We start from the raw sequence: 72,089 nt of genomic DNA on the forward strand, positions 1-72,089 counted from the left end.
TCTATCTCAAAAACATCCAGGCCAGGAAAAAACGAAGGTCGGAAATTAAGAAACTTGACTGGAAACATCTGGTTCTGTCAGAAACCAAGACACAGACGCAGCTGTGGACTTTCCTGTGCGTAGTTTTGAAGACAGAAGGAATTTATCCACTAACGTCACTGTAAACTCATGTAGGTGAAATGAAATGAGGAAATGATATAAATCCTCAAGCAGACAGGTTTCTTAGTTGGTAAATGCTGGACCTTTTTGTGGAACTGGTGTGGAGAATCTTTCCAGTGATCTTCAGGATGCTGAGGTTTTAATTTTCCATGTGTGTCAATGTCCAGACAGGAAAGACAGTGAGAACACAGCTGGACAACAGAATACTCTTACAAAATACTTAATGTCATTACGCCAAGCTGAACTGGAAATAATCAGGCTTGAGACGACACAGGCTTTATGGTCAAATAAATACATTTATGGTCAATAACAGCAACAAAAAACCGCCAGCTGTGGTTGCCAGAATATTACTGAAAGAAGAAGAAATATAGTGACAATATTATAGGTTGGTCACTGTATATTTTGTAGTTAATAACTGTGTATGTCATTTAATTATACCAAAAATAGCTCTCCTTAAATATACCAAACTATTTAATTTCTGTTTGTTACTGTAAAATATACTGATAAAAATAGAGGTGGTACAATAGAAAGTCACATGACAGTCATTAAAATTTGCTTTTCCAACAAACATGGTAGTGTTACACACAAATTCAATGTTATGAACAATGTCTAAATAACAAAATATTTAGACATACAGAGGTGGCCAAAATTATTAGAACACCCGACAGATCTTAAAATATTGACCTTTTTGCCTAAAATTTCATTTCATAATGTTCATGAAACATGCTGGTTGCTCTGAGCACAGCAAATATCAGTTGTACCGTTTTTATCCACTTTTAACTTTAATATTTGGTATATCCACCTTTTGCAGCAATTACAGCAGCACAACTCCTTCCTGAGAACTTCAACACTAATGTTATCTCATGCCTTCTGCAACTCAAGCCAAAGGCTTTCCTTTGAATGTTCAATAGATCTATCCAGTTTATTTTCCAACTCGACTTTGAGGGGGCCAGTCCATCATTTTCAATGTTCCAGCAGATTCCTTCTGTCACAGGTAGTACCGGAAATAGTTCAATGGCCAGTTCAACAAAAACAACTGAAACCTCTTAAATATGCCAAGTGTTCTAATAATTTTGGCCACCACTGTACATAACAAAATTAAGAAAAAAGTAACCTGCAGTGCTTTATAAAAACACATTTATTTATTTGTTTTACAGTAAAACTACATCTGTTGTTTCTTTGTTTTTGTTTTTAATTAAGTCTTTCTTTTTTTATGTTTTATCTTTATTATCTTTATTATTTTTTTATCTTTTTTTATAAACTTATCATTTTTTACATTATACAGTAGAGTTACTATTAACTAAATCTAAACCCATAAACATTTCTTTACTCTAAATTAAATAAACTAACTGAAATAAAATGCATTAAAATATATTTTTATATAAATTTTATAGTTGGTAACACTTTACTTAAAGCCTTTATGTATAATGCATTTTAATGGGTTATTAAAGGGTATAATGCATTATAATTATTCATGATGTGCCTTGTAATATATTATATCTTGCCGTAAATAAGTATAACCGAATTCAAATGCATAGTGTAACAATGAATTGATAAGTGTTATAATGTATTAACTGTGGTTACAATTATTCATAAGCTTGTACAATGCATTATAAGGTGCATTATAAGGCATAATTAATGCATAAAAACTACTTTCATAATGCATTATACATAAAGGCTTTAAGTAAGTGTTACCTTATATTTTTAAAAGCAGCTTTTCTCATATTCAATTAGTTTCATTTTTAATTTGATGTACTAAATAACTCAATCTAAAACTGAAATAAAAATGAATAAAAACTATAAAGACATTTACTGAATGAATAAATAAATGCATGATGAAAAAGACTAAATTAAACGAACAAATAAAAAAGTAGTATTAACAAAATTAAACTTTACCCGAAAAATTAAAATGAAAACAGAAAATATAAAAAAACTAATTCAAAATATTAATAAAAACTATATTGTATCTATTGTATCCCAGTGATACTAAAATAACAGTGTTGTCCTTCAACCAAAGCTAATTGCCGTCTGTTAAGGCTAGTGAAATGAGCATGTAATGTGTAATAAATGACCTGGCACATAACTAGAGTGTGTTTGTCGTATGCGGTAAACAATGCATTTGTATCATCTAAAAAAGTGCTTTGGCAGCCGATTCTTATCATTCAGCTTGCAGATGTACCATCTTTACATGATTCGGGGGCAACTGCAAACCTCACATACCTGCATCAGGTAGAGCTGCACAGGTTTGCCCTGACCTGCCCCTGCCCCTGCTGCATAACTTCATCCATAATGAGCTCAGCACCATGTGCTTGCCCTACAGGCCTGACAGATGAGTGGAATGAGTGAGGGGTGAGCTGTAGGGGACGTGACAGATGAGGAATGGGTGATAAGGTCATATTGCTGTTGGAATGGGACAGGTATGAGCACTGCAGAAGTCAGATTGATCCAGAGCAGTTTAAGATCACCCAGCGGCATCAGATGTGTGGCTTAGCAAGCGCACATGCCATAACAAGCCGAGGTGCTCGAGTATGTAACTAGTGTTTGAATCTGACTCTGTCTCTCATATCTGTTCACCCATTTAAAAAAAAAAAAAAAACCATTGTGATATGTTTAAATGATTGATTTGTTGACATTTATTTTTTTTCTTAATGATTATATTTCTTAATAATTTTATTAAATTTTTTTGTTTATCTATTTTTAATCAACGCCCTCAGTGAACCTGACATTTAAATGATCATTGACCGTACATGATTTATTTTATTTAATTTTATTTAAACTTTGTTTAGAATCAACACACCCAGTAAGCCTAATATCTAAGTATAATTTTATACTAAGTATAATAATAAAATATAATAATAACTAAATTAAATCTTAAAATAAAAAATTATGTCAAATAATGATCCTAGATGTCAGTTTACAAACTTGTTGTTATAGTCATTTATTTTATTTCATTATTTAATATTTAGTTTTAATTATTTTGTATTAATTATTTTTTTATTTTTTACATTTGGTGTGCAGATTTTATCTTCATATTCTTTACTGATTTTGCAATAGTGATCAAAGACAGTGCATAATCTCAGCTCCTCTGATACACACGAGGCTTACAGAACTGACCTCTCATCTGGTTTTCTGGCTTTACTGCATTCCTATGAGCCGATGTATGCTATTAAAACTAAACTGACCTGCAGTCAGCACCATCCTTCCTTGGTCTCTCATGACATACAGCCCACCACCGTGTGTAAGCTTCCCATCACACAAGTCCATGACCACAGCCAGACAGAAGCCGTCTGGATTTTATGAGGCTTAACATAAAAGATGGCACACCGTTTGATGATATACAATCTACCAGCTGTTAAGAATTGGATACACTCTACATTCAGATAGTCAACACGGTTATGTAAGTCTGGTTTGGCCCACTACCGTCTTATTTGGTCAATTTTTCCAAGTCTTATTTACAGCCCAGTGTCTAATAGCAGGCAGCTGCCATCTCAAGTAGCCAATTTTTTTTTATTTTTTTTTTGCAGACGGTTTTCCAAACAGTTTCATTAACCTTTGTTTTGTTAAGAATATTTATTTTTATGAGGAATGCTTAGCATTGGTTATAACGGAACCAGCGATGGAGGTGTTTGTAGGCTTGTTTGTGTCTCACACACAATAGATTAATTGTTTGTGGGATTGTTTGGAAAGGATGGGATGGAAAAAGTGTGTGCGTGTGTGTGGCGACTATACATGTATATATATTTTGCAAACCCTCCCCAGTGAGTCCTTATTCATTTCTGTGTCCCATGAAGAACTACATGTCCCAAACTGCTTTGCTATACCTGAACCTTGTTAGAATCCATATGATTCTCAGGGAACAACTGCTGACATCACACTAGAACCGCCTGAGACTGCTGTTTTCTATCAATCTTGAGCGACTAAGGTCTGGCTTGAGTGTCTCTCTCTTTTTCTCCCTCTCTCTCTCTCTCACTCTCTGCTTTCTCCCTCCCTTACTCTTTCTCTCCAGAGTCCTCGGGCCGCACACAACTCTACCTGAAGTCGTGCACAGAGAGAGAAGCAGGAAGGTAAGGATATCTAGCATCTGTGGTTATAATGCTCGCTTTTGTTCTGTCTGGATGAGATTATTAGAAATATGCTTGGCAGATTTTTGGGGCAGACTGAAAAAAAAAGTATTATCATATTGCAGATATTCGGCTTGGTGGTGTTTGAGAAACTCCCGTGCATGCATTTTATTCAAAACATTGTGTTAAGTTATCATTTTCTTTTCATATATTTTAAAAAATATTTTAAAAAATATATTTTTTTCCATAAATGATTAATTAAAAATGCATGAGCTGACAGAATTATGATGCATGCATGAATTTTTAGAGAGAGATTATGCAGTATTTTCCTTGAATTGTTATTCACAAATACTGTTGCAAAATTGCATGCATGACACCTGATCTAATTTATTATTTTCGTTTAACTTTCATGAAATATTAGTTGATTAGTCAATATTATACAAGTACACTTGCATTATTCATAATTTGCAATGCAATAATTCTTCGGCATAGTATGCAAAGACAAAGTATGAGGTAAGGTTAAAGTAACTTTAGATAAAATTGGATCTGCACATAAGCAATGTGGGTCTAATTTGCAAAGGGAGGAACGGCTGTCTGGGCCTATTTGCATTCTTGCGGATGAAGTCATCAATTTCCATTAGAAGAATGTCTCTGGGTTTTGTTTATGTCTGAGGTTGACCAGAGAAAGTTCTGTTATTCTTAAACATTTTTTTCACATTTTAATATTGCCACTTATGTAACCATATAAACCCCTCTTCTCTTCTCTTCTCTTCTCTTCTCTTCTCTTCTCTTCTCTTCTCTTCTCTTCTCTTCTCTTCTCTTCTCTTCTCTTCTCTTCTCTTCTCTTCTCTTCTCTTCTCTTCTCTTCTCTAGGTTTGATTCGACTGAGTTGTGCAGACATGTTTGCTCTTGGCTTCTTCCTGTTGGCTGGACTGCTATGTCAGAGTTTGGGTCAATACGATTACTATGAAGAATACTACGTTCCCTCCGCACCACTGGAGGGAGTATCGTCTCCTATCTGTGCCCAGGAGTGTGAATGTCCTTTCAACTTCCCCACAGCTATGTACTGCAACGAGCGCAACTTGAAGTTCATCCCTATTGTGCCAACCGGCATCAAATACCTCTACCTACAGAACAACTTAATTGAGGAGATCAAGACTGGTGTATTTGATAATGCCACTGACCTTCGCTGGCTCGTCCTGGACAACAACAACATTACCAGTGACAAGATCCAGGCCGGTACCATTGATAAACTGAGCAAACTGGAGAAGCTCCTCTTCAGTAATAACAAGCTGACCAAACCCCCTGGTCCTCTTTCAAAGTCTCTGGATGAGTTGAAGTTGATCGGCAACCAGCTGAGTTCGTTCCCTTCTAACATCTTGTCTGGGATGGAAAACCTGACCACCATCCACCTGTCCAAGAACAAACTGACCACCGAGAGCATCACAGGTGCCTTCAAAGGCCTGAAATCCCTCGTTCTGCTGGACGTGAGCGAGAACAAGCTCAAGAAACTTCCCTCGGGAGTTCCACCTTCGCTTTTGATGCTCTACGCCGATAATAATGACATCGAAAGCATCCCTAACGGCTACCTGGCCAAGCTCCCGGTCCTGCAGTACCTGCGTGTCTCTCACAACAAGCTGGTGGACTCTGGAATCCCTGCAGGTGTGTTCAACGTGTCTTCTCTCCTTGAACTCGACCTGTCTTTTAACAAGCTGAAGTCCATCCCGGAGATCAACGAATCGCTCGAGCACCTGTACCTGCAAGTCAACGAGATAAACAGTAAGTCTTACTCCGTTTCCATCTGTTCAAGCCACAGATTTTTTCCATGGTTTTTCCATAATTTCCACTTTTGCTTCTTTAGAGTTTGACCTGACGAATATCTGCAAGTTCAGCTCTCCAGTCAACTATTCTCGACTGAAGACCCTGCGCTTGGATGGAAACAACATCACACACAGCAGTATGCCAGATGACACGGCTAACTGCCTACGCCAGGCCTCAGAGATCATCTTTGATTAGAGTCGCATCTCGCCAGTAGTGTATCAAACAAATTAAGGCTATTGCTCTTATTAGACACTCTGATTGACATATGCACATCTTTATTCATGATCCTTGCAACACATCTGGTTACATGCAATATTTTCTCTCTAAAATGTTGATGAACACATCTGTATGAAAAAATGGGCAGCAGTAGTCTGGATCTTGAAAATCTGGCACATAAAATATCAGTCTTGCATGGTACTGTATAAAGAGTAGTAGTTGAATTAGACAAGATATTCCCATCTAAAGAGAGACATATTTGTGCAAATTGTGAATAGCCCAGTGTGCACTCTATAAGAAGCTGCACTATATGTCATCTAACCGCATGTTAAATACCTTATCATTCAAAATTGTAATCATGTTATTAATAAGCCTGCCGGTAAGGAAATTAGATTGTTTAGAGAACAAGTTATGTAACATAACTATCTAATTGTATATACAATGTTTAAATGTGCAGCAATGTTGAAGGATATCAAGAGTTCAACTGAAATCGAAATGCACGTAAAACTGGAAGAAAAAAAAATGCTGGACACTGAGTCAATTTGCTGAGGTTTTGCTAACTGCTAAATAAATCTAAAGGTTTTTTGTTTATTATTTAACGGAATTTCAGTGCCAAAATGATGTATTAATTGCAAATTAGTATCAGCTTGAATTTCTGAACTCTGCCAACATTTATACCATATTTTATCTGCATGCAGTTCATCTTATTTTGTAAAAGTGATTGTTTTCAATTCTATGGTAAACAACATTGAAATTTTTATGTATTCAATACACCATTTCACATCATCACAATGTTAGTCAAATTATTGAACCGTATGATTACAGTAACTTTGGCAGACTGTTGTAAAAGTTGTAAGTTCCTTGATTTATTGTTTTATTTTGTTAAAAAACAAATACCAAAGCAGTTTGTTCATCTTTATTTGAATAAACCAGATTTCTTACATGTGTGGAGGGATACTGATGGTATCAATCCTTATAATGAGGTCACATGTAGAAATTAATAGATTAATATCCTTAATTGTCCTCATTTGTAAGTCGCTTTGAATAAAAGCGTCTACTAAATGACTAAATGTAAATGTAATATTATACGCATTATTCAAATAATATAATACATTTAGCCAAAACTGTTAAATATGAATAATTTCCTTTCCATTTTATCATCAAAATTCTTTGAAGCACCATCACAGGAAATCTTCAGTACATATTAGAAGTCTTGAAGTCTTATGATTCATAAACATAAGGACATCAATCTTTACTACACTGAAAGTAAACCCCAAATAGTTCCCTTTACACGTAGGCGAGCTACTCTACGTTTTATTATTTTCGTCTTGGTTGTTGATCTTCCAGCTTGACTCATCTGGATTGACTCATCTCAGTCCTGCTGTCTGGGATGGAAAGAAACTTGTGGTATGAATGTGTTCTCCATCTTCCTTCTTTCTGGCCTCTCAGCTAAACTTATGGATGGACAAAGGTCTATGAGTTTTGCTCTGTTTGAAGCAGAGCCATGGTGGCAGAACTGCTTCCTGTAGGAAACGTGTTCTCTTGATGTCTCTAGCTGAAGTACAGGCTATGGATATAAATATAGTGATTGTAAGAGGAAAAGGCTTTTGAATGGAAGAGCTTGTATAAGGTGTTATTTTTGTGCATCCGATGGCGGTGCAATGTCAGAAACTTTGTACTGCTGCCAAAGGTAAGAACATATCAAAACATCTTATAATAATTATGATTTAGTAAGGATTATTAAAGTAGTTCTAACAATAAATCCCAGTCTGCGATTACATTTCCAAACTTCCAAACTATGTACTGAATTTGCCAACAAATTAGATGAAGTATGCAGTTGTGTGGAATAAATAGTCCATGGCCAACTACATCTTCAATGTTGACTTTGTCCTTTGACTATATGTTCTTGTCATGTGATGTAGCCCTACTAGCAAAAAACACAAAAAGATTTACTTGTGTTAAACAAGTACAATTCTGCCCTGCAGAACAAACTTCCTGGTACTTACAACACTTAAACTTGAAAATAGCCACTCTAGCTCTAGTTCGACACTATTTTTAATTCAACTATTGGCATCATGGGATAGCTAACCATTCACTGGCTGTGCATTTCAGAAGCTCAGTGGCTTCGGGTTCACCTACTGTATCATGAATTCTAAGCAGTCTGACATCCTTCCCATTTGGCATACTGTTTTTGCATACTGTGTAGCTGGGTTGTTCGCATATTCAGATGCAGAGCCTGTATTTGAGTTAACTGTAAACATTCCCTTCCTCAGCTCAGAACATACTTTGTGTGAATCATAAAATAGCCCAACAGTTGGTCTGTTCTTTCCCTTTACCTCTTTCCCTTTACCTCTACAAGCACGTCAAAAGTTGCATTTAACGTAACTACAGATCTTTCTGCACAAGTCTGAGCTAGCACTAAAAATTAGTGTTTTATTTAAAACAGTAGAGTCGCAGGCAGACAACCCAACATTCCAGAGGAATGGAGGGTCTGGGGTGACCATGTGATAGTTAGGCAGAAAGACACTGTGGGAGTTCTTTTGTCCATGTGTTAGAAACCGATGATGGATAGGCAATTCTGGCTTTTTGTTTGAAATATCTTTACCACTTTATAGCAGCCTGGGCATTTAAGTTCACCACAAGCTGATTTTGCAGGACCAAATACACACACAAAAATATTTTTTGATGTTGATGACCAGATGTTGATGATGAAATGCAGTTTTCTGTCTCCTCACCCACAGTCTTTCGAAACCCCTTTGACTTTATTCTGTGGAGCACAAAAGGAGTTCATTTATAGTACAGCATGAGAAATCAAAGCTTATCACAGTAAACCCAAATGTTGTCTTTACTTAAATAAGTAATCTTGACTAAACGTTGCTTAAAATGTTATATTTTGGGCCCATAAATCAAAAACCTAAGTTTGTGTAACTTCATCTACAAAATATGTACACTCAAAATCCTAATTTCATAAAACAGCTCACTCTGGTCTTTATTTAATGTGATTGGCTGTGCAAGCAGTACTACTTTCCTACAAGAGAACTAATACACTGATTGGTAGATAATTACAAAAGGCATGTCTCTCTTCATTTTGTCTGTAAAAAAACACAAACAAAGTCTCTCAAGATCTCAGCATCTTCACTTACCAGTTTGACTTAATTTCATATATATTCTTGTTGAGACTTAACAGAGGTTTATATGTTACTATTTTAGTGAAAAGTAAAAGTTTAGTAAAGTTTAGCAACAAATGCAAGAGAAAATCTGATCAGATGGTAGTCAACATGGTCTTATTCACAAATCTCATTAAGAGGCTAACACATACAGTGTATGTAATTATGCATGAAATGTAGCCTACAAGTTAAGTCAACTTAATTATTTTTGTACAATATATGAAAAAAAACTCAAGTGAACTTTACGTAGAAAATTTAAGTAGAGTGTAAAAGAATACTAAGTTGAGTGAAATTAAACATGCAAGTTTTAGGACACCCATTACTCAATTCAGTTGAGGCAACGAGTTTACTCAATCAGTTGAGTTGAGTCAACTTATTAGGGTTTTCATTGTTTCTGGAGCTTGGCAGAACCTCTTCACGTCATTGCATGGATGATAGTAGGGTCTTGGTTAAATACATTGATTGTTGGTTGGATAGAGGCAGATCTGAATGTGAGCTTGCAGGCGATTGTAAGGAAGGGGCAGGGTTGGAGAAGTCTGACAGAGAGAAGTCTCTTTTTTTTGTTGGAAGACTAAGTTATGACATGTTTTATTTAATATCACAAGCTAAACATATGGTGAATTTCCATTGCTTTGTTTTGTGTTTCATGTAAGAAAGTTATCTGAAACAACATGATTAAATTTTTATTTTAAAATGAATTATTCCATAACCAAACCTAGTGCATTGCTAGGACACTGTAATGTTGCTGTGACAAAAGTGAATGTTGCCATGTCAAATTTTTTTTGCGAGTGTGCTTGTCAGCTGTGCAATTGAGGTCTTGCTAGAAAACCACAGTCTGTTATTCAGCGTCTAGACACTGAAGAGACTTAGTGGGGGAAAGAAACCATTGTGATGTTTCTTAGCTCGTCCTCCTACAGCTGATCTTTTGAGAGAGAGGACACGAGAGTTTCCTGTTGATGTTTAGAATAGGACCTTTGTGCTGCACTGTCATGCTATATGTGAGAGCACAAAAAAGGCTTGCAAAGGTTCCCTGGGGGGATAAAATCTGTTTATTTGATTCATGTGATTTTGTCAGAACATTATAAACTTGATTTTTGTGGCTCTGCACAGAGAAATGTTGGAAATTTTTCTTTGAAGTTGACATGAAATGGACATTTACCCTATCTATCTAAATGCATCTTAATGTTCTTAATGGTTTTAACTAAAAATGTCATAATTTGTCATGTTTCAGTGAAATGAGAGACTCTTCTTAGACTTCTCCAATCTTTTAGTCCACCGACCCCCCCCCCCCACTTATTTTTTTTACAATTGACTGCAAACTCTCATTCAGATTTGGCACCCATCAGATCTGCCACTCCAATCAACATTTATGGGTTCCGCCATCATTTTTTTTTTCTTTTATGATAACCGCAGCCCTAAATAAGAATGTTGGAAGTTGCTTAATATTTGTAAAGTAGTGTAAAGTAGTGAGCAATGTTTTGGTGGATCTTTTACGTCATAAGATCCAGACCCTGATCAATCCAGTTTGTGATTGATCATTGAATTCTGTCATTATTTACATGCATGCATCGTGGTACTTTTGTATCAGTTGTGTTGCTGTCTATGCAGGGTCAGAAAGGTCTCAGATTTAGGGAAAGGTCCCTAAATTGTGTTCCAAAGATGAATGAAGGTCTTCCGTTTGAGTAATTAACGAGAGAATTTTCATTTTTGGGTGAACTATCACTTTAATAACAGAAATCAAGAATCCTCTTTTATACCAGACAATAGCATCCTTTCAACAGGATAAAGATTTGCTACTTTTCAATTGTGCAATGGGACTTTAATCAGTGCCCCACCCAAATCAAAGACCTTCTATATCCCACTTTCCTCTTCTCCATCTTGAAATGTCTACAACAGGATCCAGATGTTGAAACAGATGTGGCCTGGTTACTACCCACTGCCTTTTCATTCATTGTGAAGCTATGTGCAACTTAAGGAGAGAAGAGGGACCTGCTGGGATATGGTAAGAGTGCAGGATTAACTCTCTAACATCATTGTACCTTTCACCAGGTTTTGCATTCCAACTTAATTCTACCTTTCACGGGTTGGGATGAGTCTCCATCAGTGCAAAATGACAACCAGATGATATGCATTACCTGAGGGGGCGGCCTAGTTTAACAGGGTGTAAAAGATCCCTCAAAGTCGTGAGGGATGGAGATGAAATATGTCCATTGAAAAGAAAGAGTTAAATGTCTCGAAGCCACCTGCAACTGTTTGGAGGGTGTCATATTTGCCAGTGGCCAGTTTTGTGCTAGCAATAAGTAACCAATTCATGCTTGCGGAAAAACAACTCCACATGTATCTTTGAAACTTCTACACACCCTTTTTTAAGCTCACCAGCTGATGTCAAAGGTTTGGCCTTGGGGAAGTTACATTACCAACAACAGTAATCTAATAAGGCTGTGTCTTCTGATGCATGTCCGGGCCAGAAAAAAAGTGGGAGAAACTGCAGACTGGACTCAAACTGGAGAGGAGAGCAGGTGGACCAAGAGATTGACTGCAACCCCAAAACCAGAACCAGGCATTTCGCCTCCACCTGCACAAACCAGCTCTATGACTGAGATGAGCAGGTAATATTTTTAATTTCTTGAACTTTATGTGGTGGTGATGTAATAAGGAAGTAGGTGGTGGGTGTTCATGTTTTTTCTGTAGTAGGTTTGTAAGTATTAAGTATTAAGATATTAAACGCCATTTCTTTGTATTTTCCTTGTACTGTCTAATTTTCTGCTGCATGCCTTTGTATAAGATAATGAGTTTTATTGTATTTTAATTGTAATTGGAAATGTATATGTACTATGTATGTACTGGCATCTAATTAATAGTTTGTGTGATACAACACAAAAGTGCCAAAAAGTAACAGTGTTAGACATTCATCATGATAGCACCATGATATTTTTTAAAATACAATGGTATAGATCAAAATCCTATGGTATGACCATATCACCTCTGCAACATGGTACCAGGTCAGTTTTTTATAAGGGAAAGTTTGAGATTTTGCTTGTGTAAGCAGCGGAGGAGATGTGTTATAATGTGCAAATAATTATTTCAACTTGAATTTAGTATATCTTTTGTAAAGCTAGCATTAATGGATTCTCTAAATGTACATTGTACTGAAGATGGAACTAATGCAGCTTTTTGATGTTGGCTAAAACAATTAGACAATACAGAATATTTCATTACAAGCTTCTGTTAAATCAAGTTTCTTAGAAGCATAAAGATATGAAATTGGACAGTGGACATTTGGATGGCACACTAGCCACAAAGCTATAGCCAAATGTGGAACTGTGTGTAATTAACATAACTGCCTGAGACACAATGCTCCAAACAGGAAATTAAACCTCTTTGAGAGCATGTGTTTTCTTTTAGGTGAAGCATAAAATTTATGTTGAATATGTTGTCATTTCTCAGTCATAGTTTTTCCCCCCATCTATGGCGGATTTTATCCTTGTTGCATTTAATTTTGATGATCAACTTCTGTTCTTTTCCATTCAAAGATGCTGGTATATTAAGTATTTTGCTCTTAAAGATATTAATTAACCCCAAAGACCAGTCAGTTTACCAATCTCAGAATTCAAAGAGTTTAGGTGCCTAGTGAGGTTTCATGAAGATACCCTCAAATACATAACACTTAGCATTAGCACTTAGCACTGAGTAGTTTGGACTGTTCTGAAACTTCTGATCATAACCAAAAATGTGACTATTTAATCCCTGACTTGCTGCTCTCACGCAAGTTGATACAGTCCACCTACCTTAAGGCTGGGTGACTAGAAAATCCAGTCTGAAATCTGTAAGCCATGTCTAGTCTCACAGGTGCAGACATTAGAAAAGCTGGCACCTGGCTATGATCTGGGGCTTGTGTCGCAGACTAGTCAATAGGGTGGCAAGGTTTAGTCTTGTGTGATCTTGGTCTCAGAGACTTGTAGAGTAGAAAGTCTTTAATATTTTTCCCTTTTGACACTATTAGATATATATAAATATTGCATAGTTTGTCTGCATGTATTGAAGCCATCATTGGAATAAACAGACATCCAACATACAGAGTATTTTAATAGGCTTAAACCTCCTACAGCTAGATGCTAATTGCTGCCCTGAAATTGACCTCTTGTCATGTCCTGTATTTCGGAGCCTAATGCACTTAATTGCTGATTTAGTGTTGGAGACATTGACACAGACGTATTCCGTGTTTAGAGCTCTTTTAGGTTCCTGTGAATAATAGGTTTTGAATTCTGTAATTGGATTAGGTTGGTCTTTGTACACTCCCTTTAGACCACTGGTTCTAACGTAGAGCAGCACCATCCTTGACACGAGATGCTGGATAATAGACTGGATTACTAATGGTCGTAGGAGGAGCCCATTGCAGGGGATTACAATGACAAAGTAAGTAGTTGTTGTCGTCAGCGGAATTGAGAGCAAGTAATGACACAACAAGATCAATGCTTGGCAGTCAAACTAAGACACCATATGTGGCTACCTGTGCCGACTTCAAATCAGCCTCTAAATCCAGACTAGTGCTCCCGTGGGGACAGAAATTTCAGCAATTGTACACATTAAATAACAAACATGTACAGACTTTTCTCATTACTCATTTTGCAACTGTAAGCATCTCAAAAAATAAAGCAGATCAATTGTCGTTTACCAGTCAAGCTGAGAGGAAATGCATAGATAGATAGATAGATAGATAGATAGATAGATAGATAGATAGATAGATAGATAGATAGATAGATAGATAGATAGATAGATAGATAGATAGATAGATAGGTCAACTCTGATTCATCAACTTAGTGGTCTGATTGAGACATTTGTTTACTCAGAGACAGGTGTTGTTTTGAGGGTTGATGAAGAAAAGGATGAAGCATGGTATATAGGCCTGTATTAGCCTAATTATAACTAGGCCAAGGCCCATGTCTTCTTTTGACCAATACGCTGTTTAAGCATTGTCCATCCCCACAGGATTATGCCTCTTGATCTCAAGAGGCTATGATTGGCTAAGGTTGTGTCCAATGTGTCTGTCTGTGAAGGGATCATGAGATGCCATTGACACTACAAATAGGGGCAGGAAAGGGCAAAGTAGTTCAGAGCTGAGGCATCTGTACCCACAGCAAGAGATACAGCAGCAGAGCTCCAAGAAGTCAAAGGTAAGACTAGCATTTGTGCAATGGTAATGTGCAGTTTAATTTTTTTTTGACAAAGACAGTGTCCACTTCTTCCATACCAATAGAAAGCTTCCAGAACTGCATACTGTGAGCTAGGAGTCATTTTTCTGCTTTGATCTTCATGGCTTTGTATTTATTTTATCTTGCAGGAGTGCACAGTCATGAGAGTGCACTTATGGCACTAAAGTTTTCAGCTGTTTTTTTATGCATTTTTTCCACAGAACTGGTTCTGCAAAGCCAGTATGGAGGTCATGATTTAAAAGGCTTTTCTTACTTTGAGAGATCTTAACAGGTGAAGCTGGCTCCACCTGATCTGATGATCTGATCACTAGGTATCCCGGGCTTCCCTTTGATCCCTTCTGGTTCAGTGTGAGACTGGTGCCCATAGAAAATGATCTCCAGACAGTTACTTGGAGCTCAGGACCAAAACTTTAAACCAGATGAGACATATTATTTCTTGCATACACACTTGAAAAAGCTCAAACTTGCATTTGACAGACAGGAATGCGGAAAGACATGTTTTAAAAGGTGTGGAATCGTCGATTTGAAATGGGAAAATAACAAACTGAACCAGCCTCTCTGTAATCAGTCATCAGATGCCTAGTATGTAGGTATCCCTATTGTAACATGACGGCCAGGTCTTGTTAAAAACCATGCTGTGTTCAACCCAATTTCACAGAAATTTATACATATTTTACAAGGTGACTTGGCTCATACAAATTCATACGTTTTGTGAAAATTTGTACATGTTTTACAAGGTGCCCAATTTGTAGGAATTCGTACAAATGACCACTCCTAACTCCGCCTCTAAACCTACGAAACGAGGGGTCGTACAAAATCGTATGAATTAGCCACCTCATAAAATATGTACAGTCATAAAATATGTATTTGTGGGGCAGTCGTGTCCTAATGGTTAGAGAATCAGACTTGTAACCCAAAGGTTGCAGGTTTGAGTCTCATGTCCGGCAGGGATTGTAGGTGAGGGGACTGAATAACCAGCGCTCTCTCCACCCTCAATACCACGACTGAGGTGAGACCCTTGAGCAAGGCACTGAATCCCCAACTGCTCCCCAGGCGCCGCAGCATTGGCTGCCCACTGCTCCTGGTGTGTGTTCATGGTGTGTGTGTTCACTATTCACTGCTGTGTGGGTTAAATGCAGAGCACTTGGCCACAAGTCACCTCCTTTCCTTTCCTTTTCCTTCCTTACAAATTGGTCGTGAGATGGCATTGCTATGTTTGGTACATCTTGTTGTATTCAGAAATAGAACACATCTAACCCCTTATGTTTGCCAGAGTCCAAGATGTAACTTCTGAATGGAGATGAGTAGCACTGTGCCATGCTAAAGTCAATTAAGGTTGACCTGGCAGCATATTCTGAGTTTAAGAGGATTACTACTTAGAAGATGAAGACACGGGGAATAATAATCTTAACTAGAGGATGTTCCTAATTTTTTGTCAATGAGTTTATCCACTTAGAGAGAACCTCAAGTAATATAGGGTGGATCTATGAATATTCTTAGTATAGGGGAAAAACACTGTTCCAGGCTCTGTGACAACTCTTTATCTCCAAGAGTTATATGGTTTCAATATTGTTAACAGCTGCTTTTGTTTCTACTTTTCTGTTTCTATCATTTTTCAGGTTAAACCTAACCATGGAGTGGCTCATGGTTGCATTTGTAGCCCTACATCTGGTCACCCATGTCCGCTCTGATGAAATTCCATATGAGCACCTTATGTCTCAGCTCCAGGCATGTCCTAAAGAGTGCCACTGCCCTCCAAGTTTCCCTAATGCTGTTTACTGTGACAATAAGGGTCTGAAACGCATACCTGTCATCCCTCCCAACACGTGGTACCTGTACCTCCAGAACAACCTGATTGATGTCCTGTCAGCTGACGCTCTGCGCAATGCCACACAACTAAGGTGGATCAACCTGAACCGTAATAAAATCACAAGCGAAGGCCTGGAGGCAGATGCTCTAAAGGCTATGTCCAACCTTGTCCACCTCTACATGGAAGACAATTTGCTTGCTTCCATTCCATCTCCTCTGCCTGCCAAATTAGAGCAGTTACGGCTCTCCCGAAACAGAATCTCAAAGATTCCACCCGGTGTTTTCTCTGGAATGGACCGTCTCACCTTACTGGATCTGCAAGGCAACAAGCTACAGGATGATGCAGTAACTGAGGTCAGTCTGAAAGGCCTCAACAACTTGATCCAGATCAATTTAGCAAAGAATCAGCTAAATATCATGCCGCTTGGCCTACCACCCACAACCACACAGATCTTTTTGGACAGCAACAACATTGAAAAGATTCCGGCTGAATACTTCAAGGGTCTTCCCAAAGTGGTGTCTATCAGGCTCAACCGCAATAAGCTGGCTAATGGAGGTATCCCAAAAAACGTGTTTAATCTTTCCAGCATCCTGGATCTACAGCTTTCTCACAACCAGCTCACAGAGATGCCCGTTATCTCTTCAGGTCTGGAGCACCTGCATTTGGATCACAATAAGATCAAGAGTAAGTTCAAGATCAATGTTCTGAACATGCACTATTGAAGATATTGACTTCTTTTTGGCAAAATCCTTTGGTAATTATTTAAAGACAGGCCCCAAAGTATCTCTGCTCATACTGTTGCCCGTATTATGGTCACACTAATGTTCTATCCAAAGCATATGACCTCATTTCTACCATTAAATAAGCAATATAGTCAATACTTGCTTGGTTGTCTCTTAAGACTTTATGGTGCCTTTGGAAACCTGTCTGAAACAAATTTCCTTAAGAAGCACCTTCATAAGCAAAACACCACGTTATTGACTGTTATTGTAATACGTTATTGACTGACCGGGCAGCAAGGAAGCCGTCTTAAGGCTCTGGTAAATTTAATTTTCCGTGTTCTGCTCCATCTTGAATGCAGCTGTGTCTGGATCCTCCTGATAACAAAAAATGCTGTTATTGTTGTTAAAGTGTGAAGTATGCTTTGGACTTTAAACTTTGGATGCACGTCTATGACTTTATCAGTAAGATGTGTAATTTTGTTTTTCTCTTTAATTTCCATAGGTGTGAATAGCTCTGACGTCTGTCCACCTGGTGCACTCGATGATTACCTTGATGAGAAGGGTCCACGTCTCCGTTACCTTCGCCTTGATGGTAATGAGATCAAACCTCCTATTCCACGAGAGCTGATGACGTGTTTCCGTCTCCTCAGGGCTATTGTCATATAAAGAGGCCACGGCATCTAGATACTCCTGTCCATTTCATTTACCAGACCTGAAAATGTATGGAAACTAAAACACTTGAAAAGGGTCCAAAAAAATGGACTATCTATTTGCAAAGTCAGAAAATAAATATTCAAAAATGTACACTGCTGAAAAGACTAGTTAAAACTAGAATGAATTTCAATGCGGGTCCAGTTTCACGTATGCTGATCTAGTTCTGGACTAGCTAGTGAAAGCCCTGCTAAATAAGCTATAGTTAAGACTGCTGGTGGGGATTCCAGTATCCAAAATATGATATTTTCAGATGGTCTCCTATTTTGGTCTTTTCAGCAGGGTAGAAATCCACAAGACTGGTTGACATTTGCATTTATAGATGGTTTCTCATGACTGTATTGTAAAACCATTGTGCCTTCCTTCATTTCATACATTTGAAAAACTAGCAGGCCTGCTTTGTGGAAAACACTATTATCTGTCAAATGTTCTGTATAACGAAGAGAGCTTCAAAACAATTTCCTAATTTGCAAGTAATGTAATTTCCCCCATCCTGTGCAGAAGGAAAAAATAAATAAATCCATCTCAGTAGGTGTAGCATTACCCAAAAACTGTTTTACCTCACCACACCGTTCTGGAGTGTTTTTGGACAGAAGAGTTATGGTCTGATTATGGAACCAAATGTTTTGCAGGAACGGAGTACATGGGGTGGTTTGTTTGACTTTTTTGAATGCATGGTTACTCTTAGTAACAACAGCACCAAGAGAAGATTAACTTTCAATTGTTTCTTGACTCTGTTGTAGCGATTTACATGTACTGAAATGTATTCGTTTATTTCTACTTTTTAATATCTCTTTACATCTTTGTACAATCAATATTTCAGTATTCAATCAATATTTAATGTGACATTAATATTGAGAGAAGCAGCCATTTTAGGACATAAAGAAGTACTGCAGACCTACAGAGACCTACTGTTTTAATAATTAATGTATAAATGTAGTTTAAATTTAGAAGTTGACAACGGTACTACCAGTGAACCTTCTAGACTGATTTTAAAATGTATTTTTCTGTAGAGTATAAAAATAATGTGAATATTCTTTTTCAACGCACAAATGTGATTATTTTTCATGTTTTCATTTACCACTGCGAACTGTGAGAACCACTAGGATTGTCAGAGGGAAAATATAAGATGAGATGAACTTTTGTTTGGTGTTCTTGATTAAACTGGTTTCAATCGTCTCTGCATTGCCACTGATTCATTTGTCAAAGTAGAATAGCCAAGCAGGTAACCTCTTTATAAAGGAATTTATATATATCCACAAGCAATGTATTCTTCTACAATAATGTAACTTGTTATTAGACTTGTCATTTATTTGAATTACCACTCAGTTTTTGCTAAACATTCAGTTCCAGCTAAAGCAATTCCCGTCTATTAAGGCGATTTGTTTAAAATGTTCAGATGTATTGCAAAACTTCTCATGAAAATGTGGTGTATGAGAAATACTGCCAGCACATCTTTATGGTCCAAGAGCTTTGTGGTTACAAAAACCTTTTAAAACAAAACAGTGTGCAACTGAAGACTCTAGAACACTTTCTTTTAAATATTTATACGCATTTGACAAAGAGAAAGAGCAACAGTGAGTGTACAGTACCAGGGTATAAGTTAAAACAATAGCTTCATTTATTCTGCAATGCCGATGCATATATTTTTGGTCGCATCTGTTATGCTGACTTTAGACATAACTGACTGTGTTACATTAAGGCTTCCACCACACAGTGCAGTAAATGGATTTTCTTGGCACTGACCAGTGAGTTTGCAAGGATATTGATGCAATGCATGGTCCAGATATGGAACTTTCTGGTGCATTTGGTCTCCCTTGAAGCTCAACTATATGAAACAGGCTGTAAATAATTTATTAATAATTAAATAAATAGCTGCATATTACATTTAATTAAAGATAGTAGCACATAAAAGAGATATGTTTGCCCACCCATAAAAGTCACATATAATCAAACAAAGTGTGATTAGTGGTCAGTAAAACTGCCAGGGACATGTAAACATGTCAGTGAGACAGAAACAAAATGTAGGATGTGTCAGGTGTTATTTAAAAATCGGAATTGCTTGACAGTCACAGTCCTTAACAGACTAATGCTGGATTTTTATTTCATGTGACTCAGCAGAAATATGATTACTAAGTCTCAGAGAAAGAGAATTAGTATGGGAAAATAGACTGAGGCCTGTAAAAACATCCCACCGAACATGAAGCAGGCACTTCCTGATAGGTTAGCAGGTTTTCTGCAGTGCATCTCTGCACAGAGGTACTGAGCACAGTTGTAGAGTTTTAGCACCAAATCCTGGCGCTGAGCAGAATGGAGGCCTTTTCTACCTCTCAGCGTTGCACTAACAGAGGAGCCTCACAGAGGGCCCATTGTGCACCGGGGTCCGGCAGAGCCCTACATGAAAGCAGAGTATCCCTCACGCTCACCTCAGGAAAAGGAAGACAAATATCTCATACTTAGGACTGAATAACTTATGTGTCTCTTCAGGAAACAAAAAAGAAAGATGATTGTAAGGGATTAAAGGATTTTCACAGTTGGGGGTCTGTCAGCATGCAAACTGTGTGTCCGTTCAGTGTGTGTGTGATGCAGTGTGGTATGGGGTGGGCGCTGCTGTAGATGCGACCAAAACTCGATTTTTCCCTTTTCTCAGTCTCACTTCTTACCTTCACACATACGGACAGGTAGGGCACACAGGTCTGGGAGTGTGTGCACACGTACATGTCACACACACCCAGAAGCATCCACACACAGATACACACTCAGCGTGAGTGACCCGTTGCCATTGGCCAGGCCCACCGACCCTCTGCCTGTCCGAGCTGAAGAACAGGACCATTTGGGAAAGGAGGAGAAAGAGGTAAGGGTTCTACTGTATGTTCTTCTAAATGCTGCTGCTGTGCTTTAGAGCAGGGACCGGACCTAAGGGCTTCTTGGGGTCCCTTCTGCTTCTTAGCCTCAGTGGTACTTGGCCACAGAGGCTAAGCTAAAAAAGCTAAAACGCAATTCATTGACTGTACTGAGGCTCTCATTTTATTTATTTATTTATTTTTACAGTTTTGTCTTGTATATGACTGGTTGCACACCATGGTCTTTATGAATCTTGTAGTTCTTGTAATAATAATGCACATTTGCTAAGTTAAAATAGTTCAGGTACACATGACTGACTTTACTGAGGCTGTCATATTTTTTTTTTCTTCCGTTTTTGTTTGTGGATTTCTGACTTGATATAATACTTCCATTCTCCATATTTATGAATTGTCTTACAATAATAACAGTATTGTTGAAACTCTGTGATTTACTACATTTTTTTAAGTGGGTTAATAGGTGATCTGTGTGGTAATGATAGCAATTTATGTCTGTTCTTTATTGGTCAGTTTACTATTCCTTGGTTTGTGGGGTTTGTTTTGTGTGACTGATATTTTAAAGCTTTTTAGTTGATTTTTTAAGCTTGACCAATAAAAATATGAGTATTTGCAGAAAATGTGATAGGAGAGCTGTAAATACTGTTACAGACAAGAGATGTTTGGTCATTGGAAATGTGTTCAGGTCCAAGTTTTCAGATTAGTTATAACGGTAATCACAAACAGATGGAATTTAACAGATATGCAGGTAATATGCGTCTAATTAAGCTACAGTGTGTGTATATATGTATGCAATTTGACTTATTGCAAGTAAATAAGTCATAAATTTGGCAATATGGCAGAACCACTAGAGGAGAAGAAATTGTAAAATCAATGAGTATGTGGAATGCTGTTGCGTAGAGCCAAAAACAACATTGGGATATAGTTAGTTCTCACACACACATACTCACACAGGGTCTATGCACTGCAAACACTGTTGAGAGTGTGTAAAAGCCAAGCTCTGTGTGCAGTATAGTCCCTCTTTCAGCATTTCCAAGCTGAAGCTGTCAGGCACTGGTACACTAAAGCTTTACTGTAAGACGATTTTTCTTTCATAGATACAGACTGAACTAGTTTGCGACTCTAATCGATATCAGCACTATATAATCTCTGTTCATTATGTGATGTGATGGCATGTGTTGATTGGCTGTCAGAAACCCACAGGGAACTGATTTATGTCTAAAAATGCAGCGATTTCTAGAGTGCAGCTGTGCCCCAAAATAGCCTTTCATGGAGAGTTACGTGGATATGTGTGTGTATGAAAGAGAGAGAGATAGAGGGAGAGTAACTCATTGCCATGCTGTCCACAAACCTCGGTGGAATTTCGAACTTGAGTGTAGAGTCAGACACTCATAAAGGGGCTCTGTCAGAGTTCTCCCTCTCTTTTTCTCTCCGTCTCACCCCGAGGACCAGAACCTGGTCTGCCCATCAAGTACACCCTGCTCTTCCTCCACTCCAGCTGATCATTGCTTTCCTGTGAGCCTCTTATCATTCATAATGAATATCTCAAATTAGCTCAAATTCTAATGACGATAACTGTTGTAGAAAAAAAAAAAACATTATGGGTTTGACAACAAAATATGAGAAAGAAATATGGACATTGTTAGTTTTTAAGATTTTGTGATTAGGACCATGTGGAATCTAATCCCAGACTTTTATCTAGTCAGCAGAATTTCCCACCAAAATCAGCACAGAAAATGGAAAAACATCTGCAGATTTCCTTTGGGTCAGCTAATGACAATGTGAAAATAATGTTTTATTTTCTTTCAGTATGTATGGAATTGTAATAGATAATTTACCCACATTCTTAAAAATAAAAAAAGGGGGGGAGGGGTAGAACCTTTTAGTGAACAGTTCCTATAAAAACCATTTTTTCTTATTGTAAAGAATATTTCATGATTTAAATTTACCTTTTGTGCAATGAAAATGTTCCATGGATGAAAAAAAAACTAAAAAATGTAAACTTTCCCATAACATGCTATATTTAAAAATAAATAAATACTTTATATATCATCATTATGTTTAAAAAGCAACCCTTATAATGTCAGGCATCTCACCTGTGACCTTTCAACTTCAAATCACAAAGCAGTCATTGACTGCATTCAAGATGGCTGCTGGGTTAGGTGGTGACTTCTTGGCTCTTGCAAGTGAGTTAAAGACTGTAGAGGTTTATATTTCAGTATTACTGGCTGTCTAAACCATGGTAATGAACACTGAGTTATCCAACCTTAAAAAATGTTGTCCCGTAAAAACATATTTGTACTTATCGCCATAGAACCATGCAGAGACTGTAAATGGAAGGAAGGTAACAATAGACTATTGATTGAAATTCTGCTATATAATTTGTCTTTGCTGTGATTTTTATGTACCTCAAAAATTAATTTGTATGTATATACCCAAAAAAGAAGTAACTTTTTAATGGATGTGTATAAATAGTACTTGGTGAGCCAAATCCTTGATTTTTAAGACACGTATGCTTCTCGTCACAACATGGAAATGCAGGGTGAGATATATATATATATATATATATATATATATATATATATATATATATATATTTATTTTTTATTTTTTTTAATTATCACAAATATAATACATTTTATAAGGTTATGTCACTTGATATATTGTGGATGAATTATGTTGCTATATCCAACCAGCCATTCATGTCCTCTCTTTGCTAACTCTATTGCTGCTCTTCTCACCAGACATTAATCCGTCTGATTCTGTGTCTAGCAGGAAGATGGTAACGCTGAGGTTGATGTGGGGACTCCTGGTCCTGTGTGTGGTGGCAGCCTCTCCCCGCAGATACGTCCGACAAGCAGAACTAGATAAATACGACAACAACAATGTGGATTTAGACCTGAATGTGGATAGTGATGTCTATGACTATTACGATGGGATTGATGAACCACAGGTGAGAGAGTCATTCAAGAATTTTGGGATGACCCCATTTTTGCAGCTTTACTTTCCAGAAATAAGTATTGCATTAGTACATGAACTCTTTAATTTCAAACAAGCAAGTAAAAGTACTGTTTTCCAATTTATGTCTCATCTAAGTGTTTCGAATCAAGCCTTATTCATATTTGGACCTCGATTGCTGATTCCTCTCTCTGCATATTCATTAGTTTCCTCCAGTCTGTTGAGATGGCTAATGTTCAAGCATTGGACTCAGTTCTAATTGTCATGCAGGAATGTATTTCTGCAGTTTTGCTTCAGGGTGTTTGACAACTTTTCATTTGTTCTGCTGATCCAAATGTTCCTGGGGATAATAGTATCCAGCTATGTCAGTCTTTGGTTTATGATTTCCATTTAGAAAGTTTTAACCCAGCTGCTGTGCTTCAGGGTCGGTCACTGGGGGCATGTGGGCCTGTATTTACTCATCCTCTCTGATTTCAGATCAGTGTGTGGTTGTGCATACTAATATTCATCCCTTCTCAGTGAAGTGAAACTTCAAAAGAACCGCCATTTTCAGTAAATTGCCTATTTATGATACAAAGCTTTCAGTCAAGTTAGTTTGTGACATACTTTATCATTTGCATTCAAAGGTTAGTTTTTGTTTTTGTACTTTGTTTAAAGAACTGCTCATGAACAGAGGCATACTGGTGCAGCAAAGTTCAGTGTGTCAGATTGATGTATTGTTCTTTTTTTTAATGTAACAAATACTTTTCTTGGACATATAATCTGTATGATGGACAGACCAGATGTTGTTGAATGTGAAATGTTCTCAGCTGAATTTTCCACTGGCAAAATCTTATGGAATGAGAGGCAGACACTGGCATTTTTCACTGTACTGAAATACACTCATAATCAATAGTTGTACAACACTAGTCATACTTGTTAGATTTTTTCACTTGAGGGGCATTTTTTGACTGGATGCACAATCTTTGGTGGTAGCTCAAAGCATCTAAGCTTTCTGTCTAGTTGGTTGTCATGTCCTAAATTACATTTGCAGCAGCATCCACATCAAAAATATTTTCATTTTAAGGGAATGTTTTAGTTAAGAACATTAATTTGAGAATATCTGGTATTATTATACTTAATGTTGCACATCTTTACAAGCTTTATTGAGTTGTGCACTGAAGTTTGATAGCCAGAAGTTAAGCTGCAGGTATGAAGAAATGTATTCAGTAAAACGATGAGACAACAACAACCAGTTCATCATCTTCAGCATGGAAAAAAAAAAGTTGGGCTAAAACTATGTTTGACTGGCACAAACCAAGATGGGTTTTTAGAAGAATTACATTGAAGCCAAGAGACTTAACTTGATCCTGATGTGAATGTTATGTAGTTAAACCCACAATCAAAAACACACTTGTGAGTTACAACACATTTTCCTTGTGTAAGGCTCTTCATTTTCAACTCTTCAGGATATTATGAATGTTTCATAATGTGTGGGAATGTTTGTTGTTTCTCACCATCTGCAGAGTTTCTATTGCTATTATTAAAGAAATTAACTGTTTCAGACGTGTTAAGAAGAAATGTTTCAGAATTGTAGTTTATTTCGATTTCTGGTACAACTTCTTAATGTAAATAAACGGACTAAATGTATCTTACATAACTGAGTACATGTTAAGACTGTTTTTGAGAAGTTACAAGTTGAAGTTGTTTGCACATGTAAGAGTGCTTGTAGGTTCCTTAGGCACATGCCTGTATTTGTCTGTGTAAATGCATGTGTGAACAGGGACATATAATGTATGTGCAGGTGTATTTATATTACTCTCACTAGAGTGACTGCTGAAATGTTGCTCCTGATGCCATGTGAATCTTGGGCTCTAAAGGCTGGACTTATAATATACTCAATATACCTGTTCTAGAGGTTTCTGAAAAGCATAAAGCTATGTCAACAAAAAGCATGAAGGTATACAAGCCTTTATGTATAGTTGCAATACAATCTATGTTTGATAATTGTTTATGCTTTTCTCTATTTTGCAAATCAGTCCCAGCATAATGAAAAATAAAACTAACTTTCAGTATACCTAATGACCCCTTTATGTAAAAGCATAAAACAAACTGTTTCATTACTTCCACAACAGAAAGATATGTCCAAACTTAAACAAAATTTATGCAATGTACATTACTGTATAAAAACATCTTTTGTCTACTCTTTCTGACTAAAGAACAAAATGCTGACAGGCTTGTGAGTCACAGGCCTGGCTGCTGTTAGATAGTTTTGGTAGGGGTTTCAGAAAGCTTTCATGCATCCCGGTATCTGAAATGAGTCACTAGCACTGTTTATTGCTTTACACATTGTTGATTCCTCTTAGCCATCCCTTTAGCCTTTGATTTTGCGTGTTTGGCTCGGTTTTTGTATGAAAAGCAAGCATATTCTAAGTAAGGTCTCTCAAAGGCTTGTTGTTTTATGGACTCTCAGCATAGATTTTGGCCATCTGATTGTTGATACAATTAATTGTGTAGTGCATTTGAAAAAAAAAAAATACTGTTCTATAACTTAATAATGGTGTTTTTTGAAAAATTATTTAGTACAATAGGTTCAAGTTGAACATTCTGTGAGACAACTGAGAGACATCTCTGGAGTTGATTCAACACTCTGGAAAGAATATGTGCAGAAATATGTATTTTTCTGCTACCATGTATGTCTTGGTTCCACAAGGACCATTTCTGGAGAATTGCAGCTGCTTACAGATGAGACTGTGAATGGTTTCACAGCTCCCCACTCTGGATTGTAGTGGAATCGAATACAAAAAAGCTGATAAAACTGTCAACAATTGCAGAGTAAAATAAATGAAAAATGGATAGTTTTAAAAATCAGCACATCAATATGATCTGTAATTTGTCTCACACCTTACAACAATTAGAAATTGCTTTAGCATTTTTTACCCACAATTATTTAAACCGTCGGCAGTCTGAAAAGGCCTTGTTTGTAACATAACAAAAATGAGTATAGTGTACTGACCTAAATTCTTCTTGCAGATAGAGATTGGCATCTTGAGCCCTGATGAGGACATTGATCCTTCACACCATGCCTCATTAGAGGAAGAAGAGGAGGAGGAGGTGGAGCATGTGGAACATGAAGAACGGAGGACAGTTGAGGGGAGAGAGGACAAGGAATTACCCATAAAGCCTCAGCTTATTCCATCAGGCTCTGGGGAGTCCGGGACTCTGATGGGCCCTAGTGCACAGGGAGGTCTGTACTATGCATGGACAAATGCACACACTACTAATTGTCCTGACCAGCCTGCCAACCATTTAATCATGCTGTCATTCCATTTAACTGGCAATCTGATTGGTTAAATGTGTTTTAATAATTATTTAACTTGCTTTTTATGTGCATCATATTCAATTCATCACTCATAGTGTTTACTGAACCAGTCCATATGGTATGGTTCTAAGTGTAATTCTAATTCTAATAACTGTTCTAACACCTAACCTTGTCTTGAACAAGAGGAGGAGCTTCGTCTGACGCCCATTGACATCCTTCAGATTTCTGGGGACATTTTGGGTTCTGGTGACTTGGGCTCTGGAGACTTACTTGAAGACAAAGCATCCGGTTCTGGAGAGCCTTTGGGCTCTGGAGGTTCTGGGGCCTCTGGTGACATTTCAGGTTCTGTGGACTCAGAGGACGTTGGTTCTGGAGTCTCTGGGCTTTTTGGTTCAGGCATAATATTGATCTCAGGTGGAGGTCAGTACTCAGGACTTTGCTTTGCTTTATATATTTACACTGTCAGACAAAAATGCTTTAAAATTGTATCTTTAGGGGTACAACAGCTTGTCACTGGGGCAGTAACCTTGTGCCTTATATCCCTTTAAATTAAGCATATTAGATGTCCCTTTACATTTTTTTTAAATAGTATAGCTTGAGAGGATTTTTGATTACTTCAGCATAATATTTATTTTTCTGAGGGTGGAGTGCAATTTATCGTTAGACCTTGGTGGGGAGGGATTTCCTAAGGATTGTTCAAGGAATCATGATCTGTTATTCACAACAGTTTTGTATCGGTTAAAATGTTGATCCAGAATGGGTAACTCATCATTGCCAGCACTGTTGCTGTTGTTTTCTCATCTACTTTTGAGGAGGCTAATTTCTTTCTTGACACCCCACCTTGTCTCTCACAAGAGGAGGAGCTCCACTTGATGCTTGAAACCATTCCACACGAGGCCTCTGGGGATTTTGGAGAGTCTGGAATCTCTTGGGAGTCTGGAGCTTCTGGCTTACCTGAGGTGTCAGGAGAGTCTTCAGCCTCTGGGGTTCTTGATATATCTGGAGAGCCTGTGGCTTCTGGGGTACTCGAGGAATCAGGAGAGCCTGGGGCCTCTGGAGTACCTGAGCTGTCAGGAGAATCTGGGGCCTCTGGGGTACCTGAGCTGTCAGGAGAATCTGGGGCCTCTGGGTTACCTGAGCTGTCAGGAGAACCTGGGGTCTCTGGGGAACCTGAGGTGTCAGGAGTATCTGGGGTTCCAGAAATTTCAGGAGAGTCTGGGCTCTCTGGGTTGCCAGAGGTTTCCGAAGAGTCCGGGACCTCTGGGGTGCCTGAGGCGTCTGGAGAGCCTGTGATCTCTGGGGTGCCTGAGGCGTCTGGAGAGCCTGTGATCTCTGGGGTGCCTGAGGCGTCTGGAGAGCCTGTGATCTCTGGGCTGCCTGAGGCGTCTGGAGAGCCTGTGATCTCTGGGCTGCCTGAGGCGTCTGGAGAGCCTGAGATCTCTGTGCTGCCTGAGGTCCCTGAAAAGCCTGGACCCTTTGATGCATTTGGAGAGTCTGGGGTCCCTGAAGAGTCTAAACAGCCTGAGGTCACTTGGGAGTCAGGAGAGTCTGGGAGCCCAGAAGAGTCTGAGGTGACTGAGGCCCCAGTTGTCACCACTGAAATATTAATACCTGACTTAGATGAAGGTCAGTACCATGATATCAATACTATGCACTTCTATGAAATCTGGTAGTGTTGGTTACAACTTACTAGAGTCATTTTTAGAAGAATAGTTTAGACAGGCTTAGTAAGAGTTACGATCACTATTGAACTTATTGTTGCACCCATCAATTTTCTACCAATCCCCTGATGTTATTCCCTCTGTGACACCCATATACTTCATTTAACTGTCTGACCTAGGTTAAATGTGTGTTCATTTGCTTTGGTGTGCATTATAATAACAATAATAATCATTATAACTTCTCAGTGTCAGTATTACTCACTGTCTGTCCTGTTCCATTGTCCATGTGCTAATCTGTCTCCTAACACCTTCATGTTGTTGTGTTTAACAAGAGGAGGAGATACTCCTAACTACCCCGACCACTCCCTTGGAGGGGACTGGGGGTGATATAGGGTCAGGGGTACCTGATATTGACACAGATACAACAGGTCAGTATTTCACTTGTATTTAATCATTCAGGAGGCAATTGAAATTATTCCATAGCATGTATCCTCAGTAGTTCTAAGACCTGTTCAGTGTATTATCTAATGAAGTTCTGTTGCTACCAGAGATACCAACATTTCACTATGAAGTTCTGTTCTGCAATATTGTGCAGAGGTGTCCAATCCTGCTCCTGGAAGGCCACTATCCTGAAGAGCTCCAACACATCTACCTGGAAGTTTTTTAGTCCTCTTGAGGACCTTGATTAGTTCAGGTGTGTTTATTTGGGTAATGGAGCTAAAATGAGCTTTCACATCAGAGGAACCTTTTCATAGTTCCTAGAACTATTGGCGGGAGTTCCCGCTTTTTGGCGTGTTCGCACCGCAGGAACATATTTAGTTGTAAGAACTCCGGGGAGCTAAATTAAATTCTACTTCAGAGTAGGGTCTAAACCAGTTCTATAGGAACTATCAGTGACGTACATGTATGCTGACTGGCCAAATGCATAAGAAACACCAACTACCCAGCATTTTTAAAAAGCAGTGGAAACGTGGAAAACAGTGATAACGGCATTTACCTGTTGTCTACAGTGTTGTGTTCTTTTCTCTGCCTCAATAATATGTAACACTGCAAGTTGTCATAGGACATTTAATCAGATTTTCATGCTCTTTCAAATGTGTAAATTGTGTTTTTACATTCAATTTCTGTTGTCAAAAAACCCACAACACACAACAAAAACAACTCCGATCATGGCATTCTCCATTCACCGGTTGTTGACATTTGTAAATGGCGCGAATAAAGATGTCGCTGTCGGCAGCTTCACAGTTCCCAGTGTCGGTGCGAATGCAGCCTGAGGGAGAAATTGGTTCTCTATGAAACACTCTGCTGGCTAGTTCCTAGAACTACGCGATGCGAAAGCGTCTATTCTGCACTAAAATGGCCCTCCAGGAGCAGGATTGGACACCTCTGCTGTACTGTATACGGCACATGTTCATGTGACTTTTTAAGTCTCTTAATGATATGATACAAATGTGCAAAAACTATTTGCCTCATGTCTCCAAACAGGCGGCCACTGGCATATGCATCAGTACAGTTTCTGTGTTTTAGTATGTATTTGTGTTTTGTCTTCTGAATGCCACCTGTTAATTTGGTGGTAAGGTATGGCTACCTGTATGCTCTGCACCTGCCTGGTCGGATCTGTGTACTGTGATGACCTGAAGCTGGACCGTGTTCCTCCCCTCTCCAAAGAAACCACTCATTTCTATGCCCGCTACAACAAAATTGCTAGGATCAGCAAGTCTGACTTCGCCAACCTGAGTATGTGTTTCATCAAAGGGACAGTCAAAGTTTTTATCATGTCACAGTTAAATTCAAGTCAATATGAAATTAACAAAACTGTATCAAATCAAGCTCTGCCCTTTATTTTATTTTTTCTAGCTGAATATCTGATTTCATAAAAATACATCAGAAAACGGGTTGCAAATGACAATTCCTGTTGACTTGAAGCCTAGAGTTCATATAGACAGCAGTTTGTCTAATAACATTTCATAACCAGATCTGTTAGCTTAAGCAAATTTTGATAGCGTTAGCTTGATGCTAAAATATGAATTTGATGTTTTCATGAACTTCACTGAGTGGTCTTTTTGTCTTCTGTTGTCATAAAGACAAATTAAAGAGGATCGATCTGACTAGCAATGGCATTTCCAGGATTGATGATGATGCTTTCTTTGGCCTTCCTGCTCTGGAGGAGTTGGTATTACGAGAGAATAGTATTAGACAACTTCCTGCTCTGCCACCCTCTATGACCCTTATTGATGCCTCTCTCAACCAGCTGGGCAGCACTGGCATTCAGAGAGAAGCTTTCAAGGTAAAACAAAAAAAAAAGAAGCAATAATGTGGAGTTTAATAAAGCATTATCCCACCTTTAGCCCTTTCTTTGCTAAGCTTTCCTTGCATAGTGTTCCTTGATCCTGTGATAGCCTACTGTTGTGCAAACAGACCTGAGAGAACTATTTAAATTAGAGGAAAAACCAGACAGCAGAAAAACGTCCACTTTCTATGGGAGTTGCTGCTATTACTAGACATGTTGAATGTACCTTAGATAACATAGTTTGACAGGATTGTCATCAGCTAATGTTTTCTGTTTCCAGGACATGCCAGTGCTACGTTACCTTTACTTGACAGACAACAACATAGGCCACATCCCGGTTCCTTTGCCTGACAGTCTGCGCTCTCTGCACCTACAGGTACCTGTACTCCCACCTCACTAGTGCCACCTTGTGGACATCTATGGCACTTGCCACCTAACTGAAACATTGACATTTGTGTATAGATTTTCATTTAAAGAGCTAGTTGACTTTTAAGAAGTCTTCCTGGTGATTTGCATAGTGCTCTTTAATGAACATTGATATCTTTTCTGGATGCTACATTGAAAACATTCTCCATTTTTTCATTCAGAATAACAATATCCAAATGATGCATGAGGACACCTTCTGCAATCCACATGACTTGAATTACATCCGCAACGCTCTTGAGGACGTTCGCCTGGACGGTAATCCCATCAACCTCAGCAGAACCCCACAGGCCTACATATGTTTGCCTCGTATCCCCATTGGTGCCCTTATTTAAGCCGAGAAAACGCACACTCAAATGCACGCGTACAAAACTCACACGTATGCACATGCATCAAAACTCCTCTGTGCGTACCTCTCTCTCTTTTTTTTTTTTTAACTCTGGGCTCAAGCAAACACTTGGATATGAATGGCTGTCTTTAAGGAGGTTGGCATAAATACATAAACTCACACTCTCACCGGAGTTCTGGTGGACACCTCCAACTCTACGCTGCTTGTGTTTCTACCTTTTTACACAGTGCATACTTTTCATAATGTAGGAGGTTTGTAATCATATCTGGATTTATGACGTCTCAAACACACATACGTGTCTAGCCTCATAAACAATCTCTTTTAGAGAAACAGAGAACCATGCATAACTCCGAAAGTTTTTTTATTTATCAAATACTAATGAACCTTTGAGGAAAACAAGATGTCATTAATTTACAAATGCAAATATGAACAAAACCGCACAAAAACCCTCTTTTTGTGTGCTGTACTGGTTGCCTATCTGGGGTTAGCTGCAATAGCCAGCCCGAATTGTTTAAATATGTTTGTTTTGTAAATTAAATATTGTTAATATTCATATGGAATTTAACAAATGTTTATCATAATTAGCATAAACTAATTGAAGCTGGCGCTCAATGAATTTTTGGAAAGGTAAATTTGACTAATGCAATAAAAGATGCATTCTAACAATGAATTTGTTGTAAAGTCTGTACGGTAATATAAATATATATAAGCTGTTTTTTTTGTTTTTTTACAAGAACTGCAATATTTTGGAATATCACAATTCAAGCTGTTGTTATGACCAATGGCCTTCAAAATGAACATTTCAGAACTGTTGTATTGGCTGAGAATGGGTTTGAGAATGACTGGGGGGAATGGGGGGGAATATTAGCTCAGCATTGTGTGTTTTGTATGGAAATAATCACACCTGAATAAAGTTTTCTGATGACCTCTCCAAAACAGAGGTGGCTTAACGTTTTCATTGTTAGCTTCAAAGGCATGAAAGCAACACTTGTCGCTCTCTTAAACAAGCACAGCTATTAACATTACAAAACCAATCACTGTAACACAGCACAATTCACTTCTGGCAACAGAAAACGGTTTTACTTCAAGCAGAAGGTGTACAAAAATAATGACATATACATAATGGGTCCCGTTCAGAACATTTAGTTCCATTTTAGAAGTTCTCAATGAGCTTTTCAAACAGGTTGAGGAATTTCTGCCTCCTCTCTAAGGAAGCCGGTTCCATCACTAAGGGAATTGAGGTATCAGTTCCTTCTGTATTATCGTTCAGATTAGCCGTCTGGTCCCCTTTTTCCATTCCACGCTGCTGCTCTAGGATGGCACGCTCTCGTTCAAGCTTCGCCCTTTCTCTGTCGAGAATCGCTCTTTCCTTTTCTAGCTGAGCTCGGATATACTCCACAGAGGCCCTGTCTCTCTCCACAGCGGCCTTTTCTCTCTCCAGCGAGGCCCTGTCTCGGTCCAATGCTGCGAGTTCTCGTTCTACTCCTGCTCTTTCTCGATCTAAAACCATCTTTTCCCGCTCCAGGACCATCCTCTCGTATTCAATAGCGGCTTTGTCGCTCTCTAAGATGGCCCTCTCGTGCTCCATCTCGTCCCTGTCTCTGTCCAGGTCTGCCCTGTCTCGCCCCATCTCTTCAGACATCATATCATCCTCTTCGACGAAGAGCTCGATCTCGCTTCTGTCCGGCTCACGCGCTCTCTTGCTCCTCTTGCGCATGGTGTTGTTCGGGCGATACTCGCTGTCGTCGCCCACTGTAGAAGTGTCTAGAGTGACTTCACTTCCCGTGAGTCTACCCTCCATGGCGTCGTCCATGAGGGAGAACCACGGCCAGTTAGTGGGGTTCACCGAGACACCAGGTGGGGGATTCTTCAGTTCCTGATACACACAAGGTACATAGATACAAACAGTTCTGTGAGCAAGCAGAGTGCACAATCATGCAGATTAGGGTTGTAGAGTGTAATAACACGGTATGATGTTCATAATTATGTGTAATTATATCATCAATATATAATGGCATTTAATGAAGTTCAGATGTTTATGTTTATTACAAAAAATGACATTTGTAACCCTGGACCACCAAACCAGTGTTAAGTAGCACAGTTATATTTGTAGCAATAGCCAACAATCCATTGTATGGGTCAAAATGATCAATTTTAGTTTTATGCCAAAAATCATTACGATATAAAGTAGATTGTGTTCCATGAAGCTATTTTGTACATTTCCTACCGTAAATATATCAAAACCTTATTTTTGATTAGTAATATGCATTGCTAAGCACTTCCTTTGGACAGAATTAAAGGTGATTTTCTCAATATTACTAAACTATTAATAAACCATACTTCAATGGAAAGTTTCAACTTATTCAGCTTTCAGATTATGTAGAAATCTTAATAATAAAAAAATTGACCCTTATGACTGGTTTTGTGGTCCAGGATCACATTTAGTTAATTTGTGTAACTTTAATTAATGTAATGTGTATTTATATAATTCATTCATGCACCATACTTTTTAAATAAGTTATATAAATTATATTATATATATTTTTATTAATTATATATAAAGTTTATTACATTCTGATGTTTAATATTAAAATGTAATTTTGTTTAATTAAAAAATTTGATGCATATAATTCCTTCATGAAAATATGAAATACATTTTAATGCTAAAATTATATCTATATTTTCACACACACACATTACATACATATTTAATGATATTCTGGTGTTTAATATTCAAATTTCCTTATTTTTGTGTCATTTTAATTACTGTTTGTAAGTATATAATACAAGATTACATGGAATTATACTTATAAAATAATTATTTATATATTCACTATATATGTGTGTTGTTGTTTATGTATATAAGGCAATCATGCAAATGCATTAATGTATCTGTAAAATATTATGAAATATTTTAAAACATGTAATATATAATAATTAATAAAAAGTAATTATTTATATATTACAACCTTTACAGGACACTATTGTAAGACTGAAAGGTTCGTGGAGTCCTGAACATATGAGTTGAATGAGGTGTTCTAAATATGGGTAGTATCCAAAATGTGCTGTTCTGGGGGCCTGTGGGACAGGATGGAGAACTAATGAACACTCATAAGACGGCATTAGCATACCTTATACTTCATCTTAAGGTTTTCCCATTTCCTCCTGGCTTGGCTGGCAGAGATTTCCCTTTGCAGACCCAGCTCTTTCAAGATGGCCCTATGGCACAAAGATATGCAGACTTTACACACTAATTGCTGCAGGTTCTTTGCATAAACATCTAATGTATGCTTCTTTATTGGTGCAAAGACTTGAATGTGTGTGTATGCATGTGCAACTGTCTGCTGGTGGTGACTGGTTTACCTATACGCCAGAGTTGAAGAATTTCTCTTTCCAGTGAAAAGTGAGTCGTTGGTCACGCGCAACTTCACGAATCTAACGAATTCTTCATTTGACACTTGAAGCGCACACACACAAAAATAAACACAACTGCACATATTAATAAGGGTAGGACACGTGATTTGTATAATGCATGCATCTAATTTATGTTTACTGCTCAAATAAGACCGTTAATTAAATGCATTGGGACTTTAAATGCATAAAATGAATTGCTAACGTTACTCACTTTTATAAATGAATTCTGCATGATCTGGGCCATCCTTAATGTCCTCAGAGGGACTCTGTACAGTGTAAAGTTCGTGGTCCATACTTGCGTCTGTTGTCTTTGAGTCATCAAGTGTGCTACTCATGGCGCTAGTGCACAAGCGAAGGGCACTAGAAGAGAAAATGGAGGGTTTACATTCATTTCTTCTGCCGTTGATTCACGGCGGTCCGAGTGTGCATACCGCCACCTACTGGACTGCTGTGCTGGGAAAAGTGGTGCATAAAGATAGCACTAAAGATGAATTTGTTATTAGAAATGTATATATTAGCGTAAACATTTCATAAATACAGCATTCGTATTCTTCCTTTCTGGATGTGCTTGTTTACAAACAATTAAATGACTTTAGAAATCGTTTCTACGTAAAACTGTAGTTTCGCAGTAGGGGCAGTGATAATGTAGTGATGGTCGACAGTCAAATCCACATCTGTCTACATCATGAATAATGGTATATTGTGAAAATATTACGTATATATATTCCAGAACAACACACTGTAGATGTACGCACCCTCGTGGAAAACTGCCCTGTTAAAATGTCTTGTCATATGCAGTTTTAATTAGTCATTTCTGGTAGATTTAAATACAGTCTCAGAGCAAAAGGGGCAATGGAAACCACTGCAGCACGTCGTGCATTGATGTGAGTGGCCTTTCTGAATCGTTATATGTGTCTAAAAGAAAAACAAGACTATAAATGAATCCTCCAGGAACTTCTAGTCGATATTTTACTTTATACCAGTACAACAGAGGAAAACTGGGCATTATAATAATAAAGTAAAGCACCACAAATGTGTTAATCTATCAATTCAGCCATAAGCATAATATTTCCATCACTTAGCATCCTGTTTTGTGTCAGCTGTCGTGGTCTCTATGTTGCGCGTCTGTCTCATAACGTACAATTAAAATCGACAAAAAGCACAATATATAAGATTGAACCAGATGTGCTCTCTTTCATTTTTACATTGTTTACTAACTCGAGCCCGAAACTGTTGGCTAGATCGGTTGGACTAAAACGGTTGGTGCTGTAATGCAAAGTCACTTTGATTAATGAGAGAGTGTTTTGTGTTTAGGGTTAAAAGAACAAACATCTCACACGTCTGGGTGGTTTTCTGACGCAAGTAAAGTTTTATTTTTCCTAAGACTCTTCGATATAAAGATGGCAGCAGTGAGCTTCAAGAGACAAGTTCAAGGAGATGTTTAAACTTTAAACTTGGACGTTTTTATTATTATTATTGCTTAAACATACAAAAACGCCAATTAACAACAGTCAGAAAATTCTTAATACAATTCAAAAAGGTCCAAATATAGCAGCATAACAAAAAATACAGATAAACAAAATAAACATAACAGGAAAACCAAGAAAGAAAAAACAAATAAATACAGAAAAATAAATTATACGGTAATATAATACAAGGGGCTTAATCATCAAAAAACACCTTCAAAAGGCCACATAGTTTAAGGGCTTTTTCAGAAAGCATGATCTTCAAGGATTTGAAGAAGATCATTAAATCTAGCTGGAAAAGTAATAAAGTGGGAGGGTTATTAAAGAATCTACATTTATGAATGAAGTAATTGGCCAAACATGGATGATGAGTTTACGTGAGCACCGACATTTTGGAGCAGTCGACAAGGAGCTTTGTTTGGAAAATAACACAAATCGAGGGATACATATTTGGGTTGATATTGTCCGAGATTTTATCTCCCCAAACAGTAACTGACTGAAATAATCAGACTAACCTAATGTAAATTAACACTGAATTTATCTCTAAATAAAAAGGGACTTTTCACAGAGAATACGAAAAAAAGGAGATTTTAGAGACACTTTTTTTTTAATGGAACAACTTTTAATTTTAGAAGCGCTTTTTAATAATAATTATAATATATTTCATTTACACTGTGACTTTTCTTTAGAATGCTAGTCTAGTTTATGAGATATTGGTCAAATATCTCCGTCTAGCACGTTTAGACAGAAAAATGAAAAAGCAGTGGCATGAAATACAAAATCGTCTTCTGTGTGTCAGGCTGTGATCATCAGTGTCATTTAATGCTGTCTTTCTTCATGTTTGAGTATGTTTTGCTGAAAAGGACCAACGGTTGTTAACGGGTTCATATCAGAGCGCCACTAAACAACACCGCCGAATAAGACGAGATGGAAGCTGATTCGCTGGAACCGAATAACGTCACTTCCGCAACTTCCTTAAGTACGTGATACACACGTTCCGAAGCCACGTTTTTCTTTCGGTCGTTGAAGAGTAAGCAGCTGGAGCTTGTCTCATTTGTGGGGTGCTTAAAAGCTTTTTTGTTCCGTTTTAATCACTAGATAATTGTTTTGTTTTTATAATTTACATTTGGGCAGCAAAACACTGTTTTTTTTTTAGTAATGTGTCTTGAATTAATGACAATGAAAGGAAACTACCAGAAGGACATCAAGGCCGCGCCTGATCACAAGAAAAAGTGGTCAAAATCAAAGAGGAGGACATTTCTGCGCGCAACTATGGGCGAAAGGAGGCGAAAGATCCGCGTTTGGTCGGCCAAGAGACCACAGCTGAGTCCGGACCGTGTCGACGGTAACGTTACGAGCAATCAAAGTTACACACCATCTGCGGCCATGGCACCAAGAAACACAACGCAATATTTAATGGACCTGGTGTACGCCGAGCGATTAGGTGTTTGTGATGTAAGCTCAACGCAGAGTAATGTTCAATCTGATGAGAGCGTTTTCTCAATGTCGGACTCTGATTATGACAGATCTTTGGACTTTCAACAGAGAGACTTCGAGAACGTGTTCTTCAGGAATGAAATCTGACCCGTTTCCGAAACCTGACTCGATTTCGTCGGAACGAGACGACTGGACAGCTGTGAAACCATAGACCGTAATATGTGCGTGAAAATGCCAGTGCTTTCATTGTTAGCCCTGTTAAAATATGTAATCGTATCAGACAATGTTTATTGAAGCCAAGGTGTTCAACACAATGCTTTTGAGTTGCATGTTACGAGTTGAATATGGTTTCATTTGTCGGCTCTCCTTGTTCTCACAGCATTGCGCAGACTCGAACTCAGAGAGGCGGAACGCTCTGCGTCACGGCTGCGTGATGACGTGTACACCACGCCCCGCCCCCAGTACGGCCACCATCACGTGGCCTGCAGGTAAACCCGCTCCACCCTTTGTGTACGCGGTGTAAGAGCGCTGTCGCAGTGTAATTACTGAGAAATGTGCATGCATTGTTCTGCCAACGGATGCATGTGTTTTGGGAGACTTTTACAGGTTGCTGATCCTCCTCGGTGGATCTCAGCTGTCTGTGCAACCCACCCAGAGCCTTGGGACAAAGCCACATGGCTGCCTGCTCGACACTGCTGGGTAACTGTGGTAAATGTTTGAGTGTAAATCTACACAAGTGCACTTAAAGCTACAACTCATGTGATGTACTTTGAGAACTTTTGTAAATATTAATTGTATTAACTTAAAATTTGTTAAATGTTAAGTTACGTTTGATTTTTTTTCGTGTTGTTTTGTTTATTAAACATTATTGTATACACTGCATTCTGATTATGATTATTTACCAGTATCAACCAAATCCTTGCAAATACACTACATCAGCTGATATTTTTCAAGGAAGCATAAGTTTTATAAAGTTGGCACAAGAAGGCGTCACACCATATGAACTCCTGGTTTTCATAGAACAAGAATGCATATAGAACAGTGGTTTTCAGCTGGGAACTGCTAGATGACTTTAATAAAATATCTACTGTTAATACATGCTGTACTTTTGAAGTCACAGTTTGTAAGTTTTATGAGATGGTTTTTTTTTTTTATAAGTATTGAGTTGTCTTGTACAATTGGGGCCCATGGAGCTTGAGGACTGCTGCTGAAGAACAATGGAGAAGAAAATGTTAACTTGTTCAGGTGAGAACAGATCATGCATAATCATTAAGTAGGGGTGTTTCTCTTTTTGTCTACAAGTAGGATCAGAATTTACCATAAATGAGACTTTGTTCCTTGAATTTATACTATCAAAGTGAATGGGACCGACTGGGTAATGATGAAATGCTCCAAGTTGTATTACCAGTATTCCAAAAATATCAAACGATACAATTATAATATTTTTCTTTTTGTTGTCATGACATCCTTGCTTGGAGGGGGAAACGCCAGCCTACACTGGCTGGTTGACTTAAACAGGATGTAGCTTGACATAGTGGTCTCCCAGCCTGACCAGCTAATGACATAACCCTAAAACAAATTACTTGAAACAATTAATTTTAGTGTTTTTGCACAAAAATAAAACCCAAAAGTACTATCCAAATACTGTGCAAGGAGAGGCAGAAAATCCAAAGGGCTTATTTAGAGCCTCCACCTAAACAAAGAAAACGAAAGCAACTAATTAAATCTAACACAGAGCTAAATTGCAATAAGAAATGTAAACGACTTCAAATTGATTACAGCATGTCAAAACAATACTCCAAAAACAAACCTTATTATATGGTACATAAAATGAATTACAAAACAATTTCAAAGCATCCTTTACACATTTGTTATAAACCATTACATAATTTAATACCCCTAAATCGATTTATCAAGTATTGACCTCTACAAATGTGAACTTTAGGAAGATGAAAATACTAAATTGCTCTGGAATGTTACCCTCACTTGAATGTTTATACATGAAAACATATTTGGAATAATATAAATGTTTAGTAGTTTATTTGACAAGGCACCTCAAAATATATATATATATAGTTTTTTTTTTTAAATCTATATCCTTAGGGTATAGGCTTAATTTAAGAGTTAATGTATTTGTTTGAAATTACTAATTCGATTCACTTCTATTGTAAGTGGCTTACTTTAGTTTTAATTGTTGCTTTTTGTTTAATTAAAATAAAGGTTGATCTTGATGGTCAACGTTATGCTGGTAGCTGAGATTTTAAAGTTGTATTGAACTCACAATATTCATCTGACCATAATTATTCCAGTTTACACAAGTGACAGCCAAAAAAAAAAGTCTAGATCCAAAAACACCTTTGGGATAGAATGAAACATTTGAATATGTTTTGGAAAATCAGCAAGAAATGTATGACCTTGAGTCAGCATTGGTTGAAATACCCTAGCACTGTTTCAAGCACAAGCTATTCTAGAATCAAAACATTTGTTTCTTGACATTTACGCTATTGGGTAGAACAATATATGGGTTTTAAATAGGCGCACAAAGCACTTCATCAAATGAAATGTAAACAACTGCGGATCAGCACATTTGCTAATTGACTCTCCTGACATATGATTGCTTTGAGCACAGGGACACCTTGTTCCCTTCCTCACCCACAGCTCTGTTTTTGGCACAAGGCGGTTTCAAAAAGCCCATGTGGCAAACAGGTGCAATTTCCTAAATGGTTTTCACCACCAGGTGGCCCTAAAGTGCCACAGTAGAGTAAGGGCCGCCAGGGCAGTCTTGTGTAAAACAGTACTCAAGGAAGGCTGACAAGAGCAATGTGTTGATAATCCTAGTGCCACATTTAGATTACAGTGCATGGTATTTGTTTGTGAGGGGCATGAAGCAATGGAGGAGACCCGGGCAGGACAAACCTCTCAAATTACATAGGCAATGAGGACGCACCTCTTTGTCAATGGAAGGAATGAAGGAACCCACACAAGTCAAGGTCTGTCTCTATTTCTCCATGATTCTCAACTTACCCTGGACTTTAATAGGCCAAACTTTAAGTTTCAGTCTTTTTCCATTTTATGGTGAGTGTTTCTCCCACTCTGACAGTCTTTAGTGTCAGCTCAGTTGCCCCGTGGTCCATCTGCCAAAAGTAATAGATGAGACAATTCGTTCCTGGCCTACTGTGTGATGTCAATGAGATGATGGCAGAAAACAAGGCTTGTGCATTATGATTGATATGGAGCCCTCCAGCCAGGCCGCACTGCCAGTCTATTGATTAGTCGCCAGCCTGGTCTCATGGGAGGGCCTGTCCTCTTGGTCATCCATCATACCGATTTTCTCCTGTTTTAGACAGACAAGAAAAGTTACTAGGATAAGCTCCTATTTGAAAGTGCAGGTGCACCCATTTAGAAAATACATATAATCTTATCTGATTTGAGTGAATGGTATGCTTCATTTAGGTGAGATAAGGTTGTAGGTTGGCCTGAGCTTCATGGGATTTCAAATTTAAATGTAAACTAAATAGGCTGTTATCTTTCTTGCCCTTTATGATTCCAGTCCATTACCTTTCACATAAAACCTGCGGGTTTGTGAAGATTGTTTTTCTCTCTAAATTATGTAATCAGGTGCAAAAACACTGTGATTCACTGCCTGTTTCATCAAGGCCAGTTTTTAATGGAAGCGGAGTTTACTTTATTCCATTAATGATACCAAAAGGTTAAAATTAGTCTGAAGATTGACAACTCAAGGCAAACAATTTATCAAATTGTTTGTAAATGTCCCTTTTCTTTAAAATAATACATGAATGAATAAAATATATACAGGCTGTCAGTCTGTGCATTATGGTGAGAGTTATTTGGTGGCTCTTTCTGTATACAAGTTAACATACTTGGCCAGTAGGTGACGCAAGTGAACGAGTCTTTGAATCATTGAACCGATTCGTTCAAAGACGTTCTGGCGGAGCCTAAGGACAAAGTGAATGGCAATATTGTGTCTAAAATGTAAGCTTAACAATATGAGCAGTTTGTTGAACTACTGTATAAAATATCAAGATGCTGTAACATAATTTTACATTCAGTTTGGTTGGCTTTCTTCCAGTGTTAATTGGGTAAAAATAGGAAGTTTATTCCACACTGAAATTGGTTTATGTTTGACGTTCAGTTTACATCAAATCAAAGTCATGTCAAGTTTTTGACGTTAGTTTGATTTGCATATTTGTCCTGTATTTTGATGTCAATTTGAAGTCTTTTCAACATCAGTTACCCACTGGGATTTTCTAATCACGCCATTATATTGTTTGTTTTCCAACTTAGCATTTCTCACTTCAGGTTAGCAATTTGTCCTTCTGTTTTGGCAGATGTTATGAGAACATGGCAAAATATGTGTGAATCAGCTGTTTGGTGCTGGACCTACTGACCAGCTTTCCTTCCTCAGGCAAATCACGACTAATGTACAAAAAGATGAAGGAAGACCCCAGGAAGAAATGCTTCCCTTTTGCTTTTCTTTCTATTTTTTACGCTTAAAACAACAACCACAAAAAAATGCTGTTTGTACTGCTTGTATTGCTTGTACTTAAAATGCAACACAATTTTTAAGTCAGTTTAATAACATCAGTTTACTTTCTGCAGTTTATTTAAATGGTAAATTCAATTTGAATTGATAAATAATTGACACTGAAACTGAATTGTCGTTTCTGGACCTGGTTGGGGCAGGATAGGGAAAGAAGGCTAATTATTAAAATGAATTAGTTTAAATATTGTTTAAATAATGCCTGGTATTCATAAAACATGCATGTCTATAGACAGAAAACAGCACTTTGACCTTCACAGAGACAGGAAGAGGCAGGTGCCTGTGGCGTTGTGGTTGGACACACCCACGGAGTGGACTCTGTTCGGCCGAGAGAAAAGGTCACAGAAATGTCATGCAGTCATGTCCTTGTAAGTTTGATCAGACTTGATAAAAGCAAACCTGCTGCTTGGTTTCTTCCTGCTGTACTTTTCAACATCCGTAATAATACCATACCAAGCATTTGATCGATGTTGCTTTAAATGTTAGCTGTGATGACTCCGCTAACAACCGTTGTGTTAAGTTTGCATTGAAATTGAGCATTTAAATTTTTTTTTGATGTTCATTCAACATTATTTCATGTGACAGATGCAACTGGAAAAAGGGAGCTCTGTTCCTCATGCTAGTTTACAGAAGGAAAGAAACCGAAGGGTAAACGTGACAATTATGTTATGATATGGCTATATGATCATTTCCACAATATGCACAGCAATCTGAAGTATCTATTTTGCATGTATTATAACTGGAGTCTTGCAAGATTTATGCTGAATTTGGAATGGCATGTTGCAATTATAAATAATGGTAGACCCACCTCATAAAGCAGTTTGCCATTTTTTAATAAGGCGCCAATTGTTGGAAACAAGCAATATTGTTGGAATCACTTTATAAGGTTTTTTTGTTTTTTGTTTTCTCAGCTGTTGAACGCTAAAAACATTGATGTTGACAGACAATCAGAATCATCCAAGCATTTAAAGCAGCAGTTGACATCAACTGCAGCACACACTTTGAATAAACAGTGTGTTAGTGTGTACAGTAATGTATTGTTATAGTTCACTTTATAGTTATCGTTCTTGGTGTGAAACGGGCCTTTACTGCCGTTTTTAGTGTCATGTGATCTTTCAAAAATCATTCTAATATGCTTAATTAGTGCTCACTTATTAATAATGGTTCTTATTATTATCAGTGTAGGAAACAGTTGTGCTGCTTTGTGGAAACCAGGAAAATAAACCTATAGTTCATTTCTGTAAGTAAGGATAGCAAAATAAAGTAAGCTGTGGCATATTATGCCCAAAAATTCTTCATGCAGTGGACTAGTAAAACTGATCAATTTGGGACCAACAATTATTTAGACACTTTGACCTGACCGTGTTTTGCTGAAGTGTTTTTTCTTTAATTGCTAATGCAACCTTTTTACACTCACCACAGATTTTACAGCTGACAGCTATTCATCCTAATTCATTACATACCTTTCTATCAAAGCTATCTGAAATGATCAAGTTCTGACGCAGTGTAACTCTGAGTTCTTGTCATATTTTATTACCATTTTCTATTATAGTGAATAAACTGTGATTATGCGAGAAATGTTGAAGGTGTCTGAATAAATTTTGGTTTGACTATGTAAACCTTTTGCAACATTATTAGTCTTTGTCACTTTTGATCATTTTATTGTACCCTTGTTGAACAAAAATATTAACTTAAAATATAATAACTTAAAAACTAGTATCACAATAAAAAAAAATGCAGCACAATTGTTTACAACATGGATAATAATATTTTTTTTTATTTTATTTTGCACTAAATCTGTATATTCGAATGATTCCTGAAGGATCACAAATTCCATTACAGGAATAAATTACATTTGAAATGAAATTAATATAGAAAATAGTTCTTTTAAATTGTAATAATATTTCACAATATTACTGTTTTTACTGTACTTTTCATAAAATAAATACAGCCTTGGTAAACTTTCAAAAATCTTAATTCCAGATGTTTGAGGGGTGGGTTAGATGTATTTAGTGTCACTGATGTACCTGGAAACAGGTGTGGAGCAGGGTGAGGTGTGTAGGGAGGGTCCTAGCGCACCAAAAGTCAATGGCCTACCAAGACCTTTCACCCCATGTTCAGAGTCTGTGGTGCCTTCTACTCTGAGATACAGGTGTGATAAATGACTGTTCTAAGACTTGGGTCAACTGACAAATTGATATTGAGTTGAATGCTTTGAGCTCAATATTTTGCCTTGACCCAATTGAGGCCCTAAAGCTTGCTCGCTGTGACCATTTTAATGAATTTCTTTAGCGGAAATAGGCCACGGGTGAGGGGGGCAGAGTTTTTTTTGATGTGAGCATGCGCACCTCCGGGAACAACCCTTTCCTTCAACGTCGCCTCATTAGTCTAACTGGGCAGTTGCAGTGCTGTTGTGTGTCACATCTATTTTGGTCCCCCTAAACTCCAAAGTGGCCCCTCAACTTATCTTCCTGTATTCTCCATTTCCCCTCTCACTACCCAGGAGACGAGGTGGAAGAGTTTCGATTGGCCCCTGCCCTGTCATCATCAAGGAGACAGGTTGGCAAGGAGGAATCGGACACTAATGCGGTCGGCTAACTATGTCAAGGATGCAGGAGAAGCCAAACCTGGTACAGTTCACCTGTGAGAGACGTGAGAGCACAAACGCAGAGAGGAACTGGCACACTAAACCAACTTACAACTCTGCAGTATGCTCTTTTCCTTAAATTAAAGTTATAGTTCCCCCAAAAACGAAAGATTGTCATTGTTTACTCACCGTTATTTCGGTGGTACACAAATAACATTTTCATATAGATCATTTCCATACAATGACAGCTCATAGTGACCAGGCTGTCAGGCTCCAAAAAGGACAAAAATTGCACAATAAAAGTAGTCTGTATGATCTGTTTTGCTATATTTTGAGTCTTCTGAAGTTATATCATGAAAAAGACTGAAATTTAAAAACATATTCTATGAAAATTTTTAGTACACCACCATTTAAAAGTTAGGGGTCAGTTTTTTTTTTATTTTGAGTTTATTTGTTTTTGATATTTTAATAAAAGAAATTGATATTTATTTAGCAAAGATGCATTACATTTCTTTGAAAACAAAGAAAATAAAAAATCTGTTTTAAATAAATACTGTTCTATTGAAATTCCTATTCATCAAACAACCCTAAAATGTTGATAAAAAATAATGTCAACATTAATAATAATACTAAATGTATATGATATTTATTTAATAATAAATGTTTCTTGAGCACTAAAACAACATATTAGAATGATTTCTGAAGGATCATGTGACACTGAAGACTGGAGTAATGGCTTTTGAAAATTCAGTTTTGCCATCACAGAAATTATATTATATTTTATATTTAAAATGTATGTTTTATACTTAATATTTTAAAATATAATTATAAATTATATTTTAAAACATAAAATAGAAAACAGTTATTTTAGGTTGTAATAATGATGTACAATATTACTGTTTTTACTATATTTTTGATCAAATTAATGCAACCATAATGAGCATACGAGATCTCTTTCAATAATCTTACAGATGCCAATCTTTTGAACTTTTAGTGTACCTGTAGCTGAGGTGAATCTTATCAGTGAATATTGACTAAAATATCAGTCTGTTTCTCACACAAAGCTGTTGCAAGATTTATTATACAAACTTATTATATAGTGCAAACGTCATGGACTACTTTTACAGTGCTTTTTGTTTTTTAGGAGCTTGACAGACTGATTTGTAATGACGTGAAACTTTTCATTTTAGGGTGAACTATACCTTTCACATGGATCAATTTCATAGCTGTAAAACCTAAATAATGTACAAAACTAATGTTTTTAAGTTAATTTTTTTGCACACTCATTGCATGGAAGCATCATATCACTCTCATTGATTTGTCCTTGACTCGTGTAACCTGGCCCAAACTTGGAATGTGCAAGTCATCCGATCGCATAAAGCCCTTTAGAGAGTTGAAAGAGCACAGACAAGGGTCCTACTGTTCAGCAAAAGACATTGCTCTGTTGATAAAATCAGATATGTGGTAGCTCAGCCTGCTGCTGTCGTTTTCTTTAGAATTCTTTGTGTAGTTACACCAAATTGTTCAATGAGAAGGTGAAAAGAGATGAGAGGACATCACTGTGCGAATGTGTCTACTGACAAACAGTTTTAGTGTGATTTGAACCAAAGAAGCAGCAGTTTGTGATACAGATTTTGTTGCTGGTTTGAACAAAATTATTGAAACAAAATTGTTTTGGATATTTTGATCCATCTCAATTCATGTAAATATGAGCTGTATACTTTTTACCTACAAAGGAGGTGTCTGCGTACCCTCGACATACAATTTCTTTTTTTTTAAAGGTTTGTCTGTAATAGGTAGGTCACATTTTGGGTTTAATTCTATAATTTTATGCCTAAGAAATTGACATTAATATTAAAAATACATTTAAAAAATAAATCACATCAATAAAATAAAATAAATACATTTTAAAAATGAATGAAACATTTAACATTTAATTTGAAGTTAATTTAACAAAAAACAGAGTGACACTTGGCATTACGTCAACGTTCGTTTAGGGTAGGTGATGTGTCCACCGCTTTGATATTCTCCCACCTTGGGTTGATGCTCATGTTCTATTTCAAGTCAATGACTGCATGTACCTCCTCTTGGTGCTGTTATGTAATACTGTGTGAAAACCAAGACACTCATCATACAAATATTCATCATTATTGCTAATCAGAGTGAGAAGTCACACTTGAGTCTGACACCTTATAAACACACTAATGTGATTCAAACACTGGCACATTTGTCTTCCACTGCTGCGCACCTGTCTCCAACACTTATTCTTGCATGCACTCTGCTGCTCCCTTCTTAGAAACAAGACAAAATCCACCCAAGTCTTCCCAGAATCATCCCGTCGCACACTCGCTGGATTTTCCGTCAGGCAGATTGAGAGAGATGCTGTCGTAGAAGGTCTAAAAACAGCACTTTGTTGAGAGACAGACAGTAGCTGGCTGTTGATCAGTTCAAACCAGATGACTCTCAGTAACGTGTCCATGACTTGGATCTTTGATTCATCTCTGTATTTCAGAAAATGGAAGAATCATGACACATTTTGTTTGCTTTTCTGTGTTTGTTCCTGTGCAGGGAGGGATAAGTCATGGAGTGAGGATGAGGCTTGTTTTATTTTGAGCTTTGGTGTGATGCTGTTTGTGTTTGCATTTTTAGAGTTGCTTGCTCATATATGATTAAGGGATAATTCACTCAACAATGAAAATTTACTCACCCTCAGGTCATACAAGATGTTGATGAATTGTTTTTTTTATTGAAACAGATTTGGAGAAACGTAGCATCACTTGCTCATCAATGGATCCTCTGCAGTGAATGGGTGCCATCAAAATAAGAATCCAAACAGCTGATAAAACCATCACAGTAATCCACACAACTCCAGTCCATCAGTTATCATCTTGTGAAGTGAAAAGTCTATAGTCTATAATACAAAATACCACTTCCTCCAGTGAAAATGTCTGTCCCCTGTTGTGTTGTCACATCAAAATCCACCAATATATTGGTTTAGAACTGGTTTTGACTGTAAACGCTGCTTGATTTGTGCATATTTCTCTCCTGACTCGGACAAGATGACTTTTTTACTGGAGAAAGCAAGCTTTTCGCCTCACAAGATGTTAATTCATTAACTGGAGTCGGGTGAATTACTTGTTGATTATTGTGATGTTTTTATCAGCTGGTTGGACTCTCATTCTGACGGCACCCATTCACTGCAGAGGATCCATTGTTGAACAAGTGATGTAATGCTAAATTTATCCAAATCTGTTCTGATAAAAATAAAAAAAACCTCATTTACATCTTTGATGACCTGAGAGTGTTGGGTAAACTATTCCTTTAAACAGACCCATTTCTATTCCAAATGATCATATATGTGACCCTGAACCACAAAACCAGTCATAAGAGTAAATTTTTCGAAATTGAGATTTATACATCATCTGAAAGCTGAATAAATAAGCTGTTAGGATAGGACAATATATGGCCGAGAGACAACTATTTGAAAATCTGGAATCTGAGGGTGCAAAAAAATCAAAATACTGAGAAAATGGTTGTTTATAGTTGTCCAAATGAAGTTCTTAGCAATGCATATTATAAATCAAAAATGAAGTTTTGATATATTGACAGTAGGAAATTTACAAAATATCTTCATGGATATATAATTTTGACCCATACAATGTATTTTTGGCTATTGCTACAAATATACCCCAGCGACTTAAGACTGGTTTTGCGGTCCAGGGTCACATATTTACTTTTTGGGCCTATTATTTTATTTATTTAAAATGTGAGCTTTATATTGCAGCATGCCACACTTCCGTGGTTCTGTTTCCTTGGGATGAATCACTTGCATTGCAGCATTAATCATTTAAAAGTTTCTTTGCATTAAAGGGTCTGCTAAATAAATAAATATAAATGTAAATGTCAAAAATAAATAGCCTTTTCATTTGTGCTCTAAATGCGCCATGACTGAAAATTAGGAGAAATGTCAGAGTTTTCAAGATCGCGACCTTAGAATGGACAAACTGGCAGTGTTCGTCTAACGCTGATGTTGAAGGGAAAATCAAGTATAAATAGCCCTAACGCAGACCTCCGAGTCTCTGTATGCGGTGTGATTCATATCTCGTTAGAGAAGTCAGCCTCGTTAACCTCTACATAATTACCCAGTGCATGGCTCCGGCCCACAGCACACACAGCTCCAGCAAACTGCAGCCAGTGTGCGTCAGTCAGGCCTTAGTGAAAGTGACGGTTCAGATCTCTCAGCTGATTACTCATTCCTGAGCTCCTACTTATTATTATTATTATTAATTCTACATCTGAAGTTTAGTTTGGCACGCAGAATGTTCCTCTTAACTGACGTATGGCAACCCTGAAATGATCTGCTGAGTGTCCTTGCCAACCGTGCTACATAAAAGCAGCAGTCATTTGTCAAATAAGGCAATATAAATGACCTTCTACCTTTTTTCCTCTGCTTTCTGGGTTCTGTCTTGGTGATGTGCATAAGACTTTTTTTCTGTTCCTCCCTACTGTTCTCTTTCCATTCGGGGACATTGCAGAGCCTTGGGAACGGTTTCCATGGCGACCGCAATTGCAGACAAGGAGAGTGTGCTGAGACAGGGATGTGAACGCACTGGCACTCTCGTCTCATTTGGAGCGCTGGCTTGCCTCCTTCCTCACCCCTCATTTGGAATGTTTTTATTTTTTTTATGAGTTGAGCTATTAATGAAATAATACTTAAACTTATTACACCGCTGGTTGCAACTAAATCAAATATTATTAATTACTTTTAAATATTTTTTTCATAACCTTTTTTCTGTGTCACCCTTATATCATCTCCAACATGTCAAATGTAAGATTATTCCACATATATTAAAAAACAATCTTGAAAAATAATAATCTTTAGTAAAAAAAAAAAAAACATTTTGATTATTTTTTTAAATCCTAAATTTGTACAGATATGTCATGCTTTATATATTTAGCATTTTTAATAATCATTATAACTGAATATACATATGAACATGATTAACACTTATTTATTAAATAATTAACACTGTATTTATTAATTTTTTTATATGGTCCAAAACCAAAGTATTAGACTGCAACTAAATCATATTACTTTATTACATATTACAAAGCAATACTTTTAAAGACTTAGGTTTTTATTTATTTATTTTTCCTTATCCTTTCATTATTTTAACCTCCAACATGTCAAATGTAAGATTTTGACATTTTTTTAGCTCAAGGACCATATTGATTATTTTTAAACTTTAGATTTGTACAAATAGATAATGCTTTATATATTTTGTAATTTTAATAATCAGTGTAGTTGAATATACATATTAGCATGAATATCAATTAATCAATTTATTTATTTTTGTTCATGGCAAAATGTTATTATTTTTAAAATGCTAGATTTGTACAGATAGGTCATGCTATATATTTTAATGTTTTTTAAATAATCAGTGGAGTTATATTCAGTGTAATATACATATCAGCAGTACTAAAATTTCAATTTGTTTATTTTTTATTATATCATTCTGTATGTAAGCATTATATCTAGAATATCTACAAAATAAATGTTATATTTATAAATAAAAAAAATTCAATGAGACTAAAATATTGGTTAAATATCAGAACAGTCTTTTTGTCTGTGCTGATTTAGACACTGAAAATTAATACACTTAGATGTTCTGATATTGCATCAAGAGTGTCAGTCTGTGCAGAGGTTAAACCAGAAAAATAGGTCAGCTGCAGCGTTCATGTGAACACAGACCCCAGCAGATTAAAGCAGAAAACAGCAACTGTCATCAGAGTGCTGATCTGCTTCCTCAGATGAAGTAAAGTTGGGATCAGAGAGCAATCGGTGGCAGTGGCACACCTCACTCCACATCACTAACTTTAACAGCTCTGAGAGGCTCAGAGATCTGGATTTAAGAAGACCTATGCAGCACACTTAGGGGATATATATATATATTTAAATAAGGTTAATGCAGGTCCAGGCACTCTTTGTATCTGAGGAAATGTTTCATTGCCCTTTAGAAATAAGAAAAATCACATTTTATTTCTAGCTAAAGGAAAGAAAGGCTTTTATTCACACCCCCACACATACATATTCCTGTCTCTATTAATTGGTTTGTGCCTCTTCAGTAAATTTGACCATCAGCAGCTTTTGGTAGGTTGTGACATGGCAAGGCCTCATAACTTTGAGCTATTTCGAACGCTCAGGGAGTCTTTATTGTAAATCAATTTGTTTTGATGTGGAGGAGAAGAGAAATGTAGAAATGTCTTTGTGTACACAGATGCTGTACGCCACTGCTATTTCATCCTGTTTGCAGCAGGTGAAGTGAGGAGTAATTGGCTTCTGTCAATACAGGCTTGTGAGTTTTAGCAGCAGCTAAACAAGATGGAAAAGAGGTCGATGCAGAGAGAGAAAGAGAGAGGCAAGGACAGAACGGTTCACTCCCACCCACCTCAAAGCTGCCATTTCTCACATCTGCCAGCTCGCTGTAGATGGCCTCCTTTGACGCTTTTCTGTCTAACCACAGTGACATCCACAGATATATTTTTTTTTGTTTCACACATGGTAAATTGCATATGAAGCATTCTTGAGTAGAGAAAAGACTCTCATTCCGGCACGAGGTGCTGCTTTTAGTCCCCCAAAATTAACATTTTAAGATATTTGAAGTCTTTTTGTTTTATTCAGTTTATTATTGTTATATAATATAATTAATAATGCTTTAATTTTTATATATATATTTTTTTTTATCTTATTCTGTATATTATATTATTTTATTAAAAGATTCTTTATTTTGACCTGAAGTACTTGAGCTATGTGAAGTGCTTTACTGCTACTACTACTATAATTTTTTCCCCTCACTTTTTAAGTTTGATGCTATTTAAATTTTTTATTACATTCCCATTTCTGCATTTAGATTAAAAATGAACATTGTAAGAGATACGGTCATCCTGAGATATATGGTAAAGTCACATTGTGAATTACAAGAAACAGATGTCACAATTGTTTTTTTTAAACTCCGAATCAAAACAGCATTACATTATGTAAATGCTGTAAAAAAATATTATTATTATTATCTCATGACCACAAAGGTGCCAAAGTTATATATTCTCTTATTCTGTGGTATGTGACTACCTCTGTTTTATTTGGAATGAATGACTGTGAGATCCTGCCTGTCAGTTTTCTATTATCTCTGCTGTGAGTGCCTCTTATGATTATTAAAATGAGAAATATGTAAATTTGCAGCAGGTGCATTCAAACACGTACTCTCATTCGACCAGGCCTTGTGTGTAGACAGTGCATTTAAGTGGACATACTTAACTATTGGATGAGAAGCCAGAAATTTAATTGCATTTCATGGCTCCAATTTTTTTTTCTATTCCTCTTTTTATTTTTAAAGGTCAGGCCTTGCAAAATTAACTAGACTGGCAGCATTTGAGGATTATTTTCCCCCCAGTTTTTTGAAGACAATTGAAATCCACTTTAAATGCGACACTGGCTGAGGTGTTGATTTCCTGTCAATTGCTATCCCAGAAATCTGAAATAATTCAGTTTGCACCATAATATTTCTTTGTTTTAATTTTTTATTTCCAGCAGATGTTGAAATCATTGCAATCATTTTGTACTTTTGTAAGTGTGTTAAGCCACATTTAAAAAAAAAAAAAACTTGAATATTCTGATGCCATTTTGACCAGTTTTTGCTCTGGACTTCTCGGTATGTTTAATGAAATTGATTGATATGTTTTCTTACATAAATCGTGCCAATTCACACCTCGAGGGATGTGTTATATTTGGCATTTGAAGGCTCTGTCCCATAGCCACAGCTGTCTGACGGCAGAGCAACGTGTCTCTGAGGACATTACGCACTCTGATGACTAGGCTGGCGTTTGAGCGGCATCAAGGACACTCCATGCACTGAATAAGTCTGAAGCAGGTCTCGCTCGCTCTCGTTCTGCTCCTCTCTCTCAGAGCCATTTCCTTTTCATCACGTTCCAGCCTCCAGGGGGCATCTTTTACCCTTAATGTCCTCAGCTAACAGGTGTCCTATCTGCCCTAAAAATACAATCCGCCTGTTGCGTGCAGGAAAATCTTAGAGTAGAGCCACCGGGGTCTCACATTTCCACCCTGCTGCTTTCTATTGCGCTCGTGCGCCATGGTGGACTCAGAGATGCAATTTAATTATTTTTTGTTAGTCTTCTCTATATAATTCTAACACCTGGAAGAGAATTTTGAGCCATTGATCATTTTTAATGTGGTTTACACACGTTCTGTTAATATAAAAGAAAATCATATGATTATAATGAGAAAACATTATCTAAGGTCACCGTCCTAAGCGTGTAAATGGTTATTTGTTTAAAATGGGAAATTTCCCCTGCTTATCAAAAAGTTCATATTCATTACAGTAGCCAACATCAGATCGGCGGATGGACGATAAACAACATATGTATTACAAATGTCAAAGTGCTCATTCTGAAATCTAAATAAAGTTGCTTTATAAGGTATGCACATACCTTAATTCACTATGTAGCCTACAGTTATTCACTGTTGTAATTATGGTGTAGTAGCATATATAAGTAAGGAATAATTGACGACGGGCCGTTGAATTATCGGGTGTGCATTATTTTTCTAATAATTCAACGGACCGAAGTCAATTATTCCGTTTATACAACATTAGTGCATCTGTTACTGTATGTGCAAACTGGCTGTGAGGGAGAGAGAGTCCTTTCCGTACATAATAAAACGTAATTTTGTGGCAAAAACATGAATATAATCTGTCGTTTGTATCCTTATGTTTACTATATTTATTTGTTTGGCCAGTGTCGTTGTGGGTTTTGGTTCTTTTGCTGTTTTAAGCTGTAAGGACCTTTGAAATAATGCAAATCATTTGGCGAAGTGATATGGACATGTAATGCGGTGCCTGGAACTACGTTCGCCGTGTGTTTCCCTGAAAATAATTGCACACCTTAGATCGTTCATCAGCCAATCAGATTCAAGCATTCAACGGCCCCGCCCCGTAGTATAATACTGTTTTTGTTCATACTATAACTAAATTATGTAACAGTGATTTTGTTAACAGCATGTAATTGCAGTTAAGATAATTTAAACAGTGATGAATATTTCAACAAAATATAACACTTAATTCCTTTGGACAATATAAGGCTAGCAAAACGGCATAGAATTTGCTCTTTAAAATCAATAGATCACACAATCTCAATCAGGAAATAAAATACATGCATCATAACTGATTCAGAGAAATAGCACCGACTGCATATCGACTCAAAGCTTTATTGCCAAGGATTTATACTGTCACTCCAACCAAGATTGAATACATTAGCAGAGGCTTGTATTGTAATGCTTATCAGTTTCTGCCACTAATTCCAGCTATATATTTGTGTTTAATATTTCCTTCATAATTGTTTATAATTATGTTTTGTGTTAAGTTGGTTACCTGTGTCAACAGACACAGCCATCTTAACGATTTCTATATATAGTTTTTCCAGCCCAAAAAGATCAGAAATATTAACTGAAGTAACAATTAATTTACGTATATGCTAAAATCTAATCCTGTGCGATTGATACGATGATTTTAGGTCAGAAATAACAGCAATACGGCCACTTAAAACCTACATTTCACTGCTGGTTATACTCTGTATAATTGTGTATGTGACAAATAAAAAATCTTGAATCTTAAACACTTCTGGTAGATTCACTGCCTGCTGGCAGTTTAGAAGTCTGTGAGAAATCCAATCATTTATATAGATCTGTGTCTACAACAGAAATGTGTGAATTATCGTTATCACATCGTGCACACTCCTTGGCCTTTGTGATGCATGTTCCCCTGTCTTGTGTTATATTGACTCTTATTTTGAAGTATTGTTTCTGTGTTCCGTCTTCCTGTGTTTAGTTCCTGTTTCTTTTGTTGCCTTTGTCTCCATAGTCACCCTAATTTGTTCTCAAGGTAATTCATTTAGTGTCACCTGTTTCTCATTTGCCTCTTGTTACACGGTGTATTTATAGGCCACTGTGTTTCAATCTTTGTTTTTTGGTTGTGTATCTATACTTCTCATTGTATAGCTAACAGCTAGTTGGTAACTTGTCAAGAAGATGAGGTTAATTTGGGTAAAACTTTTTTTTATGATTTTAAATTTTAAAGATGAATTCGAAAACCAACATGACATTGCTGTAAAGTTGGCATATGTGTTTAAACCCTAAAATGAACCACAAACAGCCTGTTTTATATATTAGCTGTCAGAGAAAGTCTGCTAAATGACTGAACAGCTCTATTTCAATTCCACATTGATATTGAATATATAAACATCACAAAATCTCTTCAGTGTATTGCTGTTTCTAGCCAATCTTATCCTTCTGTTTCTTCTGTTTTCCTTTGCGGCAAGAGGTTGCCCTTTTCTCCATGAGAGTGCTTTCACACGCTTGACTCAAATGTGAGTATGTGTAACGCCATGAGCCCCTTCATTGTGGATCATGTCTCATCCTGTATGCTTCATAAAAGCATGAAAGATCATCCCAGGTGAGAAGTGCTAACAGTGGGTGGTCCTCGCACTCTCATTTAGAGTCATCCTGGGAATGCCTGACTGAAAATGCAGGTTCAGCTGGAGAGATGGAAATGGCACAGCAGACAGGAGGCGTTAGATATCCAGGAAAGGGAGGGCAGGGGGATGGTGGGATGGAGTAGTTATATCGCGCTCATTAAGCTATCTCTCCACTTTGCCCCCTAATGCTATTCTAATGAGAATCCCACCTGGCCCCCTGCTGACTGCACATCAGAGTGAGGCTACAGCAGACCTGCTCAAATTCTGTGTTCTTTCCAGGGGGTTGTGTCTAAATACATATTTTGATCTATCCGGCTATTGATTAGAAATCAAATTCAGTTTAATACCTTCCTACTGTCAAGATGTGTAAATAGCTTGGATTTTATGAAATATAATTCATATTTTATTTTCTTAGTCCCTGAATACCTGAGTACATACACACTTTAATTATTTAAAAAAAAACTATTTTAAATTCATAAAAAAACATTGTTTAAAGAGATTAAAAACAACATTTTTTTCATAATTTGTACTTCATAACTAATAATAGTAATAATACATAAAAATGCTGATGGCGTTAAATCTCATAAAAAAAAAAACAGATAATGCAAGGAAAATGTGTTTGCATGATATTTAAAAATTTTGTGTGAGTGTCAAGCAAATATGGAAATACCAGGGAAATTTGTTAACCTTAATTATGGAAAAAAAAATCATGGAAAATTTAAGTTAATTTTAAATTTTCCTAGTTATGCTTAGCTCAGATTAATAAATAAATTATAGACAAATAAAATTGGTCTACAGCAGTAAATTTGACATAAAATTACATAAAACGATTTAAAAAAATCCTTGTCTAATGTTCCAAAGGTGTGAGAACCTTTTTTTTTATTTTATTTTTCATAAAATTTGGCTTGGAAAAATCGCGTACATGAATAAAATCTTAAGATATGAAAAAAATTATGGAAAATGTAGAAAATTATGGAAATTTTGATAGTGTTGTATATATTTTTTTGTAGATATGCTTGTTTCCAAATTGCTAGAATTTAGTTCAATCTGTATAAAGTAATTTAAAAAAATATTTTTATTAGTCACGAAGGACTGGAAACGCCATGGAAATGTTTAATGTTCAAAAAGCGTGAGAATCCTATTAGATACTGCTGATTTATTAAGCTTTATTACTGTAAGATTGTGTTTGTAAACACACTAACTGAATGGATCCTGAGATGGAGGTATGCTTTTCACTCGCTGACACACAGATCATCTCTCTCTCATTTGCTATCCCTCCGTTCTGTCATCCCTTCCTCACAGACTCAAAGGATTATACAATGGAGCATTTCAAATCAAAATGGGATTTTCTCACTGATACTGCACACACTCAGCTCCCTTTACAATGACGTAATCCAGTCGTAGAGCTGGTCCAGACCGGTCAGGCCATCTTGTGTTTTGTAGGGACATGCAACTTGTTGTGCTTTCACATTCACCACATCTCCTACATTGCTCAAAAGACACAAACACGCACATTCAAAGACTGTGGGCGGTATTCAATTTGGGTTAAAAGGCTCCATGGATGACAAAGGTTTGTCATTGCGTTTCTCACATAAAGAGAGTACAGTGTCTCTTTGGGTTAAGTACTACACCAATTCTGCTGCCAGCAGCGGTCCTGCGGGGTAGATCTCACCCGGGAGGATGCTTGGCACGAATACACTCACACTTGCACACTATCAGAAAAGTTCAAACAGGGCTGCAACAATTAATTCAATTGATAAATAAAATGATCAACAACATATTTCATTATCAGTTACTGATAATTTGACTTTTCTGCTGCTTTAAAATTGGGTTTTGATAAACTGGAAACTGTTTTTAGCACATATTTTGATTTAATAGTCTTCAGTTTACAGATTATTTGGAGGGGAACATTGAGTAAGATGTGGAATAACCAGCCCAATCTCACGGCAATTCGTACATATTTTACGAGGTGGCTAATTTGTACGAATTTGTATTTTTGCTAAATCGTACGTATTTTACGAGTTGCCAATTCGTATGAATTTGTACGAATGACCTACACCTAACCCCACCCTTAAACCTACATGTCACTGGGGTTTAGACAAATTGTACAAAATCGTATGAGTGAGGTCGTACGAATTAGCCACCTTGTAAAATACGTACGAATTGGTCGTGAGATAGCGTTGGAATAACATATTTTCCCTATTTAGGTAGTGAAAATGTTATGCATTTATTTTATCCAGTTGTCCAACTGACTGCAAAATTAATCAATTAAATAAAGAAAGAAATAATTAACAACAAATTTGATAAGTTCATTTGTAGTTTTGTTTTTTTCTTATTGATAATTTAATGAGTTTCCTATTTAAAACTGCTTTTTTATAATGTGGAAAGCTATCTGCGTTATATATATTATAATGTTTATATTAAAAAGTTTTTCACAATATTTAGCATACGCTGATTTTATAGCTTTTAGTTTGCACATTATTTGAAGGAGAACATCAAGCAAGTTATTGAATAGCATAGTTTCTCTTATTTATGCAGAGAAATTTCCATGCACACATTTGTTATCTAATTATTTGACTACATAATGCTGTAAAAATAAAAAAAATGTAATCAATTAATTTGTGTTTTTCTTTATTCTTATTGATAATTTCATGACTTTATAGCTGCTTTAATCATGTGGAAAGCTATTTTATATTGCAACTTTTATATTTAATTATTTAAAATATGTTTTGCTATATTTTTATTACAATATTTTGCAAATATTTTGCTTTATAGTGTTCAGTTTGCAAATTATGTGGGAAGAACACTAGAGTATTTTCCTTATTTTTGTGGCAAGAATTTAATGCACAAGTTAATTACTAAATAATTAACTCATTGACTACTAAAAATTAATATTTTTTTATTCTTTTTTTATTCATTTATTTTCCCCATTTTTCCAGGTACGTGTGTGTGTGTGTTCAGACGTAAATGAGAGTAACACTCTGAGCTCTTTTGCCGAGTTTGTAGAGCGTGGCCAATTCAGACTGGAAGATGACTGAGTGAACAATGTATCAAATGAATGAAAGCCACTCTGAGGCAAACCGTTTATGGCAGCGGGCAATTTTGTGTGCGTTTTGGCTAGCCAGGCTCCTCGATTTTCTGCTTTGCACCCAAGAACGCCCCTGCTTTTTCATGCTAGACCTTATATTTAGTCAGCTTGGGAAAACCATTTTCTTAACTGAAGGTAAAATCAATACTCGTCTCTTTCTGTGATCCCGGCTGGACGCAGACAGCAGTGGATTGAGTAGACGAGTTTTAAATTCTCAGTCTTCTTGTATGATATGAATCCATTTGATGCCTTTGAAGCCAAGGTACACACCTATATCTCGTCTCCCCAGGCTATGTTTTGGTCTGGCGCTGCATCCATCTGTCCGTGTGTATCAGAGGTCAACAATCAGTAACCACATGCCCAAACATATGGCGTGGTAAAGCACCACAAGGTGGCGCTGTAACCCAGTCCCTCTCTGGGAGCAAAGTGTTTATTACCCATCACGCCCCTCTTGACAAAATGTTCTCTGTATCATATTGATAGGCTGCTAGATTGTGCTCTTCGAATGTCACACCATCTGCCTTGGCATGTTTTAGCTTTGTATGTATGTGTGTGTGTGTGTGGTGTTGTGAATATTTCATGTCTGTTCTGGCTCAGTACAGGTTGGCTCCAACAATCTCTTTAATACACCAGCGGCTCTAGTTACACACAGAGTCACACTCTCAAGCACACTTAGAAATATACATGCAAACCCGAAGGCCCTTGCATGGACAAACGCACATAGTAATACACTCACAAATGTACATACTGTTAGACATGCCCTTAAACGATGGCTCATTTGAGGAGTGTTTACATTACTCAATATAAGATCCTACGCTAACATTTACACTTCCAAGGACCAGTTTTGTTTCCTAGTGACACTAAATAATGTTTAAAGTATGACTCATGTTTTCCTTAGTCACTTGTCTGCCATTCTGTCCTCATGCTCACCTCTAAAAAGGACAAATGGCAAATCTAAGACTTTTTGCTGTGAATGTTTTAAGAAAAGCAGTGGAATATAAATAGAGCTACATTGCCAGTCAATAGCTTGAATAATTAAGCTTTTTTTTGTTGTTTTTGAAATAAGTCTCTTATGTTTGCCAAAACTGCATTTATTTGGAAATATTATTTCAATTTAAAAGGACAAATGTCTAGTTTAATATATTTTAAAATGTCATTTATTCCTGTGATGGCAAAGCTGAAGTTTCAGCATCATTACTCCAGTCTTCAGTGCCATATGATCCTTCAAAGATCATTCTAATGTGCTGATTTGGTGCTTAATTATGATCAATTATCATTGGTACTCAATGGTTATTATTATTAATGTAAAAACCGTTCTTGCTGCTAATTATTTCTTTAGAAGTCATTATGCATTTAGGATTGTTTAATGAACACAAAAGTCAAAAGCAGATTTATTTGTAATACAATTCTTTTGGTAGCATTGTAATTCTTTTTACTGCCACTTTTGATACATTTAATGTAAAAAATGTAAATGTTTGATACATTTAATGTTTTTTTAATGTAAAAAAAAAAAAACATTTTAAAATCTTTCTTACCACAAACTTTTGAATGGTATTGTGATACATAAATATTAGGCAGTGCAACTGTTTTCAATATTGATAATAATAAGAAATGTTTATTGACCACCAAATCAGCACATTTCAACACCTTCATGTCATTCCAAACCTTTATGACTGTTTTTCTTCAGCGGAATACAAAACAAGAAAAATGTTTCAGTGTTGTCTAATGAAAATGAATGGGGCCCAGTGTTTTGGACATTATTGACTTTCATTGTATGGACAAAACATTTGAGACATTCTTCAACATATCTTCTTTTGTGTTACACAGAATAAAGTAATTTGTTTTATTTGAATATTACAAAGGCATTTTTTTTTCTTTTGGAAAAACCTGCCCCAAAGACTTCCATTGTGTCTTTTACCTAGAATGACCGAGTCAACATGATGCACCAACTTATCCAATCTCCCTTTCATTTGTCCAAATAAATAACCTGCCATCATCTTAGACCTTCACCATTTGATACATTGTATGCACTTCTATAAGCTCATGTCCCCTACTAAGCTTTATTAGTGAAGAAACCGGCATCTGAATAACGGCCTCCTATCTGACTAATGTGTAAATAGACACATGACGTCTCTCCTTCATTTCACCACCTGTGACACTGCCGTATTGCCGCAGTTTTGCACCGCAGGCATTGGACACGTTGATGGTCATATTTAAGTGAGTGATCGTTTAATATGAATGTGTGTTATTGAGCAGAATGCATGCAAGCACACGTAGATGGGCTCTGTACTAGGATTTGAATATAAAGTAAATGTAGTGTCCCTTACTCTGCATGCGTCGTTAAGTTGCTGAATTACCGTTTGCTACCTATTTTACTTCCATTATGTGACTTTATTATATCCATTAGAAGTTTGATTGTAAAATGAATTAGATTGTAAAGAGTGGGCATTATTTGGGTTTGCTAAAACAATCCACTACCATTCAAAAGACTTTTTATGCTTTTATTTAGCAAGGATGCATGAAATTGATCAAAAGTTACAGTGAACACATTTATAATGTTACCAAAGATTTTACGATTTTATTAAATTATCATGGTTCCCACAAATATATTAAGCATCACAACTAATTTCAATGTTGACAATCTTAATACATATTCCAAATCAGCATATTAAAAAAAAAAGTTTTCTAAAGGATCATGTGACACTGAAGACTGAAATAATGGCTGCTGAAAATTCAGCTTTGCATCACAGAAATAAATTACATTTTAAAATATACTTAACTAGAAAACAATTTGAAATTGTAATATTTCTCAATATAACGGTTTTTAATGTATTCTGATCAAATAAATGTAGCCTTGGTGAGCATAAGAGATTTAATAAAACCTAATAAACTTAATAAAATATATTGAAACACTTCTGTTTTTAATAATTATATATAATTGTTCATTGCTATTCTTTTTCGATTTGATTTTGACTTGAACTGTCATGTTTTCACTGATTGATGTACTTGGCCTGCTCTTCTTCTGCTGGTCTGTGTGCCCTTTAGTTAATGACATCAAATTAGACCTACTTCCTGTGTCACCTGTGTTCTGTACAGAGTCACAGCTCTGCTCTACTAAGAGACATGCGATTAACCCAGAGTATCATTGCCTTCACTCAGCAGGGTCCACGAATCAGCAACTGCCCCCGTGTACCTCCGTTGTTCCCTTGAACTTCTCATTTGGTCTGTCATCCTGTACTCAAAGCCACAAAATGGTCTGCGACCTATTTGATTGATGCGCTCACGTCTGTGGATGTTATTTCAGAAGATGATTTCCTATGCAATAGGGTAGCCTGCGTTTAAATAGTGAGGCTATTTCATCATTCCCAGCTCACTCACCAGCTCCAGTAACAAAGTTATTGCACTTAACATGATGAAAATGTCAGGTCATGTTATACAGGGCAAACCTAACATAGGATATGTTCTGTGTCCTCATATTGCAAGTACACATGGACGAATGTTTTTTTCTTTTCCAACTCGTATTCCATAATCAGGTTCCTATCATCAACACACATTTATCGTTTTTCTGTCCATATATATCTTCATAAAGCAACGCACTTGTGCTATCTCTGTATTTATGAAACATGGATATCCGGATGATAGCAAAAAGGAGAAGAAAAAAGTTTTCCGTCTGCCACCCATCATTAGGCTCAGCCATTAGAGAGCTGGACCGATAACATCAGAGCTGCCATGTTGTGGTCAAAACACACATTAATTTAGCTGAAGTCTACTAGGGACATTTAGTATATGAATATAAACACTGGGCTATGAGTTATATCTTCAAAGAACAGTAGATGTAGAGCCAACTCTTGTTGAGTTCAGAGCCATTTTGCTACATTAGGATTGTTTAACAAGCTGATAGCGCATTCATTAAAGAGATATTCTAGGTTAAATACATGATTGCTCTAATAACTTGTCTCTGTGTAACTAAAATCCAGCCACAGCTTTAGAATTTGCTGTGAAACCTAAACCATATATCTTTCCATTTACACCTAATTTATTGTTTTTCTATAATGTATAAGACTAATATAAGACTTCTTATTTCTATAAGTTGCTTTGCAGACTTGGTGAAACATTATTTCTGTTTCACTGATGCATGTTTATAATAGAAATAGAATAGAAATATTTTAATGTTTATTTTTTTCCACATAGACTTCACTGTAAGTGCAGTAGTTCATTACTGTCAGCATTTTAATTTAATTCTATTTTTATTGTGGTGGTATGTAGTGCCTCAAATGCTTTAAAATGGGTTAATTTGTATCTGTTTTATATTATTTTTCACATAATAATTATAATAATAATTTCTAAATCTAAACAATAATAATTCAATGGACTTAATTGTATCTAAATGGGCTTCGTTTTTAAATTATTGTTATAATTATTATTATAGTTTTAATAATCATAATAGTAATAAAATATTTTTTATATATATTTTTATGCAAAAATGATAATTAAAACCAAAAATAAATACAAATTAAATGTATAATAATAAAAGTATTATTATTGTTTGTTTTAAAAATATTATTTATGGGAGTAAACAAAATAGATATTAAGGCATTTTAAAGCTAAATTAAGCCCTTTTAGACACAAAAGATTGCATTAAACATATTAAGCCCATTTAAATACAAATTAAGCCGTTCAGTGGTTTAAATGGCATTTGAGGCACCACATAAAATAAATTGGACTCTATCATTTAAAATTAAAATAATACATTACTGATTTTATTTCTTATTTTGTGTTCCACACAAGAAAGCCACATGTTTTTTCTGTAAATAATGAAAAAAGAAAAATCTTTAATCATCATTCATACATGATAGAGTAGCTGTTTGGGTGTAATCCATATGTGATGCCTGAACATCCAATCTTCTGGGTGGCACGAACACAGTGGAATATTCCAACCTCCAAGGAGCACAAAGGCAAAAAAGAAAGATATTTTCATACACTCATTGTACATCTATTTTTACTGTTAGCATGAAGGCTTGGGGGGGGGGGGGGTCTCCCTTCTGCCCTGTCATTGCACGGTAGAACCCCCTCATGCCCCCTTTCTACGTGAATCAGAGCTAAGTTTGGATGTTGCTAAGTCCCACTTGGAAACTGAATGCCTGTCTTTGTCCCAGAGAGCAGGATGTCTCACATATGACATTTGGAAGGAGAGGGAAGCAGGCAGAGGGGGCAACTTTCAGTGTAGGGTTACGCAGTCTGGCAGCTGAGAGCCACAGAAAGAAGAGAGCAGTGGTGTGAATGTGTGTGCGTGTGCACATGTACGTGTCTCATCAGACACCCAATTCTTTTATGAATTATTCATGGCTGTCAATTTAACACGTTAATTTAGTTCAATTACATGCTCAATGGTCAATGATATGGAAATAATTGAATTCTAAAACCACTTGTAGTATGTAGTCTGTTCAATGATTTGTAATGTCTTTGAATCTTCATTTGGTGACCTTTCTCACCAAATATTATGGGGTTTTTTTGTTAAATAATGCATCCCATTTTAATTCTTTCATAGTTAATTCATGGACATCAAATTAGTTATTTCAGTAGTTTATGCGAGGCTTATTTTTAGGAACTGTTATTCTTCTTCCATTCAGTGTCTTTTGAATTTTATTTGGGAAGGTTTTACATCAGATAATGATATGTGTGGAAGCTTGTTTCCATCAGGTAATAATGGAATTGCGAGAAAAAACGTTTTTCTTACAGTTCTGAGAAAAAAGTCAGAATTGCGAGATTTAAATGGAAAAAATTGCAGTGTGTTAACTTGCAATAGCGAGTTTCTAAAAAGCCTTTTTTTCCATTGCTCTCTCTCTCTAACTTTGTAAGATGTAAACTCAGAATTGTGAGGGAAAAAATACAATTTAGAGTTTGTTTTTTTCAAAATTGTGAGGGATAAAAAGTCAGAATCATGATATATAAACTTTTGAAAAAAATCTAAATTGTGATTTTATACACTTAGAACTGCATGGAAAAGAATTTAAATTAAAACTCAGAATTACGGTTTTAATATTTTTATCCCATAGTGGAAACAATCTACTATAGATATGCGATTAACTTCATTTAATCAATATGTATACTGTGTCATTTAAAAAAAAAAAACACCCATGGAATGAATCACAGTTGTTTTTAAAAGGTTGGTTGTAAGGTGTTACAGTGAACTCTGGCTTTAGTAACAATGAAATGGTGGCGGAAATATCATCCAGTAGTGGAAAGATGACGTAATGCTCATCCATCTTTAGAGATGCCTAGAGAGCAAACGTCACAACTGCGCTCAACTTAACCTCAAGCAGAGTTATGAATATCCCTCTCACATGCCTTTCTGCATTTATCTCCAGCTTCCTCCCATTGCAAATGTGTTGAAAAGTTGTAAACCAGTCATCGAGGTACAACTCTGTGCTTAAGGATAAAAGGCCACACATCCACTGGCTTACCATCTATAGAGCTGTTAAGCCTTAATGACTTTACAGTGTATGGTTTATTCAGTTTGAGCCAATGCAACCTGAACATTCTGAGGCTTCCAAAATAATCAGGGTCCAGTTTCAGCAATAATCTTTTCCAGGGAGGGGAGCGAGATGTTGTCGGATAAGAGAGAAATTACAGCAGTTTTAGGGGCAAGTCAGAAATTAGCAGGAGTTGGAATTGGCATTGCGCTCTGATAACATCAGTGCCGACACAGCAATCTGGGAAGCATTTTCATAAACTCGTTCGTGTTGACCCGTCGACAAAAATGCAGTATTATGTATATATTTTTATATTTTTACCTTAACGTTAAAATTGTAATTGACTCACCCTCGTGTCATTCCAGACTTGCATGATTTAATTTCTTCTGTGAAACACAAAAGGAGAAAATCTGAAAAATATATTCCATGTTATGGAAATGAATGCCCCATGAAAATATTAGCATTATAAGGAATCCATATGACTTGTGCATGGACATTTAAATCACCATTTACTTGCACTCATGTCATTTACTGTACAAACACAAAAGAAAAACATTGTAGAATATTTTCCATATAATGGACGTAAATGGCAGCTGAAACGGTCAATCGGCAAAATGACAATAAAATCCCTATAAAAGAATGCAAAAATGAGTCCATATGACTTATGCACCATTTTTCAGTTTTTCCAAAGCAGTTTTATAGATTTTTGTGAGCAACAGATTGAAACTTCAGTCTTTTTGCACTGAAAACCATCCCCTCTGTAGCTGCCAAATCATATGCTGTCATTATATTATTTGTGAAAAATGACTTCTGTTTCAGTCTATTCGTCACATAAGGCTATCATATAGTTTTTATTAAATGTATAATATAATCACTTTAATTAAACTTTTTAATGGCAGTTTTTGTAGTTTTGGATCTTTGCATCTCCAGTCCCTATTCACTTTTATTAACTGGGAAAAAAACAGCCAGATTCATCTTTTATTTTCCACGGAAGAGAGAAAGGGTTTAAGGGTTTAAACACAATTCTCCCAATTCTTTTTTTTTTTTTTTTTTTGGTGAACTATCCCTTTAAAGTTGCATGTGGTTTAAATGTTTTGGGCATCTTTAGGTGCTCCATTTGTCCTCTGTGTGCAGTGCTTTAGCACATTTCATGCTGTAACCTGATTTTTAGCATCAGCTGAAAGCATCCAATACACTTACCCTTTCCCTTTTCTCTCCTTTTTATTCATCTCCATCACTTTCGACTTTGTTCCTCCCCACTCCCCCTCTACATGTCTGTCTTATGTAGCAGTGGGAGACTGATGAGTCCACCTGGACTTCCTGGTGTGTGAGATGTCCCTGTGAGAGTGAAACACTGTCCACTCCGCCTCACTAAGTGTGTGTTTGGAGTCAGAGGCACAATCCACGCTGCTGTGCCCACAGATGGTCACACTACAGGAACAACATTCTGTTCTGTCTCCAATGGTGAGAAAGAGAAGGAAAAAGGCACATTTTGGGTTTTTTTTCTTTCTTGAGAGAGAGAAACAACCACATTGTCTGACCTAGGATGCATACAGTGTGGTTAACAAGCCTCATCATCATCGTGACAGGTTAAAATTGCAGTATTAAAAGGGGTCTTTTTTTGGTGGACGTATCAGCTTCTCAAGTTCGCACAGGTGTCCTAAGAGAATAACCTCAAGTGTAATTCTTCACAGGAATCCACTGTAAATATCCTGTTAAAACTACAGTAATAAAATAAAACATGGCAGCTGCAGTATTACTGGAATGCACTAAAAGACAAAACACCAACAAATGTTACACTAAAAATGCAATAAGCATTAACCAAATAAAATTAAATGTAGTATAAAACACCCTAATGTACATTACTGATTAAAAATATATACTGTATATATCAAATATAATCACGTCGTGTTAACCAGACATGTTCCACTAACATGTGGCAACCAGAATATTATATGTGACCCTGGACCACAAAACCAGTCTTAAGTGTCAATTTTTCGAAATTGAGATTTATACATCATCTGTGTTAGGATACGACCATATTTGGTTGAGATGCAACTATTTAAAAATCTGGAATCTGAGGGTACAAAAAAAAATCTAAATACTGAGAAAATCTCCTTTAAAGTTGTCCAAATGAAGTTCTTAGCAATGCATATTACTAATCAAAAATGAAGTTTTGATATATTTACAGTAAGAAATTTACTAAATATCTTCATGGAACATGATCTTTACTTAATATGCTAATGATAATTCTGACCCATACAGTGTATTTTTGGCTATTGCTACAGATATACCCCAGCGACTTAAGACTGGTTTTGTGGTCCAGGGTCACATATTATATTATATTATATTATATTATTTTTATGTTCATTTTCTGTGAAGTTTATAGTATATCAGTTATACATATTTTTTTCTGCCCTGCTATCAAATTGTCTAAACACAGTTTTAAACAATTGATTTGTGTAATTTTATTTTCTATTAATAACATAATAATACTGTGTGTAGTATAGGGATTCTGTGAATGTCTTTTTACTGTTTTTCAATGTAAATTATATGGATGTTCATAGTTTTTACTTGCAAAAACAATAAAATAACGGGTAACTTATAGTTAGCCGATCAACATATTTTTACTGTATCATTTTATATGGTCACATTTGATAGACACATTTCACTAACATTTGGCAACCAGTAATCATCCAAATACTTTTCATAACAAACGGTCTTTGTGAACTGTATTGTTTAACGCTTTTATACTATATTTCTTAAATGCCATTTAATTTTTTTATATATATAATATAAGTACATTAAAACTTCTTAAAGTGTGGCTTAAGTGCCTAAATGCATTTTTGGGCCACTTAAGGTTTTATTTGAAGTGTCCTGTTTTGTGTCCGTATTTCCACAAATACACAAATTGCAACAGGATGTGTCCTCAAATGCCTTTTGGTACTTGCCTGAGTGATTATATACACACAGCTTGCTTGAACTCGAGAGTCTGAACTATCTTCTATTCAAGCCTTTTGAACACACTATTTGATTGGTTGCAGAGTATTACATCAGCAGTGACATCATGAGCTGCCAGGGTGGGTGATGCCTTTCGATTCGAAATACTGTCCAATATCCAATACGGCCAATATAAGCTTTTTGAATGAACATGATAAGCATTATATAATGTCATAATGATAGGTAATGTTTCCAGATAGGTCCTAGCTGCTTATGTTAGGGGTCTTTGAGTCTATACAATTTTTGAGCCAGCCTGTACTAGCAGTCCCTTCCTATTCCACTCCTTTGACCTTCCTTATATTAATTTTTTAAAGAAGTGGATTTACTTAATCTAATTATATAGCAGTCATAAGCCTTATATCTGAGTGACATTGCCTGCCATTCGCTGAGACACGGCTCTGTATCTACCCTTTCAGCCTCATTCTCTTTGTCAGACACACAGCATTAGCCTGGTTTTCTTGCAATGTATTATAAGTAGGTCAAGTTTGAGGTCAAGTAATGTTGCATTTTGCTTTCAAATCATGCAGCACTGTTCACCTGGATAAAAGCATGACGGCATTTGTTGCCAGTGAAGAGACTGGATTTTATATTGAATGATTTAAATTAAATGTGATTCCTCGTTTTTGTGCTTGAGGGAACATCATGTCCCATGCATGCCCTTGTGTGTGTCATTCAGCCTGATTTTGAGGTCTCAATTGGCTGTCTCTCAAAACAGAGAGCTGCCTTCCTTAAAAGCTTTTTAGGTTTATGGCGTGATAGACATCTGAGCTGTGTCATGTTATTTTATTTTATATCTTTATTCAGTACTTACTAGTATCATTAAGAAATAAATCCATATCAGGACTCTAACCACCATGCGTCCCTAACATAAGTAAATGTGAAGATCTTATTTTCTAGTTACCATTTACTATTGTACTTACAGATATCCGCTTTAATTTTCTACATTTGTATTATTAGTTTATTTTGTTTGTTTAATTAAGTCTCCCAGCAATGCTGGCCTTATTGTATTGTATTGTATTGTATTGTATTATATTTAGGGCTGTCAACGTTAACGCATACGATTAATCTAAAAATTAACGCGTAAATATTTTTTAAAGCAAATTAATCCTTTGAGGATGACCCCAACTTCTTGCCGTGTTGTTTTGTTGTATTTATTTAAAAATACTTTTGATTATAGTTGGGTGAAGCTATGTGGCTTGGTAAACGGTGTATTGCCAGTATAAAGGCTGATAATGGTTGAATAAAAACAAAAGAATAATAAGGATTATGTCTCATAGCTGGCGGGCATGCTTTACTTTATTTCAACACATTTACAGGTAAATCTTAGTATTTTAAATTTGCGATTTAATCGTGATTAACCACAGTCCAGAGTCCATGACTGTGATTAACGTGATGCATTTTTTATGGTCTGTTCATTTTCTGTAAGGTTTATAATAAATACATTTTTTATATTATATTATTAAATATATAATTAATAAATCAATACCCCTCTAGTATTGAATGTTTGATTACATTATTGTTCCATATAATTAAATATGCATTATTTCACCCAATATTTGTATGTGTTAATTTTTTTTCTGTTCTTAAGGAAAGACACACCAGGTGAAAATAGGGTAAAAAAGAATAACTAATAGGTTTTACCATACTTCCCCAGTTGACTGATTGCATACATTCTTTAATATTACAGGTTTTCTGAAATTGTTTAAATATGCAAAAGAGACATTATCTAGTTAAATATCCACCAATTTGCATACATTTCCAGAACAGAAATCTGAACACTGGATAAAGCTAGGTTCAGAATTCTTTCTCATTTTGTTGACATATTAGAGTTAAAGGTTTTTACAGAGGAAATGAAAAAATATATATATTTTTAACAACCCATAAATCAGAAAATACTGTCAGAAGCCAGAAAAAAATAAAAGTGTAAAATCAGGCAAATGATATATGGAAAACCTTTAGTGTATTTAAGTGCTGCCTTTAAAGATATGTATTAATCTACAGATGCAAACATATAAAATAATAATTTAAAAATGTATTTTGGATGTCTTTGTTCCACTAGTCTGAAACAACACGTTATGAAAGGCCAAATAGCCCAAAATCTCAAAATTGACTAGTGCATGGAGAAAAAAAGGTTTTCTCTGTATTGTTTTGCCTTAATGGAGTATAGATTTTCTTTTGGAGTTTTACACACTGTGTGTCTAGATTTTTGGAAGACTTTTTTTCCCCAGTACCCACGTATGACTTGCGTAGACTTGCTTTTGTTGCATGTATGCGATGAATGAGTCAGTGAACCGGAGTCGTGGCCAGTCATTAAGTATAAACACGAGCCTCTGAAATAACACCGCAATCACTCTCTACTAAGTGCATTCAGAAATGCCTTGACAATCTCACATTCCCATGCTTGCTGGACATTTTAAATGTGCTCACTGCTGCCCGGGCAAACTCATTCTGAAGGTCTTGCTTATTAGCCGGAAAGAGCTTGCCTTTCATTTTTACTCTTTAATCACCTTGCATATTACCATATGCAAAGTAGATGAATAAATTCAAGTTAATAAGGTTGTATTTTTAGGGAGCAGTAGGTCTTATAAACTGGAACTGGAGCACGTTCAGACATGTATAAATGCTAGGCTATACTGAAAAGTAAAGCCATCATAAAGCAGTGGTAAATTTTTTACACTTAATATATAAAGCTCAATAGTTTATCTCATACAGCACTTGTGGCAGCTAGGACATAGTTGCCAACTGCGGTCTGCTTCACTGAGTTAATGTAATAGCCACTCATCTCTCGTTCTACTTTCCAAACAGCCAGTGCATCTGGGAACTGCTCTATATATTATTATTGGGCTCCATGTTTTATTATTGTGAACCCCCGAGTGAGCCAATGGCAGGCCAACCAATGTCCTCATGTCTGCCACCAACTGCCCACAGTTTATATCATCTTGTTGACCACCGTCACATCCTGGTTTACAATGTATGTTCTGTATAATGCATTTATATTTTTATGGTTTGGCTGTCTATATACACATCCACTCATGTGTGGTTCATGGATACGATGCATGTACTGGACTAATTTGTCTATGTATCTCGTTCCTTATTTCTGGCAAGCAGAGTGATTGGCATATATCATATATTTTATATAGTGAATAAAAACGTTATAAGGGTCAAAGACGATTTTAATGTCATCTAATTCTTCTAAATATGCACGACAAGATTTTTTGGTATACAAATTCTTGTTTCACTGATTTACTTTTTTCTTTTTTGTAAATCGTTGTAAAAATGTACAATAATGTCATTATTTTTTTGCTCAGAAAAATACATATTTAAACAGGACTCATTCTAATGTGTGAACTTTTAAAAAAATGTTTTAGCTGTATAAAATTTTTATTGATTTGGTAACTGAAAACTACCTTTTTTCCTTTGACCCATCAAACAACATTGTTTAAAAAAATGTGTAAATATAAATGTTATAATTTATAACAGTAAAAGTGTTGTGTATTCAGTATATTGACTCTATAATATACAATGAATTTACTTTTTTATATACATACTAAATAACTATATAAGGCATTTATGACTCACTAGTGTAAAAAGCTTTTCACACCAACTCCCCATATGATGTGAGACGTTTCAGTGGAAGCGAGACCATGCCCTGTTTAATTACATTTCATCATTTTTGCAAGCCACACTGGCAGACCAGCTATCTGTGACTCTGGCGTTTCATAACATAACACTCTAAACATCATAGTCAGTGTCATGTTTCACATAATCTGGCATAAGATTAAAATGTTTGTCACGCTA

The 72,089-nt window shown here is 36.5% G+C and overlaps 4 protein-coding genes and 1 long non-coding RNA gene across 6 annotated transcripts; 4 read left to right on the plus strand and 1 right to left on the minus strand.

Moving 5' to 3' along the window:
- The first annotated feature begins 3,921 nt into the window (after window positions 1-3,921).
- LOC306861122 (lumican-like) lies at window positions 3,922-8,132 on the plus strand. The gene is made up of 3 exons (XM_079403213.1): window positions 3,922-4,223; window positions 5,094-5,999; window positions 6,082-8,132. The coding sequence occupies exons 2-3, from the start codon at window positions 5,120-5,122 to the stop codon at window positions 6,234-6,236; spliced, it is 1,035 nt and encodes a 344-aa protein (XP_079259339.1). The 5' UTR covers window positions 3,922-4,223; window positions 5,094-5,119; the 3' UTR covers window positions 6,237-8,132.
- A 3,566-nt stretch (window positions 8,133-11,698) lies between these two features.
- On the plus strand, window positions 11,699-19,138 carry LOC306861101 (keratocan-like). 2 transcript variants are annotated; one of them, XM_079403190.1, is made up of 3 exons: window positions 11,699-12,033; window positions 16,257-17,131; window positions 17,672-19,059. In XM_079403190.1, the coding sequence occupies exons 1-3, from the start codon at window positions 11,807-11,809 to the stop codon at window positions 17,833-17,835; spliced, it is 1,266 nt and encodes a 421-aa protein (XP_079259316.1). In that variant the 5' UTR covers window positions 11,699-11,806; the 3' UTR covers window positions 17,836-19,059. The 2 variants fall into 2 exon arrangements, with proteins under 2 accessions (XP_079259316.1, XP_079259317.1); XM_079403191.1 differs by lacking the exon at window positions 11,699-12,033 and adding an exon at window positions 14,353-14,598 and having other exon boundaries at window positions 17,672-19,138.
- Window positions 19,139-20,276: 1,138 nt separating this feature from the next.
- On the plus strand, window positions 20,277-32,667 carry LOC306861232 (uncharacterized protein). Its single transcript, XM_079403384.1, has 10 exons — window positions 20,277-20,734; window positions 23,511-23,691; window positions 26,709-26,922; window positions 27,181-27,417; window positions 27,853-28,623; window positions 28,991-29,086; window positions 30,237-30,395; window positions 30,743-30,945; window positions 31,229-31,324; window positions 31,536-32,667. The coding sequence occupies exons 2-10, from the start codon at window positions 23,518-23,520 to the stop codon at window positions 31,704-31,706; spliced, it is 2,121 nt and encodes a 706-aa protein (XP_079259510.1). The 5' UTR covers window positions 20,277-20,734; window positions 23,511-23,517; the 3' UTR covers window positions 31,707-32,667.
- On the minus strand, window positions 32,071-35,529 carry LOC306861233 (uncharacterized protein). Its single transcript, XM_079403385.1, has 4 exons — window positions 35,346-35,529; window positions 35,084-35,177; window positions 34,852-34,939; window positions 32,071-33,596 (listed from the first exon to the last, which is right to left on the minus strand). Exons 1-4 carry the CDS (start codon window positions 35,467-35,469, stop codon window positions 32,874-32,876), a joined length of 1,029 nt encoding a protein of 342 aa, XP_079259511.1. The 5' UTR covers window positions 35,470-35,529; the 3' UTR covers window positions 32,071-32,873.
- A 2,059-nt stretch (window positions 35,530-37,588) lies between these two features.
- LOC306861306 lies at window positions 37,589-38,917 on the plus strand. The gene is made up of 3 exons (XR_013783461.1): window positions 37,589-38,055; window positions 38,146-38,258; window positions 38,417-38,917. It is a non-coding gene; the product is annotated as an uncharacterized lncRNA (long non-coding RNA).
- The last annotated feature ends 33,172 nt before the right edge of the window (window positions 38,918-72,089 follow it).

Source organism: Barbus barbus (assembly GCF_936440315.1).
Source record: "Barbus barbus genome assembly, chromosome: 42".
Lineage (NCBI taxonomy): Eukaryota > Metazoa > Chordata > Actinopteri > Cypriniformes > Cyprinidae > Barbus > Barbus barbus.

Excerpts from the sequence above, each read along its gene's own strand:
- LOC306861233 (XM_079403385.1), bottom strand. The coding sequence starts at position 35,469 with ATGAGTAGCACACTTGATGACTCAAAGACAACAGACGCAAGTATGGAC. Across the intron at positions 35,178-35,345 it reads TGCAGAATTCATTTATAAAA|TGTCAAATGAAGAATTCGTT; the intron begins GTGAGTAACGTT and ends GTGCGCTTCAAG. Across the intron at positions 34,940-35,083 it reads TCTTCAACTCTGGCGTATAG|GGCCATCTTGAAAGAGCTGG; the intron begins GTAAACCAGTCA and ends TTTGTGCCATAG.
- LOC306861122 (XM_079403213.1), top strand. The coding sequence starts at position 5,120 with ATGTTTGCTCTTGGCTTCTTCCTGTTGGCTGGACTGCTATGTCAGAGT. Across the intron at positions 6,000-6,081 it reads GCAAGTCAACGAGATAAACA|AGTTTGACCTGACGAATATC; the intron begins GTAAGTCTTACT and ends TTGCTTCTTTAG.
- LOC306861101 (XM_079403190.1), top strand. The coding sequence starts at position 11,807 with ATGTCAAAGGTTTGGCCTTGGGGAAGTTACATTACCAACAACAGTAAT. Across the intron at positions 12,034-16,256 it reads TCTATGACTGAGATGAGCAG|GTTAAACCTAACCATGGAGT; the intron begins GTAATATTTTTA and ends ATCATTTTTCAG. Across the intron at positions 17,132-17,671 it reads GGATCACAATAAGATCAAGA|GTGTGAATAGCTCTGACGTC; the intron begins GTAAGTTCAAGA and ends TAATTTCCATAG.
- LOC306861232 (XM_079403384.1), top strand. The coding sequence starts at position 23,518 with ATGGTAACGCTGAGGTTGATGTGGGGACTCCTGGTCCTGTGTGTGGTG. Across the intron at positions 29,087-30,236 it reads TATTGACACAGATACAACAG|GTATGGCTACCTGTATGCTC; the intron begins GTCAGTATTTCA and ends TTTGGTGGTAAG. Across the intron at positions 31,325-31,535 it reads TGCGCTCTCTGCACCTACAG|AATAACAATATCCAAATGAT; the intron begins GTACCTGTACTC and ends TTTTTCATTCAG.